We start from the raw sequence: 60,948 nt of genomic DNA on the forward strand, positions 1-60,948 counted from the left end.
GGGCAGATTTAGGTTAGATATAAGAAAGAAATTCTTTACATTGAGGGTGGTGATGTACTGGAACAGGTTGCCCAGAGAAGTTGTGGATGCCCCATCCCTGGAAGTGTTCAAGGCCAGGTTAGATGAGACTTTGGGCAACCTGGTGTAGTGGAGGATTTCTCTGCCCATGGCAGGGGGGTTGGAACTAGATGATCTTTGAGGTCCCTTCCAACCCTAACCATTCTATGATTCTATGATTCTATAAAATATGACACGATACATGGGCTCTTTCTCAATTGCTACAGAGTTTTGTGGATACTGGGAAAATTCGCCTATCAGTTAGGCTTGGTCTAATAGATATTAGGATGAAAGTATTTGACTTGGATTGATGCAGAAGATAACCCAGCTGATAACTTTCCATCTTGTGAGGAACTTTAAGACCATTCCCTGAAATAAATTGCTTGTTCAGTTTCATATGTCTTCTGGGGCTGAATACCCTGTTACAGTAAGATGGAAAAAGACAGATTCATGAGCAACCACAGAGACCAGGTCCAGAAATAAACTGCCAGAGATTAGGCCTTGAGTTGGCACAGGGTCTGGGAGTGGATTACATCCATGCCACTAGATTTAGTGGCCTTTCTCATATGGCTCTTACTATGTATTCCTACAGTGACTTGGTATCTAACTCTGTTTATTTACTTTTTTTCCCCTCAAATATATTCAAAATACCAATACCATGACTATTAGAAGATTTATAGTAATGACATGTTTGACATACAAAAGCCCCATCTCTCTAACTTAGTTTGGCTTCTATGCCTTTTTTTGCTAGTCACTTTGGATTAATTTCTGTTCTTTGTCTTTCCTACTCCATTTCCTGGTACAAATCTCTATCAATTCACTGTGAATGTGGCTGTTTGGTCAGCTCTGACGCTTGAGAACACTTCAGTGAAAGTATGGGAAAGTGAATGCTACTCAGAAAAGTACAAAGATTATGAGAAAAAATATTCAGAACAGAACTCTGACTTTTTGCCAGAAGATTGACTTTACACTGGTGGGCAATGGAGCTCCACTGTTTGATAGCAGCTGTCATTCCATGGGAAAAGATTGCTCATCATCAGAGATGTGTGGCAGGCCTTCACGGGTTGTCATTCCCCATGTAGACACACGGGATATCAGGACACTTCAACAGAGGAGCTATTGCACAAGGCAGCAGCACTGAGTGCTGTAACTCAGCATTTGTTCAGAAGCCACAGCTGGCTTACTAGTAACAGCCAGCACTAAACTAGGCTGTTTTCAGCACTGGTGAAGTATCTCATGTACCTTTTTTTTATCTTCACCTTGAAGGCTTTTATTCAGGATATGGCAAATGGGATTGTTGTGACCTCAACTCAGCTCCATCTGCTGAGAGAGACATTATTTTTGGCCATAATGTCACTATTGCTTTAAATAATTTAGACTGAAACCAACCTTCAGGATGAGTTTCACGAAGAGATGCCTGTGGTAGAAATCATGTTTCCGGTAGCACCCTGCTCTAGGACAACATCTAGAAGGAAGAAGAAAATCTGAGCTCAGCTCTCCCTCCCTCCTGCATGGAAGGAAAGGCTGTGCACGACTTCTTGAAATACTCAGCTACTGTCTGCAATGCAGTGCACGTTTCTGAGCTAACTTCAGACTAGCTGGCTAGGACCACTCTAGAAATCAAGCTTTGGTGCATGGGTTGCAGTAGGTAGGCTTGTCCTGTCCCACCGGCTGTTCTGCTGCTATGATGTGGTTTGAAACCACAAAGTGGTTTCAAGCTACTGAGGGCATGTGTTCAGGGGAGAGAAAAGCAGAGAAAGGAGGCAGGACACCACAGAGATGCAAAGTTTCTGGGAACCAGACCAGGGATCTTTAAATCCGCTTCCTGCTTTAGTTAACTTGCAATTAACACCTTGCATTTGAAGAATAGATCTTACCATATACTTCTGTTGGTTCAGTCTTTAGACTGAACTTAATAAAAAAAATCATGACAGGCTGAAAACAAATAAAAAACCTACAGACTGTGCCCCTTGGCTTTGAGCCAGCAAAGTGTACACACTGCAGTTTTTCAAAGACTTGAGGCATGCTTATTAGCAAGAAAACCCCTGAAAACAAAAATCTTCACTTAATTGTCAGACTCCAAGGATTGGGGTTTGAAAAAAAAACAACCTGGTGTTGCAAAGCTTGCTGTAAACTGGGGACAGGTGACAACATTCATATTGCAGGAACCCCGGATACTATTGAGTCTGGGTTGTTTTGCTTATTCATGCTACAGACAACAACCCCTACAGCCAACATCTAGCCCATCTCCACTTATTCAAAATATAGCAGGACTCCTGTTATAAGTCAGTTATGGTGAGTTTCCCTGTTAAATTATAGAGAGGTGTCTTGAAAGACAGCTGGTTTGGGCTTTTGGAGAACAGCCAGCGCTCACTGAAAGCACTGTCCAAGCAGTTTCTTAGTGAAATGGCTGAGGAGGTTGACCATCCTGTTCTCAGTGCATGTTGCCCTTATCACCGAATGCACGACCGCATCATCAGCACTCCTAAGTTTCGGCAGAAAAAGACCGAAAGGCTGTGGAGACCAAATTCACATCCCACCTTTGAAAATTATTTCTGCCTAGCGAAGCTGGAAATAAGAGTTGTGAAGTGCAGTGATGAAGAGGGCTGCACAGCTGCTACCCATATTACACATTTCAGTGGAGGAAACCTTACCCTATAAAAGTCACCTTTGCCCTAAGCAGCTTTTTCAATGAGGAACTCTCCCCAAAATTGCTGGAGAGGTAAAAACAACCTTGGTTAAGGCAAGTTTTAATGTTTATTTGAAGTAATCCTTGCAAATTACTTGCAAATTTTCATTTATTTCAATAGAATGGGATCTTGGCTGCTTTCAATGGAGAGGAGATGAACTCCATAGGATGGCAAGTCATTTGACTTTTCATATGGTTTAGTGCAGGAATTTGAAGAAGGGCATCCTTCCTGATGTGCATGAAGTGTAGTCACTGTTCTATTGTTCCCAGCCTCTTTACAGCCTATAAATTAGGCAGAAATCTCAGCTCTTATCTGATTTCACATGTTGTCTTTGATGCTCAAGTTGTATTACATGACTGAAGGATTCAAACTCACTAACAATTATAAATGAATTAACACAGACACAATTCAACATAAAACAATTGGTGTATATGTCAGTCTACAAGCATCTGAATGTTAAGTTCCAAAAATCCCGACTGTCCACAGTAACATGTCTGGAAAGCTCCATTTTTGCTCTCCCCAGTGACAGCTTACGACAGATCTGGATCCCGATCCTAGGCCTGATCACTCTTCCTAAGCAGATTTCCTCACCTACCCCGTGCCTTTCTGAAGTCAGCAGGCTTCCATATCTGTATCAGCAACTCTCTTCTTGGCCTCAACTGCAAAACTGAGCCCAAAGGAAGAAAGATGGAAAGAAAGGAGGAAAGAAAGAAGGAAAGAAGGAAAGAAAACACTTCATTGCTGATAAATCAAACAGTCTAATCAAATGCAGTGAGGAAAGGCCTCACAGGAGTGTATATATAACACACAGGATGTTAAAACAAGCAAGTCTGTGATGGAAGGAGAATGACTCGAGTAAATTAATGCCTAAATAACGCGCCAGGCGTTGAGTTGGCAAGAAGGCTACAGAACCAGATGTAGGCTGTGAGTCAGCAGCTCTGGAATGCCAGCACAGAAAGAACGGTAGTAGTGATCCAAGGGGACACAGAGGCATGTAGAAACTGTTCCAAGACCGTTTTAGCAAAGCACATGTTTCTAATATATATATTCTTGTGATAGTAAAGTAATGTCTCAAACACTTATTACCTTAGTTTCTCAAAGCATTAATTGAGATCAAAAAGAGTTCTGGAGATCCTGAACAGATGAAATCTTTTGCTAACCAGACATTAAGGCAAAATTTAAAGTAAAAAACCCATGCTTCAGAAAGACCTATTTGCCGGAGGATCGAGGCAAAATGGTGAATTCGTTTCCAAAATCCAAATTCCATAGGCTGACTTCTGCTCTGGCTGGCACTACAATGGGCTGAGTAACAAGCAGAGGAGAGTGATCCTATGCTCCCTGTGATCTGGTGCGGAGCGCAGGATTCCTTTCAGCGGGTGGGGCTGAGAGATGTGCTGTGGGCAAGAGAAGCATTTGTCCTCAGCTAACTTTGGCTCTTTGCTAAATAGTCTTAGGATAGATGCGGGTCCAGCAAGAGAGCTTGGGATGTACCCCTGCCCTCATCCCCTGATTGCATCCTCTCCTTGACTATGGGGGATGCAGGATTATTGCAGTACCCAGATTTCATTACTGAAGATCTTCTGGACTCTGTAAAAAGACACTTGTACAGGCCAGTGAGAGTCCTTATACTCTTTTCTTTTTGGCAGTGTCACTCATTTCTTCACTCCTATGAGAGGTAAGGGATACCAAAACACTATTTGGGCTCCTTGATCCATTTGAATTCACAGCCCCTTTGCACTGCTAGAGAAAAATTAGACTGGGTTCACTAGAGAAAGCAAATGAAGTTTCTATTTCTGGAAAGAGGAAAAGCACATGATACTGTTGGAAGAATTATCTTTCTTTCCATGAATTAAGCCACACTTCAGGAAATTTTGCAGAGGTTAGAATATATCTACTTAACTTCAAATGTCACTTACTGATTTTATGATTAGTTTTCCTTTTCTTACCTTTTTAATATTGAACAGGAAAAAAAATTATAAGATTCTAACACTAACCTTTCCTCCAACTTTCAAGTCCAAAAAAACTTTAAAGGAATTTCTCTTGGTTACCCCAATCAGTTGACTGACTGAGAGTATACCCTGCTCTGCTTGGCATACAAAGAGACCATTGTCAATGTTCAGAAAACACCTCAACACTTCATACAGAAATCACATGAGAGGACATTCATGGTGACCAGATGGGTCAGTTGGCAAGAGGAGGACTGATAGCAACGGGAAGCTTATTCTGTGTGTATGTTTATAATTACCACACAGGCTGTTCAGGATATTTTTACTTCTTTTTTCTTGTGGCTTTGCTGTCAGCAAAGTCAAACATTTTTATGGCTTCTACACTCTACCTAAAGATGCATTTTCCTTGAAATCCATTTCAGCACTATGAGGAAGGAATAATCCTTTCACCAAGGAAGCAGTAATTGTTTTCTTCTTTCAAGTAAAAATTAGTTCTAGTTTTGACTAGTTCCCCACATTACTTTGGTCAAGTTTAGCATATCAATGTCGAGTTCTTTTCAGAGAGCAGGACAGTAACTCTGTTGCTTTACTCTGTCCTAGTGAAATCCCTGGATGTAATTGGGATGAAGACAGGACAGCAGGGGAGAAAACCAAAACAAAACAAAAATGACAACAACAAAATACAATGAGAATTTCTAGTGTTTCATTCTGCTTCTCAGCTGAAAAATCCTATCCAAGATGCTAATGTACTTCACCATAGATTGTGGACAGGAGGAGAACATTGGTTTTGGAGGACAATTGCAAAACCACTGCTCCTTAGACTGGTGCTGTACTGTGCTCTGAGGCATATAGTTAAATTACATTCTTTTCAGTCCCACTATGCCCAAACTAAGACTTAAGGGAAATTTAATAATAGTCTGTGTGGACCTTCTGCACTGGTTGCAATTACAGCTGCAATTGTGTGACTGAAGGGAGCAGCAGCACAAGTTTTCTCCCACTGCTAAGGAATCTCAGTCCTAACTTGAAAAGACCACTGGTAGGATGAGAAAGTTCTGTCACTCTTCTGTTCATCCATGACTCGCTGCTGCCCAGATTGCCTAAATGTGTGATAAAAACAGTAGTTTGAGTGCTGAGGACGCCTCTGTGCTGGGGACTGGCCTGTGGCTCCTTGCAGAACAAGCAAATACCTGGTGGCAATATGCTGCTGACGATGGGAGAGTTGAGCTAAGCTCCTTGTTAGAAGCATAAGGTTATGGCTCCCGTTGCAAAGCACCCAGGCATTTTAGAAATTCAGAAGGGCTGTTTTGTACTGTTTGAGCATGAAAGGAAACTGCTCAAACCTTTGCTTGGTTTTGTTTCAGTTACTGTATGAGGAGCCTAATCTTTTCCTTATAATGTAAAAATAAAAGCTGGTTCCTGTTCAACACCTCCCTTCTGATAGACAACTTGAAATAAAGTGAATCAAAATAAATAAATCAGACTAAAGGACTGCCATGTGTATTTCAAATGTAGCTGACCTGCTATGCCCTCTAAAAACATATAGACAGTGTGTGATCTTCTTTCAGTTAATCATTTGTTTAGGTATCACAGATGTTTTGATCTCCCAAGTAAAAGGCAGGAAAGACAAAGTAAAACAAAATGTAAAAAAACCCCAACCAACTCTATGCCTAATGACTTGTATTTGCAGATCAAATAAAGCAGAACTGTAACTGTTTCTGAAAAGCTTATAGGTTTGGATGTTATCTCGCTCAGCAGAAAATCACAAAGAAATGGAAAAATGAAGAAAGACTTCATTTGTAAAAGCATGAGACCTCAATAAACAGATTAAAATAAGATGATCTGTGTTTTGAACTAGAGATCAGGCCAGTAGTGCCATCAGGACTTTGTCTTTGCACTTGTAACCCAGGCAGAGAAATGGCATGCAAGGGAGAGAAGTGCTGGGAAGGCTCATTAATGCCTATGTAAATAGCTGTTCTTGCCCTGTGTGGGCACTGGGAATGCTTTTTTTAAAAAGATTCAGTGAATACCCAAGCAGCCTCAACACTGAAAAACCCTATATTGCTTTAGAAACTTTATACAGACATACAAGGTAAGAATAAAACACATTTGCAAAATAGCTCAGACTGATCTGCAGCTAGAATTGCCCCATTAATTAACATGTTAATATTGAAAGATTTTTGTATGTGCATCCCAAGCTAACTGCTAGCTGCAAGATGCAAAATACAGTGGATGCAGAGCAAACAGAATGATTATGAGTTTGGCTGAGTCTACGTGTTCTTTCTGCAATTTTACCTGGTTACATTCCCAACCCAAACTGCAAGATCATAGATGACAATGGTAATTTCACACTGAGCAGCAAAAATGCATGCCCTAAGAAAAGAAAAGTGTTTGTACTTTCCAAAATGGATAAAACAGTTTTCTGCACAGACTCACGGTAGTTTATGCAAATTGCTCATGGTAGATTGCCAGACAGCAGGCAATCAGCATATTGTGAACACAATATAATACAGTCAGTTGTACAGACTGACTGTTTGTGACTTAAAATAATGTAGCTTGCTTGGGCAAATGTTTCGAGTTTTGTCAATGACACATTTGTTCCTCCGAAAAAATAATTAAGCGTTCAGTTGAAAAGGATATTTTATTGTGGCAGCCTCCGAAATACCAAAACATTTATGACAGACATCCATTGCATTCATTTGCACAGTTGAAAAGCAAATCATTCATCATCTGATTGATTATCTCTGTGACAGCACTGAAGCTCCATTAAGAGTATTTGAAAACATAAGCAAGTGTAATGCAGTCAAAGAGCTCGAGTATTGGCAGTGTCGTGATATGCGTGTAATGTTAAGAGATGCTACTTACTCTTCAGTCATCAACTTGACTCACCGAAAAACACAAGATGGCAAAGGAGAAAAAAAATCAAAATAATTCTTTCATATTTTTATTTCAGTAAATAAAATTTTCATTGCCTTATTCATCAACTTTCGCTCAGCCCCTCCCCCACTCCTCCCAGTTCTTTAGGAAATCATGAACATCGCTGGAGTGTTAAAACTGGACAAAAAATAATCATAGAGATTGTTTGAATGAGGACTATTGCGTATAGATGAATCAGTCTGTGAGTAGTTATTTCAGGAGTCTGGTATTAGAATACTAAACCATTTCCTATTTTCAAATCCTACGTCTTAAATTATGTGAGATTCATTATTTTCACTTATAACTCAATTGCAACAGTGAAAACATTCTCTTACTTAGAAAAATGAAATTGAAAATATTGCAGAAATTTGCAAAATATTGATACTGCTCTTCTATTTAAATATAATTTTGATTGCAAATGCTTAAGAGTTTTATAATTTGAATCTAAATTATTGAAACATATTAAATGATAATAAGGACTATTTCATAAGCTTTTATAAGCTGGAGCTTGTGAAAAGGAACTGTGTATTTAGAAATAAAAAGAAAATAGCAAAAATGTCCCCTAACATAACATATGGTAGCTTATTTTTCATGCGATTGTCTTAATTTTCCCTTCCAACAAAGATGTTCACTCTGATACTCACACAAAACAATACATAAATTAAAAGCAAAATAGTGTGCCGTGCTCTGCCAGTGAAATGTCTGATTTCAATTGTTGCAAAGTGTCAATTAAATACATATAATACACCAGCAGATCAAATGTTTTATCCCTGTGTATGTAACTAATTCAATACACAGTTCTGTGCTTAGGATTTGTTTTCGTTCAACTAACTCTGTTTATCATTCAATTTAACATGCATTCATTGATAATAATGTCTGTGTACCCACCTGGTGGGAAAAGTGCAAAATAGTGCATTATTGGCGGGCTGTTTAGTCAATCTGTAAAGAATTCTGTTTTAAACTGATTGTTCGTTACTTTTCTTTCGAATATACCACAGGCATTTGCCAAATTTGCCTCTTTGACACAAAAGTAAAATGTTTCTTTAAAACATTTAAAAGGCCAGTTTCAGTTTGGGGTTTTTTTAATAGAGAAAGCGCAATAGTAGAGCGGACAGAGCAAGTGAGGAGTCATGGCACAGCAGGAGGAGGTGAGGGGATGTACGTACGTGCGTGCCAGAAGTGCAGTTATCACAGAATCACAGCTGGGGCTGGAAGTGAGCTCTGGAGATCATCTAGTCCTACCCTTCTGCTAAGGCCCTACGCCTTTCAGGATGTACACAAATACCATTTGGTAGCTTCTATATGCTCATAAGTCACGTCAGCCCTTTCAGAGGGCTAATGACAGAGCTCTTAAAGAGAGTACTTCAGCACAAAGTTTGAATCAATAACATTTTAATGGATTCTATTTGATCTTTGCAAAATACAGACAGAGAACTAATCTAATTCTGTGTCATTTGAACACTTTCCTTCAAATGAGTGCTCTAAAAAGTGTGCTAAATATGTGCGGCACTCTGAGACTATCATGTAATTAAAAAGGATGTTCTGAGACTGATGCATTGCTGCTATAGGCAGCTTTCTGGAAATCTCCTTAAGGTGGATTCAAATTTACATAATTTTACAAAATTTTTCTGTGAGTAAATACAAGCATCTGAATAAAATTCCCCTACTTAAGAGCCCAACTCAGTATTCATCTGACCTAAGCTTTAGGCATCTAGGATGTGGATGTCTAAAGCTAAGTTAGTTTACTTGGGCTCTTTTAGAGTCAACAGAAGGCACGTGGGCCTCTCCAAATGACAATTTATCTGACCTATCTTACAATGACATAAATCACCTTCTGGGGTATTTAAATTTTTCCATAGACTATGAGAAGAGACTAGGAGGACCAGACTAGATATAGACTAGATTACAGATGCTTATGATAAGTCAGATGAAATCTGCTCTAGGTTTTAACTGTTCTGGTTGTTTAACACTGTAAGAAGCCTCCTGCCCCAGGCAAGGTCGAAAAAAGAACATACCACTACTCTGGCAGACTGAACTTCTGCTTTCTCCAGTCAAAATGCTGAAGGGATTCACTAGCCGGACTATAGGTCATGACTACTAAGGTTCCTACATACTATGGTATATGATGTTTCCTTAAACAATCTGTTTTCCCTTGATATTTCTCCTGAAAGATTTACTAGCAGAAGACAGTGTTCCCACAGATAGAAAATTACTGTTTTCCTAGCTGGGCTGCTTTTCCATTGTGGGAGCAAAGTAATCTGGAGATGTTAATAATCAATTAACCAGTTCACAGCAACTTTGAAGTCTTGTTCATATGATTTTGTTTATTTTAATGTTGAACCTTGAGGAGAGATCAAAGCCATGAACATTGGTAATCTCATGGGAAGCCTGTCTGAAGTAGATCAAACCTTCGTCCCTTTTTCAGTGTTCTCATTAAGTTACATAAATATACTTGCTAGCAACGCAGTAAATTCTGTTGATTATGTATAGACGGGAACAGAATTCAGCTTATTATCTAACACATAATTACCATGTCTAAAGAATAAAAAACAAAGCAAAATTACTTTTGCCATTCGTGTGTGCAGAAAAAAATCTTTACAGACAAATGGATTTGCTAAGTAAAAATCTGTTATGTCCATGTAATTTTTTTCTCAGAACAGAAATGCTAGATAAAGTAAAAAACTACTGTGCATCAGAACACACTGGTATGAGGACTTGCTATATTTTCATTAGTACATATGAAATTTTCTGAAAGGGTTCCCTCTAAAATCATGTATATCTCATAAAGCCTTCAGTGATCTTAATAAAGATCTATGCCACATTGGATTTTTTAGTTAATTCTAAAGTGATGCAAAAAGCATGCCAGTACTGGTCTCTTTTAAAGGCCAAGTCATGCTGTTGAGCTGTGAAGTACAAGAAAGAAGGGGAATGCCTGCTTCCCAGGGAAAGAGATGTGCCACTTCTCAATCTACATGCGAGCAGGAGAAACCAAAAATGTACTTTGTACTCGGAACAAAAGTCAGCTCTTGTTACACATTGAACATCTACAAAACACTCAGAGGTCTTTTATTTGGCCAAGAAAGAAGAGTCCTAAGAAGTTCAGAGTCACGAACGGACGGCCTTCCAAGTTTACAAGCACTGCTTCTCATTCTCTGGATTCAGATCTTAGCACAGTCTAGAATATAGCAACAGAGGGCTGAAAAAGACTACTGAGGTCACTGGATGATGTCCCAGGCAACTCGAGAACCACTGAAACAAATATTTAGTCTTAAAAGAGCCATATAACTACTTCATGAACTGTCCCATACCTCAGAGTACACCATGTTCCTGATTGCCTGTAGACTGAGAGACAGAGAGAAAGGACAAAAGCTGTACCTCTGGTGTACCGTAAAAAGGAAACAGGAGTGATCATTTTTTGACATCCTTACAGTAGTAAGAATCAAAAGTAAATTGAGCAAAAGATCCTAAGATGTTCCGAGAAGCAACAGCAGTGCATCTCGTCAAATGCTAAGCCCACCACCCCCTACCCAACTCCCACAGATAAGCAACAGCAGTCCTGTAATGGGAGGTTAAAACATCGCAAACCCACAGAATCGCCTGTCTAACCCGCATTTGGGTACCAGGCCTACTAATAAATTGGATACAAAAGAACAGTTATCTCAAGCTTTAATTGAACTTTCAGAGTTATTCTTCTCTTGTTTTGTGATCCTCATCCATAAACTTATCAACTTCCATCTTAAAACACTTTGAGTTTCTCATAACAATGTGCCATTGTTGTCTATCTTTTCCCAAGGAAATCTAGCCATGGGGAATACAACAGGAATCTAATGCATTTTTTCTATTAAAACAACGTGAACTTGTGTGTTAACCCTTACATTATTCTGCTAAATATTATACATCATCACTTTGAGTATGTATGTATATATCTATACACCTCAAGAATGTGAACAGTAGCTAACTTGAATACCTCTAGCGATCTCAGCGTAACAGCATGAGGTCCGTGCAAATTAACTATCCTGCTGAGTCATGAATGGGTAGAGGTCCAGTGGGTGAGATAAGAGGAACTAAAGGCCCCACAAGGCTTCAAATCTGCAGTGGCTTTAATAAACTTCTACAGGCTGATCTGCCAAGCTGCAACGTCCAATGAACCACGTGTTTCAGCTTTCTCCCTCTCAGCTCCCAGCCCTCTTCCTCTATCCTAACTCTCACATACTCTTCAAGGTAAACCTTTAATCCCACATCATTGAACCATATTCAGAGGAATGGAGAGACCTATCACCAATGTGCGCTGTCTGTTAAATGCTTGGCCAGCACAAAGGGCATACAGAAAATTCTCATTTTGCTCATTTTATGCTATGAAAGTTCCAGCTACTGCAAGGGACATTGTTTCCCATTTTAAAGGACATAAACCTTATGGAAAACTATTATGTCTCCTTCCCCTTTAGTTGGTGGCAAGTCTAACACTTTTTTGGGTTTCCAAAAATGGAGACTTTACCAACTGAGGAATCCATTTCCTTACTTTTCCATCCAAGTACAAACCCTGCCTTCACAGCTGTAACCAGGGAAGGAAGCATTCTTTGCCAGGAATGATGATACTATTGTTTGTGAAAGAGGTGCATATGGACAAATGAGAATATAATTATTTAAGAGACATATGAATCACAAAGGCAATTTCAGTTCCACTATCCCGTTTTTTTCTCTTTAGTTTCGGTAATGCTTTATAATGTTCCCCAAACAATTAGGAAAACAACCAGGTCATTGATATTTAGTGAAGAAGAAGAACTTAGAAGTACCACAGTCAAAAAGATGAATAGCTTTGAAGATGAATCCATGTCTTCTTAGTATCAGAAACAAAAAGGATTTTCATAAACTGTTCTCACTGTTCTTTTGTCTTTGCCCATATTATTCACTATTGTGGTAGGAATCCTGACAGAAGTGATTCTTCCAGACGATTTGATAGCTGGAGTGATGCAGTAGAAAAGCATTTTGGTAGCTTGAGAGAAAGAGAAAAACTGTATCCTGTGATTACTACCAGAGAAAGGAGAACAGGAAAACCAGGAGCAGAGGCAAGGACAGATAAACAAACTGGCAAAGTCATACAAATCATGGAATGCAAAAACAGTGATCTTTAATGCTGAGAAGGTACTTAAGTAAGAGAGAATCAAATATAATTAAAGCAAGGAGTAAAAAAGGTTATATTAGTAGCTATACTTTTTTTTTGTAACTGCTTGAGATGCCTGCTGGACATTGGGAAAGCAACAAATACATCAGGGAAAACCATTGTAGGGCTGGATAGACAGGGTATGGCTATATAAAAGCTGAAAACTGACCGCCTACATGAATGAAATACGGATGTGATGGAAGTTTACTTAGGATGACAAAAGCTTTTTAGATGTTGCCAGAAAGTGATTAGTACCTGTCTCATCCCTTACCTGATTTTCTTTTTCTTTATTCAGCCACTCCTCAGTGTGCTAAATCAGCACTTTAGCACCAAAGCTTCTGAATAACCACCAAGAACTGCTGCTTTCCCACATAGTAACTCCATGTCGTAAGATCTGGCAAAGATCCAGATTAAAAAAAAAGAGAAATACTTTTACTAAACATCTTGATAAGCTGATGAAACCTCTCTACTGTATCCAGTGGACAGCATGGTAAAGGAGCTCAGTGAAAATATGACTCCAACGAGATAGAGAAAATGGTATGAATTGCACTATGACAAACACATGTGCACGGATGCACCCCCTGCCCCCCCTCCCTTCACTTAGGGCAGCCCTCCAGCTAATGAAGACTCTTCAACTTTTCTGCATGCAAGGCACACACCCATCTGTGGGAAGATTAGAAGTCAGGACGGCGGGTCAGCAGTGACTTAATACAAAAGGTTGATTTTGAAGAACAGTTGTCCCAGCCTCTCACCCTCCATGAATGGTTTGTTTACCTTTGCCAGAGAAATTTCTTCAGCATACAACTTGAAAAAGCGCTTTCAGCCTAGCAATTTCAAACTGGGCTCTGAGAGTCAGCTCTGTTCTGTATATCTCATGTGCTGTCACCAACAATAAATGTCAGAATTGAGATAATTCTGTTGATAAAGAACTCGAAAAAGGTTTGGATTGCTTTCCTCCAGCAGTATTTCCACAGAGTTTATATAGTAGAGATTCATAAAATACATTTTTGCCAATAGATTTCAGACATGATTTTGAGTATAAGCATGTTTCAAACTTGCTGAGTAAAAAGCTGTGTATGGTCATCTTTCTAAACAGCATGACACTTAGAAAATAAGTATGTATTTCACAGTCACTTTATGTGCATGTAGTGACTGTGAAAACACCATTTCCTTCAACAGTCATTGATCCACATGTTTCTTGATGCATGAACTGGACAAAAGATTTAGCCAGGTATAATTTTTTGGAACAAAGTGGGAGGCAAAACTCATACATCTTAAACTGAATCTGTCTTTAATTTTCATTGGCTGATAGAAGCGTGACAAGCTTGGTCAGTTAGCCATAAGAATTAATAAACAAGAAGAAAGGGAAGGTACTAGCTCTGCTCAAGCAAGCTTTTCAGGTCCCTCCTTAAGGAATCCGTTAGACCTTCTCAAATACTAATATCTATTGAGCTTTAGATTTTGAAGAAACATAAGAAAAGATGGAGTTTGAACTGCTACATTTATAGGGTTTTTTATTCCTGTAAATTTGAATTCAGAAAAACACATGAATTCAGACTTTTTTCTTTTCGTAAGTGCCTGATGAACCAGTCCTAATCACAGTGGAGGCAACTGCATCAGAGAAGCCTTGATAAGCTCCATCAAAAGTTTTTTTGAATCACCAAACATAAGATCTTGCTGAATCACCTGCACAGTCTCAAGAAAGACAGAAGCTCTCAAAAAGGAAGTCCATAATCAAGATGAGACGTTGCATACAATTTGTGACACCCTTATAGCCATCTATGAATCCACTGGAGACACTGCAATGTGCTTTAAAGTACACAAGATAGATGACATTAATGTATTTTGATATATAATACATATTATATAGATATATGATCATAATACATAGCTTGACATTTCCTTATCATTCAACCTACTTTCCATTCTCTCCTGTCTCTGAGTCTGGGGTCTGAAGGCAGACAAATTAGCTATGACCTAACCTGGCTTATATTAGAGTGATGGGTTTTGGCACATAAAAGCACTTCGATTGATTAAGCAAGGTGATCTACACATCACGTCAATGAGGAGCTGTGACTGTCACTTCACAGGAGGCACAAACTTTGGATCTATTGTTGATTGTAAAGGTCACAATGTAACTTGTGTCCTCTAAATTTTTTTGCCATTTACAAGTGAACAAATAAGCAGGGCCATATTTTCAAATGTAAATCTTTTATCCACACTTCTGCTACTTCCAGACAAGATTACTGGGATACGCTTCTTCACAAGTGCAATCCTGCAGTAAAGAGGAAGAGAAAACAAAACTGAAATCAAATGGGGAGCGGGAGAGAAGAAACTCTAAAACGGGGACAAAGAAATATGTTGCATTCTGAACACTATGGTGTTACACAGTTCAGTCTGACTTCCATTTTGCACTTCAGGTAAGGATCTAGTCTCTGCTTCCTATGAAGTGCTACTTTCACCACCAGCTAAGCATGTGGCAGAATGATCATCTCAGTGGGATTTCTTGTCATCTCTGGATGCACCCTGAAATGCAAAGTAATGATGTTCATAGCCACCAGTGGTTTGAAATCAGGCTGTTGTGAGACCACCACTCCTCTCAATACCGTATCTTTATGGCTGGATCAGCCAAGAACAATTCTGTGTCCTGTTTAAATATTTGGAAGCAAATTTTTGCAAACTTGTCCAGTGCATAAAACCTTTGCCTTTTAAAAAGCCTGGAAACGTCTCTATATTAAACCATACTGGCAGCAATTTTTTTCTGCTGCACCTGAGCCAACTCTTTTCTGGAGCACCTCAGTTACCATGCAGACATGCTCATGATTGCACTTTAGGTCCATTGCCCCTGCCCCTTTCACTAACAAAGCACATGGTAGCTATAGGGTGGTGTTCCTCTGCCTGTGCACTGTCTGAGCTGCGCCTGCTTTGCTGAAGGGTTCCACATCTGTTTCCTGACAGTAAAAAGTGAGGGAGGGACCTTAGATACCATTCTTTATGCTGAACGAGCTCCTGCAGCAATCACAGACTTTTCCGCCCAATTCTCACATCCCCAAACTTGGCTCTTCTGCTTCACCTCTTCTATCCCAACTACTTTTTCCTATTCCCTCTGTGAATAAAGCACCTTCCTTCTTGAATTCGAGAGTCATGACCCTTGCCTTCAGCTCCAGCTCCCAGATCAAATTGGTAGAATGCAAAAGGAAAGCATGCTAAACCCCTCTTGCCTAGACATGGAGCAAGTTCATTTGTTCAGTGATTCATATATATATACATTAGTCACAGACAGTAGCTTTGATGAAATGGAGGTTTTATCTCTAGCAAAAGCTTCAGAAGAACTCTAAAGAGTATGTTCATATGAGTTTTTTTTTTCCCAAGGTTGGTCTTGAGTGGGTTTAGATAATCAAAAGTAGAGACTGACATGGGTTTCCCTAACAAAGTTTGATCTTCAGGTTCTCTGCTATAACTCCCGCATGAAATGGTTATAAGAGTCTTCCTTCAGCAACAAAGGCAAAGAATCATAGAATCCTAGAACCATAGAATGGTTTGGGTTGGAAGGGACCTGAAAGATCATCTAGTTCCAACCTCTCTGCCACTGGCAGGGACACCTTCCACTACACCAGGTTGCTCCAAGCTTCATCCAACCTGGCCTTGAACACCTCCAGGGATAAGGCAGCTACAACTTCTCTGGGCAACATGTTCCAGTGCCTCATCATCCTCAGGGTACAGTATTTCTTCCTTATATCTAATTGAAATCCACCCTCTTTCAGTTTAAAGCCATTGCCTCTTGTCCTGTCACTACATGTCCTTGCAAAAATTCCCTCTCCAGCTTTCTCGTAGGCCCCCTTTAGGTATTGGAAGGCTGCTAGAAGATCTCCCCAGAGCCTTCTCTTCTCCAGGCTGAACAACCCCAGCTCTCTCAGCCTGTCTTCATAGGAGAGGTGCTCCAGCCCTCGGATCATCTTTGTGGCCCTCCTCTGGACCCACTCCAACTGCTCCATGTCCTTCTTTTGTTGGGGGCCCCAGAGCTGAATGCAGTATGCCAGGTCCCATTAGAGCAGAGTAGAGGGGGAGCATTACCTCCCTCAACCTGCTGGCCACGCTTTGGATGCAGCCCAGGATATGGTTGGATTTCAGAGCTGCAAGTGCACATTGCCAGCTCATGTTGAGCTTCTCATCGACCAACACCGTCAAGTCCTTCTCCTCAGGGCTGCTCTCAATCTGTTCTCCACCCAGCCTGTATCTGTTCCTGGGATTGCCCCGACCCACGTGCAGGACCTTGTACTTGGCCTTTCTGAACTTCGTGAGGTTCACACAGGTCCACCTCTCAAGCCTGTCAAGGTCCCTCTGGATGGCATCCCTTCTCTCCAGCATGTCGACCACACCACATAGCTTGGTGTCGTCAGCAAACTTGCTGAGGGTGCACCCGATCCCACTGTCCATGTCGCCGACAAAGATGTTAAATAGCACTGGCCCCAATACCAACCCCTGAGGAACACCACTCATCACTGGTCTCCACCTGAATGCATGTCTAATCTCACTCTTCAAAACAGCTAAACAATTTTTGACAAACCTATTAAAAAATTGCTTCAGGCAGGTATTCAACAAGCTAAAATACAATCCAGTGGTGAGTTTGGTAAGGGTTATAAACAATGAAGAGCAATCGAGAATAGGGATTTATGATGAGCCATTTCAGACAACAGATGCTGGATGGTTTTAATGGTTAAAAATATAAACTAGGTCCAAAAGTGTGTTCCTTATACCTGTGAGAATTCAGAGTTAATGCTTTAGGTAGAAAGCTGACAAAAAGTTTGCATGAATTTGCACAAATTAGCTGAAATAAACATCTAAAATGTGGTATTATTCCCAGAGCTTGCTTTTGCTTTTAATTAGCCTATCTCTGTTAGAAATAATTAAATATTATCTTGGTGATTAGGGACAAACTAGAGACTTGTCTTATACGTTTCCCATTAAAAAGTAAAAATAAAAATTATTTTTAGAATTAATTTATTTGGCAAGAAGTTCATGTTTATCAGCAGATGCATCCTCGAAGTATATTTCATCCTTGCAGTCCACATAAAAGCCTAAACTTTACTGCGACAGGAGTTACATTCCGCATCATATTATTTGCTGTAGTGAAAAGAAGCTTTATCATTTCATAACTGAATGAGCGCTTCAGATAATAGAGTTGGATCCCAATAGTATTGTAGGCCACTGAACTCCATCAACCTGCTAATCTCAATAATTTACTTAGACACTGAGATCCTAAAACTGAGTTGACCAGACACAGTCTGTTGATAAAGAGACTTTAAAATGTATTTGAATAAGATGTCTGAACCATAAAATTTTGTTACCTTTAATTATGCTTTTCCAGTGTCAGACAATGATGCTAGACTTCATAAATCATCTTAATAGCCTTTTCTTACAGAGAATGTTGCAAGCAGCAAAGAATTTTTTTTGAGGTACATCATATCTGGCAGATTAATCACTCTTTTGTCCTACAAATTGACTTGCAAATTCAGAATAAATTTGACCCGGAATGCACCTTAAATTCTCAGAAGTCATGCACCATATTTTTCCAACACACTGCAAATTAAAATGAGAAGACCACTTGTGTTTGCATTAGGAACACTGAATGTCAACAAGTACCATCAACTGATGAATCTCAGAATTTAATTCTTTAAAGAGCAGGAGGAAGCAGCTTTAATTTGCTTCTTTGCAAACACCTGGTTTAAAGATGTATTCAAATATGTAATATTTTTAAAGAACGAAATCAAGATCACTTTTACTCTGCTGGAACAATTTTGATGGTTAATTACATCATTCTCCAGATATAGCTTCACTGTAAGGCTCAGGTTTGCCAATTTCTTTTGCTTAACATGCTTTATTGCTGAGAAAGACTGGAGATCTAAAGGAGCTGTAAATCATAAAAGAATTTCTAGAGGTTTATTGCACAGATCATAAACGGGAAGAAAAGTGGTTAGTCAACTAACAGACACAAACTCATTAGATAAATTACTTTTAATAAAATACATTGGTCTTTACTGAGAAACTTTACCAAACTTATTTGTCAGATAAAGAGAATGGATTTGATTTATACAGCCATAGTAGGCTTAAATACCAACCAGAAAGATTCACTTTTTATGACAACTGATATATCATTTTTCTCATTAAAATAGATTAGTTTTAAACAGTCTTTTATCCTAAATGACAAAAAATGTACACTATGGACACTAGATAACAATACAGAAGACAATAAATGTATTTCCAGCTGGCAAAGAAGGCTGTGACAAAATGGGAAACTTACCAGGATGTTTGGTCTCTGCCCTGTTTTCAAGAAAGTGACACCGCATCTTTAAACACAAAGCCTCAAGACTTTTGACATATGTTAATGTCAATAGAGATAACACGCTGCCCTCTTTGAGCACACTGCATCACTGTGTCAGACATTAAACAGATCATGTGAAAGAACGGTTGCTGAGTATTTTGAAGAGCAGAGCAGAGAACAGAAACTTCATGACAGAATACCTGAAACAGATACAAGAGCACACATGTCCAGTTCAGCAGAGCTAATTTAGTAAGGGCTCCCACAGCCAGTACAGGAGATACCATCAGTCAGTTCTCCTATGAGTTTGCACAGAAGCAACAGCTTTGAAGTGGGCTATTGCTTCCACGTAGTTCACATATCCTGGTACATTTTGTTGCAACATGATTAAAATGAGTAACTACCACTTCAGGAGTCCATGTTGTCTTTGTGTGCCTGCTGTTTATAACATTGAAAAGGTAAGCAAGCCCAAGCATCTATTTTCTTGATAAACCAGCTCTTTATGAGGTTTCTTCCTTTACTGAGATGTTCTTACATTGGGTACTATAAGTCAGCAAGTGTAGTTAATGATATATCATCTTTCCTTATGGATAACAAGAACTAGAAGTTTCTTAAACAAACTGAGGCAAAGGATGTCTCAGCAGCTGAAACGTGCTTCTGGGAGTAATAACCATGAAGTTGTTAATTTGCGGTTAACATTTCTTTTTCCTCATGTACGAATGCAAATGAATTGAAAAAGTAGTAAGTAATTTACACAAACTTTCATAAAAGTAATAACCTCCTGTCATTGAAAATCCATGAGGATCAAAATCCATCAGCTGTATAACAACATCCTTAGCCGTAAGCACGTGAATAATCCCAGAAATAATTGAGTTAGATGCATAGAAATGGTCTTTCTGACATTTAAAGGCTAATAACAATAATGTTTAAAATATTTTATTGAACACAGGCAAACAGAACTGTGGACAGATGTCTATACATATCATATGCTAGATGTTATGGAGCAGCGTTGTACCTTCTAAGGTCTAAGTATGTATCTTGGCTTTACCGGACAATTATTTCCACATGTACTGATAGGTGGGGAGGTGTAATTGTTGCTGCCCTGGATAAGACGGCACAGTCCTGCAGAATTTTTAAACACAGTGGAAAAATGAACTTGTTGCAACATGAACTCAATTTAGAAGACTTAGCTTACCTCATAAGATAAACTAGGCACAAAAATATTTTTTGTATTACTGTATGAAAAGTAGCTGTAGATGAAACTAGATTATTAGGCAATTATTCTGTCTAGCGGAGCAGTTCTGAAGCAGCGTTCACCTTGCGCACTTATCCTAAGTGAAAACACACCACTGACATCCCTAAACTGAGAAGGGTCTTCAAAATGAAGGATGCCTGATTTCAGGTGATCCCCGTTAAAATTCACAATCTTTTTCTATTTTTTAATGAAAAAGAGAATACTTTTAAGGGAAGGACATTGCTATTCTGAGTCATTCTGGCCTACTAAAATTTACTAATTTAAGAGAAAGGCTTCTTCTTTTTTTTTTTTTTTTTAATTAACCCCAAGGCTCTTTGAAAAAATTTCAGTACAAATCGTGATTTCTGTGAGGAAGTGGACTTGACTTAGCCAAGCTGCAAGTTTGTACTTTGTCCCAATTTAAAAGTTCGTATCTGGATGTAAGAGGTGCAGTTGTAAACGTGTGACACTCCTGAAAATCTCTGATCAGAGGGGTTTTTCTGACAACGTTTTCAGTCTAGATACAGTCCCTATGTTTTGACTAGAATTAGAGCTCCCTGTAACAAAAAAATAAAACTGGCAATAAACTGAGCTTAAAAAAAAATACTGTGCAGACTCTTTTTTAAAATTAGGATGTACTAGCTGCGTGCTCTGATCCCCACTTGCCCAAGGAATACTCTCTGCTGCCCAGAGCCAGGAGACATGCAGGCAACGAGGTTCACGGGCACTTTAGAAAGTACCGACAGTTCCTGACATCTGTGAACACCTCTTGGAAGTGGGGTTTTTTCCCACTCTTTTAGCTCTCCGAGCTTCACACCCGGACTCTCAGCTTTCAGGTGCATTCACAAAACTCGGCTCTAACCACAGCTGCCCCGCTCGGGCGTGCGGCTGGTGAGAGGCCGTGTCGCGACCCCCTCTCCGCCGCCAGGGCCGGCGAGCCCTCGGCACCGGCCGTTACGGCCGTTACGCTGCCGACGCCGCCGCTCCGCCAGGGGTAAGGCGATCCCCGGCCGCTCCCGCCCAAGGCGGCGGGGCGAGGTCTCTCTCCCTGCAGTACCTCGGCCGAGGTTAACCCCAGCTGTGTGACCGCGAACCCGCCACGGTTCGCCACCCGAACGGGGCGGGGGCGCTGCGATAACACTACCGGCGGCGGGCCACGTACGGCGAGAAGCGCAAAACCCACACTCCGCCACCCCCACCTCCTGCCCCTCAGAGGGAGCCCCGCCCCCGGGGAGCCCCGCCCCCTCCGAACCCCGCCCCCTCGCCCCCCGGCAGTCACACGGGCGCCCAGCCCGTGGGTGGCTGCCGTCCCTCCGCCCCAGCAACCACTGCGCGCCTGCGCAGCCGATCCTAGCCGGGGGGGCGGGGCTGGGCCCTGCGGAGGGTGACGTCACCCTCCCCGCCCTGCCGGCGGCACCGCCTCCGACCGGCGAGGGAGCGCTGGGACTTGCCGGCTGCAGGCGCCGCCATGGCTGCCATATTGGGGAGGAAGTGAGAGCGGGAGGCGGCGGCGGCCAGGAAGGAGCCCTTCCCTTTTCCCTTTCGCTCGGGCGGACGCAGGCTTCCCGACAGCGGCGGCAACGGCGGCTTGCGAGACCCCCGGAGCGGGCGGCGTAGAAGCAGCAGCGGGGGGCGGCGGAGCTGAACGCCCCGGAGGCGGCGTTGGCCTAAGATGGCGGACCCGGCGGAGTGTAACATCAAAGTGATGTGTCGCTTCAGGCCCCTCAACGAGTCCGAAGTGACCCGTGGCGACAAGTACATCGCCAAGTTTCAAGGCGAAGACACCGTCGTCATCGCGGTGAGGGGCCGCCCCGGCCGGGAAAGGCAGAGGCAACGCCGAGGGGAAGGGGGTGTCCGGGGTCGGCGGGGTCAGATACCGCGGGGATGGGCGCGGTGAGGCGAGAGGGCAGGGCTGAGGCGAGGGAGCGCCTGCGGACGAGGACGCCTCGGGAAGGGGGGTGGCCTTTTTTTTGGGGGGGGGGAGGGGGGAGGGCAGGCAGAGCTGCGGTCGGGGCCGGCTGGTCTGGATGTGGGCATGGTCGGGCAAAGAGCAGGGAGCTGGTGGGACAGAAGTCCCCGAACGGGGAGCGTTGGGTTGTGGGGCCGCGCCGGCGGCAGCAGGTCGGGAGAGCCTTGACAAAGGCTCCAGCGAAAGGCGTAGCGGGAGGTGTCCCTGGCGAGCCCGAGCCACGGCGCACGCTTCAGTGTGTCCACGGAAAACGCGTGAATTACGGGGCGGAGAGTCCCGCAGTGTGTCCCCCGGCTCGGCTGTCCCTGGCCTTGGCGACCGGGATGAGCTTGGCCGCTCAATACGTGCTCAAAATGTGTGCGTTGGAGCGGCCATCGAAGTGATTGTCTACAGAGTGTTTTGGGAAGAAAACGCAGAACAGTGCAGGCTCCACTTCATTGGTGCTTGTGATCTGTAAATCAGACTTTGGCCGACAACTTTTTTTTAAAATCCGAATAAACAGACCGTTTGGCTTGTTACATGTTTGTGAATGTAGTTTAACTGAAGTCACCTTGCAAAGTATCAGGCCTGTTACAAAACAATCTAGTTGTTACAGGGGAAGAGATAATCCTTTCCTTTTTGTTCAGTGTGTCATATTTAGCTACAAAGTGGAACTGGATTATAAAATTAATGTACAATAGTTTATTACCTGGTTTGGTTGGTATTGTACAAGCACACTCTATTCCCAATGTTTGTTTTCATTTTGCTAACTTCTAATTTGTGTTTTTATATATATACTTTTCTTTCTAGAGACAGTGCTGGTTCTGCTTTGCTGAAAGTGACAGTTATTATCTGTCTTCACATTTTATTTTTCATACTCTGTTTATTGAGGCTACCATTAATAGCTTTTTTTGTGCAGTATCTGAAGTTGAAGGAGGTGATTTATTAAAATACTTTTTTTAGTGTGACTTACTGAATACTAGTGCTCTAGTCTGTTAATATTTGACTGAATTTGTCAATAAAATAGGGAATTCTATGAGTCTGGAGCTACAAGAATGGGAGCATGCTTGTGAAATTAGGTAATTTGGATTTATTTCAGCTGGCAAGTTAGTATCTTGGAATACATCTCTTCCTGAGGTTGTACAGGTAAACTCCTCAGAGTAAGGAACCAAGCCTGGAAAATGGAAAACTTAACTAGAACAAATTATCTCACTTCCATCAATGAATACCCATTCATTGTGACGCTACTTATTCTGTTTAAAATCCACAATTAAGTTTAGAAACCTGGATGTTTTCTGACTTACTTTTAAAAATAAATTTCCCACACATTCTTTCAGTAGTTCTAGTCTAAAGTGAACAGAAAACTTAACGTTGTTTAAATACTCTTTAAGTATGCTTTAAAAATATCTATAATCTAAATTGGACTGAAGTGGTGCTATGTTTGAGTAGAGCAGTCTGATGGCATGCTCCTGAGGGATCACGTGGGGCTTTCTGCTTGGGATTAATATTTAGTGTTGCAACTGTACTTTGATGTTTTCTGCATTGGTAAAAATGACAAGTCCTTCAGTGGTCCTAGGTCCAGGACTTGCTGTGTGTGACTTTGGGAAAAATGCCCCCCAAAATTATTAGATTGGCTAGCAGTGACAGAACTTGGGTTCTGTTTCACAAAATCTTAATAAAGAATTGATGTTCTGTGATGTTGTTTTTATAATGGTGGATATATGAGAAGATTGGTGTTCTCAAAGTTATGACTTGATTCTCTGAAACTGTTGAAACAATTACTTTAACTTGTGGGAGGGTGTTTATTTTTTATTTATTATTTTTAAACAAGCTGATTAAGTTTTTAATAAGTTATGAGCCTTCCAACTTGAGGCTGTAGCCAGCTACTTCTTGTGTGTCTTGTAGAATTGCTCAAGGGAGGATAGTAACAGAAAGAGTCCTCCTCATGAAAAGATTTCTAAAAACATTCCTCAATAGGCTGTGTATTTGGTTACTTCCAGCTGTTTGATTTCTGCCTTTATTGCTACGTGTTATATTGACTGCCTGTTGAACAGTAATTGAGCCACTTATTTTTTTTTTAAAAAAAAGCTGCTTTCCTCAGCTGCCTGAAAGACTTGCACCTTCTGTGTGCACCTGGGTCTGTGCTGAAATAGCGAAGGCTTCTTCACTTTTACAGTACTTGGGAGTTGCCTGTAATGGTAGAGAGGAGGTGAAAACTCCCCTGTCATCTCTGAGCTATCAGTCCTCCCTTCTCTTCCTAGCTCCTATGTAATTACTGGCATGGCTGTCTTTCTGGACAAGTGAGTTGTTTTGATTTGTGTTAGATAAAATACTTGTTTTAATTGTAGCTAGTGTGGTGTAACAGCAATTTGGGGGGATACATAGTGTTGGTCTGTTTTAAAGAGCAGACTTTGGAAAAAGTATTGTCCTTCCACAGGATGAAACTTTAACTAGTAAAGAGCTTTTAGATTATGAATTAAAGGGGGCTTCCTTCCATTTTAATATTTTATTATTCTTTTTTCCTAATGGCTCTTCCTGTTAAGTAAATATAAAGGTTTTGTTAAAACACGCAATAGGGTCACTTGTTATGAGTGTATGGCTTTTATGTTAAACATCATAAATGTGCCTATATACAAAAATTGCTAGCAATTTGCTCATCGATTTCAGACTTTTTAGTAAGATGAAACAGGGGGGAATAGCAACCATATATATGATTAAGTACTCTAATTTTTTCAAATGTAAAGCTGCTTGCAACTGAGTAGCTTTATCATTCTGCATAATGTACCTACACTTATTTAAAAAAAAAAATCTATATCTAGTATTGCTCATCTTACCACTGTCCAAAAGATAAGATAAATTACTGAATACAGTGACACTCGAGGATTTTGGGCCAAAGCCTAAGCTGATGACAGTGTTGTCAAATGACTGAAGTGGCAAGGTGTTATGGGCATTAACAGAAATAGGCAGTACCTCTCTGTCATTGGAATGTTTCTAGTAATGATCATAGTATATTCCTTACTTCTATGGCTTTTAAGAAAGAATCATGACTACCTGCCTATATTTTCATATTTGTTTAGAGTACTACTTTTTTTGCACATAAGATGTAACCCTTGTGATCCTGGGAAGAGCTTGAGACATTGAACTTTCTTTTTCATTACCTTTAAAACTAGCATTGGATAGTAAATGAGAGCAAAGCTAGGTTTAAGTTGTGTTAGAATCAGATTAATGAAGATCACTTGCAGTTGTCGCAGCTTTTGGCAGCAGATTATTCAAAAGGAAAATGTAATTCATGTGTGTTGCTGAAAGAAAGGCTGTGCTGTACCATATAAATACAAGAAGCAAGGTGCATTCTTAGAACAACCTTTTTTTTTTGTATTTTGCTAGTGTAAAGGAAAGCACCATTTAATTAGAAACACATGAATAAAAATGCATAATGTCTACAGTGCAACTTAAATGTAGATTAGAAATTGCAATCTGTAGCTGAAACAATAATACTCTTTCATTGTTACTCCTTAATTTTTTTTATTTCATTCCATGAAATGGTGGATAATGGATAAGTTTTTCAGATGATATTGGTATGATGATTTGACAGAAAGCAAATATTCTAGCTTACAGTAATGTGTAAAGGGAGAGCTGTACTCCCTGGCTGCTATACCACTTGCTTGGAAACACCTCGCTCGTGTTTGATTGTTCTTCTGAAATTCAATGACTCTTTTCATGCCAGCAGTACTTCCTTTTCTCTTTAGAAGAAACTCTTTACTAAAGAAAAGCTTGGCTAAAATTCTCGTTCCAATCTGTTTTGATGCTGTGAATTGAGTTTCCAGTCAAATATTTTACATAAAAATTACATGATTTAGTTCTCCTGAAACAATGATAAATAACTGCTGTAAGAGTTGATGCTCGAGTTGCAGTGTTTGCACAGAAATAAGAAAAATAGGGCAGAAAGAGCTGAGATCCATTAATTGCTTAGTGTCGTTACAGTTTTGTATATATAGAGCTAGGACACAAAGAGAATCCTTTTGACTTACCTTCAAAATAAAATACTGATTTGGAACAGTGCCTTTTCACTCATTCGCAATGTTCGACTCTGTTAGGTGTGTCAAAACAGCAACACCTTAGCTTAGTAATAGGAAGAACTGAGTCAGGTATTTGACATCATACTTTCCAGAAAGTATTTGGTGTGGGATTTTTCTCTTACCGTATTTTGTGCTGATAAGAAGAATGTTCTTTATTAAAGATGTGAAACTTAAAGGGGAGGCCCATTACTTATTACTAAGAATAAGCTAACCATGGGTGGGTAGGATATTGTTCTAGCAGCCTGTTCTAGCAAACAACAGTAAAGTGCATCTGGGTATGTTGTGGTAGAAAAATATGCTACTGATTTTCAAGTAAATTTTCACTATTGACTTTACTTCGGATACTAATGCACAGAAAATAAGGTGAACTAAGGTAATGTTATGAGTAACCAATTCTGTAGTTTACAGAAAGTTACAGTGGGGAAAATGAAAGATATTTGAGTTTATTTCTATGGAGATAAGTATTTCTGGGACTTTTAAGGTAAGATTTCAGGCAGGTTATGATCACAGATTTTTGTGTAGTTCTCATTGAAGGTACTGAGGAAAACTAACGTTTCTGAAGAATGAACTCTGTGTGTTCCAAGTCTTGTGTAGTTTTGACAGGCTGAACATCCTTTTGTGTAAGGATAACTGGTAACTAGTCTGTAAGTTAACTGTGGAACTGTGTATTTAAACATAAACCCTTTATTAAGATTTGATTTAACTACTGCTAAATCATGTTGACAGATAAACTTTTTTTGAGGGCTGTGAGAGTGCTTATAAAGTTTTTTTGCTGTTGGACCACATCCCTCCAGTACAAGCAACTCCAGGAGCTGAAGTTGTCTTGTAGTTGATTACTGACAGAACAAATGCTAGGCAGGGAGTGAGTGTAAATGTTGAATTCTCTCTCTTTGGAGAGAGGAAGTCAGAAGCTCTACTTGTTTTCTTGATGTTTCGTGTTGCTTATAGGTTACATATTTAACATTTTTATTAGAATTTGAGTAACAGTTGCTGAAAATTTCTGGAGTATGTCAAAGCAGCATCATATCATGGTAGTGACACTGCTACTACCACTGCTGTGGACACCATATGGTAAGGTTACTTGAACCTTTTGTGTTTTCAGTTCTGTCACAATATCTGATTGTTTACTACTTGAGGAACAAAAGGTATCTGGTATAGAAAAAATATCTGACACTTTAATCTTTCTTGATTAATCTCTTAAAGGTAATGAGGAGGCTTTCTAGGGCAGGGTAATCTGTGTAATACTGTTTTAGCTTTGTTTACAGCGGAAAGTAGACTGTAAAGAGAAGTGATAAGACATAGCATTGCAGATGTCAAAGATGTGACATAGTATGTGTGGGAGTAACTTGTGTTCTTAAAACATAATTAACCTGGAACCTGCTTGGCTAAACCTACTTGGTTAGGTATTGATTCAGTGATTATGGAGCAGGGATGTGGCTGTAATATGGGTTTCTGTAGGTGTGATAAATGCAGTGTGGCCTGGGAGGGGAGGGGAGGGAAGTATGTAAGTGGATTTTTGAGTGCTTTGAAGTTGTGCTCTGGCTTCATCGAGGAATGTATAATACTGAGGACATGTAAACAAATATTCCACTTTTCACATGCAAGTGATGGGGAATTGACAAGTGGTATAAACAGGACCCCTGACGAGGAATTTTTTTGGTCTGAATTATTAAATTTTGTGGATATGTTGGTAGCATTTGTTAACTTGAGGGAAATTGGAATTTGTCATGTGTCGAGCAGCTTTCACTGTATAAATAAACAAGATCAATTAAAGGCATTACTGTCTGAGCAAAGTCCTTGCAGCTTGGGTTTTCTGTTCTTAATAGTCCATGGTGTTCATCATACGTGCTATTCTGTACATTAACATTTTGTAAAACAGAAGAGACTGGAATTACATGACATACTGTAATTTGGCTCGGTTCTTTTATGAAGGCATTTGAATGGCAATTGGAGAGTAGGTAGTCTAAAAGTATTCTGTGTCTACAGATTACTCTCAAATTAGTAAATATAGTTTTCCTTTAACACAGATGAAGATTAGTAGTTCTATTTGGTCAACCCTTGCTTGGCAGAAGAATTAAAAAAAAAAAAAACCACCTCTCTGAACACTGTTTAAAAACTTACAGGAGGAAAGCTTTTTCAGAACCTGCTGCAAATAACTGTAGATTGTAGACTAGTGCAGTTTGTGCCTACAGTTGCTTAGGTAGGTATCTTCCTGTACTGGAAGGTATCTTCCTGTACTGGAAACTAGGCTCCATATTTATTTTTTTATTATTATTTTATTTTTTTAAGTTGGATTTCTTTGGAGTAAATTTTAAAAATTTGCTATTTGGCATCAAGGTATTCTGTAGTAATATAGAATCATAGAATGGTTAGGGCTGGAAGGGACCTTCAAAGGTCATCTAGTCCAACCCCCCTGCAAGGAACAGGGATATCTCCAACTAGATCAGGTTGCTCAGGGCCTCATCCAACCTGGCTTTGAACGTCTCCAGGGATGGAGCATCCACCACCTCTCTGGGCAACCTGTTCCAGTGTTCTACAACTCTCATGGTAAAAAATTTTTTCCTAATATCCAATCTGAATCTACCTCCCTCTATTTTAAAACCATTACCCCTTGTCCTATCACAACAGGCCCTCCTGAACAGCCTCTCCCCATCTTTCTTGTAGGCCCCCTTGAGGTACTGGAAGACCGTTATAAGGTCACCCCGGAGCCTCCTCTTCTCCAGGCTGAACAGCCCCAACTCTTTCAGCCTGTCCTTGTAGGAAAGGTGCTCCAGCCCTCTTATCATCTTCGTGGCCCTCCTCTGGACCCTCTCCAACTGGTCCATGTCCTTCTTATGTTGGGGCTCCAGAACTGGACGCAATACTCCAGGTGAGGTCTCACGAGGGCAGAGTAGAGGGGGAGAATCACCTCCCTTGACCTGCTGGCCACACTCTTCTTGATGCAGCCCAGGATGCGGTTGGCCTTCTGGGCCGAAAGAGCACATTGCCGGCTCATATTGAGCTTCTCGTCCACCAGTACTCCCAAGTCCTTCTCCTCAGGGCTGCTCTCGATACATTCACCACCCAGTCTGTATTTGTGCCTGGGATTGCCACAACCCAGATGTAGGACCTTGCATTTGGCCTGGTTGAACTTCATGAGGTTGACACGGGCCCACCTCTCCAGCCTGTCGAGGTCCCTCTGGATGGCATCCCTCCCTTCCAGCATGTCGACGGCACCACACAGCTTGGTGTCATCAGCGAACTTGCTGAGAGTGCACTCCATGCTACTGTCCACGTCATTGACAAAGATGTTGAAGAGGGGCGGGCCCAACACGGACCCCTGAGGGACGCCACTCGTGACCGGTCTCCACTTGGACATCGAGCCGTTAACCACTACTCTCTGAGTGCGGCCATTGAGCCAATTCCTTATCCACCGAGTGGTCCATCCATCAAACCCATGCCTCTCTAGTTTAGAGAGAAGAATGTCGTGCGGGACAGTGTCAAAAGCTTTGCACAAGTCTAGGTAGATGATATCCGTTGGTCGACCCTTGTCCACCGATGCTGTCACCCCATCATAAAAGACCACCAAGTTGGTCAGGCACGATCTGCCTTTGGTGAAACCATGCTGTCTGTCACCCACCACCTCCTTGCTCTCCATGTGCCTTAGCATGGTTCCCAGGAGAATCTGCTCCATGACCTTGCCAGGCACAGAGGTAAGGCTGACTGGCCTGTAGTTGCCCGGGTCCTCCTTGTTCCCCTTTTTAAAAATGGGGGTTATGTTCCCTCTCTTCCAGTCATCGGGGACCTCGCCAGACCACCACGACTTCTCAAATACAATGGCCAGTGGCTTGGCAACTTCATCCGCCAGTTCCTTCAGGACCTGCGGAAAATATATATAAATACACAATAATGTATGTGTATACGTTCAAACACAAATACTGTGCAAAATAACATTTGCATTCTCATGTGTTTTACTGTTCCAAATAGAGCATGACAGCTATGAGAACAGAAAAGATCAGATATGTTGGGATCTGTGAGAAATAGTGAGTATTGTTAACTGTTGCTGCATAGACTGTCAGAAGATCGTATCCTGGAACTTGCCCTAATTCTTCTAAAATCAATTTTATTGGAATAATTGCTATCTATATATTTTCTGGAGCAACAATTTGGAGACAAGTTTAAATCTTACAAACACACAAATTTCTGATGCTGCACAGAGTGTTTGCTATCACTCTTCTCGCTGTATTTTTTCCAGTGTGTAATGTAAAGTAATCCTCCAAAGTGGTAGTATTTCAGTGTGTAAAAATATGAGAAAGACTTGAGCATGAAACAGATCTGATGAATGTTTTGTGATGTAGATGACTTGCAGTGTATAGTGTAGCTGATTGATATTTGTGAAGCTGGAGGCTTTCTGAAACTACAGCTGCTGGTGAGAAAGAAAACATATAGCTAGGGTTATCTTTTAGTGACTTACCTTTTTAAGTAACGTGTTCTCAGTCTTCATTTTCTTACCTCAAGGTTACTTGAACTTGTTAGTTGTTTGTTTTCTGGTGTATGTAATAGCCTCAGTTCTACCTGTAGAACATATGAAATTGAGGTGTATTTGAAGCTAAAATGAGCAATCGAGAGGCTTGTGATTTCCCTGCTGTGCAACAGGCGTTCTGACAAACTTCAGGACCTTAGGGATAGTTTCTGCCTACTGAGTCTTGTGGTTTCTTGAGCGTATTTACCCAGTGAATGCTGTAATTATTTTTTCCAAGAGGGAGCTCATCCACCTGAATTCAAGTCCTCTCAGCAGATAGGTATGTGTTGAATCTAAAAAGTTTTGTTTGGTGTTATGCTAGATGTTATTAAAAGACAAATGGAAGATCAGGCTGGGAAAGGGAACATAGTGGGTGGAGGAAGCTGTTCTTGTTTCTTTGCCAGAGAGGCAGTTCCAGAATGTCCATGAAGGAGGATGATAATGAATAAAATTTAGGCAAAATAGAGCACTTAACAGTTGCAGGAAGTTTAGCAATGGTAACTGACCTAGGTCCTTTGTAAAGCTTGCCTATCTGCTTGGCTACATACTAAATCAAACTCTGAAAATGCTACAAAAATTTGAACTTTGTAAGATGAGCAAAATAGTTTATATCCTAATGGATTTTCAGGTGCTTAGAACTGCATTATGAATATCTCTTTAAACCAGAGCAAAATCCAACATTCCTTTCAAAAAGCTGTGTCAGAGCTGCTTCTTCCAGTGTCTTCCAAAATGAGTCTTCTGTGAAAGGTTCTCTTCCTCCTAAGTGGCCTTTTTCTTCTGCTTATGGAGCTTTATTTTAAGGATATCACAGGGGGAAATTCACAGAATCACAGAATCTTAAGGATTGGAAGGGACCTCAAAGGATCATCTAGTCCAATCCTCCTGCCTGAGCAGGACCACCGAGATCCGATCACACAAGAACGTGTCCAGGCGGGTTTTGAACATCTCCAAATTGTTCTTGTGCGGACTGTAGGTGATCTGAATGTTTGTTTTTGGTTTGAGGTTTTTTAACAAATATTACCAACACAGATGTTCTGTGTGATGTGGCATAAGCTGGTTTTAATAATTTGAGTTTGCCAGAGTAAACCTGTTACCAGAGCAGAAGAGAATAAGAGGTTCTCAGATATACAGGCTAGGCATTGGCTTACCTTGTAAATCAAGTTAATTGAGGTCATGTGGCAGAGTGGTTTTGGAGAACTGTTTAGATGGCACTTTGAAACCAAATGTATTTAATTCAAGGCCTTACTTGTAGGCAAGCATATGAAGATTTAGGCAACACAGTATAAGCTGTTTCCCTCACTACAGTCTTCAAGTGCTTAAAATAAAACAAAAGATTGTGCTGAGACAGTGTAGGGCTATTTCTGAACTGTGAACAAACACTTTCCAGTTCTGCTTCTAGTATCTATTTTTTTAATAGCTTTTCTATGTCTTTTTTTTTTCTTTTCCAGTCAAAGCCATATATATTTGACCGTGTATTCCAGTCAAACACATCACAGGAACAAGTATATAATGATTGTGCTAAAAAGATTGTCAAAGGTAAGGTGGAACAGCAACTTTAACCATAAGAAAGTCTCATATTCGCGTGAATTTCAGTGTTGAACACTGATACTTCTATTGCTCGCCTTTATCTTCTGAGTGTTTCTTAAAAGCCAACACAGAATCATGGTGCTACAAAATCATTCTGTAGTTGAGCTGATTGATTATGTCAGTGCTTAACCTGCTGTTTCGGTTGATTGCAACGTTTGATAACATTTACCTGACATGGTTTGGTTTTTTTTCAGTTCTCTGCAAGAGATTGTTTAGAACAATTTGTCAGAAATTAATCAAAATAACTCTTATGAATAGAGGAGGTTTGTTTGTTTGTTTTTTAATTTATTGATGAAGGCATCCTACAAATACTTCAATTTGTTTGGAGGAATATAAGAGGAAAAGAAACTTGTGAAATCATGTGTATACTATAGATCTTTTTTAAACTTCTTTATTTAATACACAGCTTAAGGTTTTTTTTTTTTAAATGTGATTCTTAGATTCACAATTAGAAGTTTAAACATGAGTTATCGCTGTGCATGTCAGGGTGTACAGTTTCTCCAAAGTTGAATTGTCAGAATCAGCCTGGTAACTTCAGAAAATCAAGTCTTACCACAAAGAAGGTTATACTACAGTAAGTTGTTGTAGTAAGCAATTAGCTAGTTTCCTGAAAATAAAATAGATTATTTTCTTGTGGAGGTCGGTAATAAGTTCTAATTGACACAACTTTCACAACTTCCCCTGAAATATCAGCTATTAGGGACAGAAGATTGGGTAAATGTAGAGTTTTTTTATCATTAGAAAAGAGAATGGGTGTGGAAAATCCATGCTGCTGCAAGTATTTAACTCTTTAATGAGTTAAATAGCAATCAAGATTAGATCAGAAGCTTTACTTGAAGTTAACTAAGAATTGTAATGCCGGCCCTTTCCTCCATCTAACAATCTGATACTTGTTTCTCTGTGCAGCATTTCTAGGCTGTGCTACATCATGTGGTAAATGAGTGCAGTGGTGGTACAAATGGATTATGGGTATGATGGAGTGGCAAAAACTTGGGAGTTCTCATGCTTGTTTTGTAAAATAAACGTTTGTTTGCAGGATGTGATTCTATAGTAGTTGACTTGTAAACAAACCAACCCACCAGCTCCCTCAATCTAAAACTTTGGGTTGATTCCGTAATAATTTGAAACATAAGCTTATGGCCAAAGAGTAAGATGCTTTAAACTTAGGGCATAGCCCATTCTCCTCACGATTGGACAATTTAACTTTCCTGAAGACAGAACATACTATAGCGTTCTTATGTATGGTGGTTTCTTCAAAGACTACCTGTTCAGTCTGGCAGTCGTATCAATTTCCTTTTTGTTCCTGACTGAAGTCCTGAATTTTCTGGTTAAAGGAGCAGATGCTTCTCATACAGTAAACTTCTAAAATGCAGTTGATGATGACTTAATGCATTAAAAGGAGTAGGGAGGAACGCCCTCCCTCCCCCTAATTCTAGCACAAAGGTCCCAAACACTGAATGATTTAACTTGCTGAACGTTTTAGGAGCTGCCTGCTTGTGTTCTATTTCATTTGACTTTCCTTTAGAAGAAGGAAATTAACCCTAATGAAAATACTCTTTCCCTTTAGATGTACTTGAGGGATACAATGGTACAATATTTGCTTATGGGCAAACATCGTCTGGAAAGACACACACTATGGAAGTAAGAAATGTTAAAATAATTTTCCTCTTAATGTCGCTATCATCTTTTTTCATCATGATAGTCTTACCTTTCTAGAAACAAGATATCTGCTTATTTTCATCTTAGAATTTTAATTTTCCTTCCATTGCAGTATTTTGATATCCAAAATGTCTTTTTAGGACAGAGAATGGCAGTTATTATATTTTTTTTCAGCCCTCAGTAGCAGGATGAGAAACACAAGAATTATGTTAATAATACATTTTCACTTTTAGTAGTTTAGGAGTTTTCTGAGATTTTTTTTCTCTTCACTCCTGGCAGTTGCTGGGCCTAAACAGATGGTCAAGACTTTTCCTTTATAGTTAAAATAGATGCATCACACCTGTCAGCATTTTGAAACTAATTTGTCTGATAACTGTTTTGCCTTTGGATACTGTTTGTGATGTTGGATTCAGTATGACTGTTTTGTTTTATTGTCTCTTTTTCTAATAAGGGGAAGCTTCATGACCCGGATGGGATGGGTATTATTCCAAGAATAGTGCAAGATATTTTTAATTATATTTACTCTATGGATGAGAATCTTGAGTTTCATATAAAGGTGAACTTTTATTCATTGTTACTTATTTAATCTGTAATAAAACTGGAAGTAGTCTATTGTTAAATGGATGTTCTGTATATGTTTCAAATGACTGTAACTTGGAAAATCTAAACATGAGTTGTTTCTGAATTAACTGACTCTTCTTAGAGAAGAATTACGTTAACGCTTTAATCTTGTTTCCATTAAACATTGATGGTAGCTATCCTGATAACCTGTGGCAGTGCTGATAGTGCTTGAAGCTTTTGATCAAAATAGTTTCTTCTTAAAGGTGTATTTTAGTTCAGCCTTAAGGACTTGAACTAATTGTGGAATCATGTGGGGGGTCATCATGATCACGCTGGATCCTTCTGATCAAAAGCAAAGCATTTTTTGCTTTCTGATGCTGTATCTTTATTCCCCTTCCCACTTCTAGGTGTCATATTTTGAAATATACTTGGATAAAATAAGGGACCTTTTGGATGGTAAGCCTTTTATTTATATTCAATGTAGAAAAAAAATTTTCTGGAGAGATATAAAAAAACCAAACACTAAAAGCCTTCTCATGATACTAAGAGATACAGTATGCTAATAATGTACAAATGATGATACATCAAAATAAGAAAACATGGAGCTAATCTAGATAGTGCTGAAACTGCAGTAGTGGTTGTTTCATGTATACAAAGTTTTTTATGAAATGTTGCCGAGAAATAACATCTATGACTCGGACACGCGTTGTTCATTTTGTAAGCAAATCATACATACCTTAGCTTTAGAACTTTTTCTCTTCCAGTTTCAAAGACCAATCTTTCTGTTCATGAGGACAAAAATAGAGTTCCCTATGTAAAGGTGAGCATCAATTTGATATGTTTTCATCTTTCATTCCTCTGGCGTACACTGTTTACTTCTGCTTGTTGGTGTGGTGGTCTTTTCTTTTTTTTTTTAAAGGGTTGCACAGAGCGTTTTGTATGTAGTCCAGAAGAAGTTATGGATACTATAGATGAAGGAAAATCAAACCGACATGTAGCAGTAACAAGTAAGTGTTGTCTTTGCCTTCTTTCAGTGCTTTGTTGATTTGCTTCTGGTATGCCTTAAAAAGTGGGGAAGACAAAAATAGTGAGCTAAATAATTCATGTTTTTGAAATAATCTAGCACAAGCAGTTTCAGCATGTCTTTCAGAAACAAATATTTCAATTCATTTCTTGTCAGATGTTGTTACTTAGACTTGGATTGAAAGGAGAGAGTAAGTGATCAGTGAGGAGTTCTGAATCATTGGGGAAAAAGGTGTAGTTCTGCATTAGGAATCAAGCAGCATCCCAGTTTGTGGCATTTCTTTCAATTACCTGTGAATCTGTAAGTAAGGCACTGTGGCTCATCTACAGCTTGGCCATTCTTTTGCATACTCTAAGAAAAGCTGGCCAGGACATGTATTCAGATATGCTGCAGATTTAAGCAGCATCCCAATGTCCCAAGCTTTTTGGCCTGTGACGTGCAGCTCAGTTGCAAGGAGCCATAGCATAGATGTCTGAATTCCCACAAGATGCAGAATTAGGAATTGACCGAGGGTTAAACAAACAAAAAACAAAACCAAAAAACCCCAACCTCACAAAAAAAAAACAAGACAAGGAAATATGAGGTGCATGCAAAATAGTTCAGTTCTTAGCAACTGAAGTGACTGTCAGAAGTCTTTGAGAGCCAGTTTGATGGTTTCACAACCTTCCTGTGTCTAGTCCTTCATTAAGGAAAATAAAGAATATACAGTCATTAAGAAAATAAAATCTTTTTCTTCATGTTTATTTGGTTAAAGATTGAAAATAAAAATATGATGTTCCTTTTTAAGGAATGACTCAGTCCTGCGCTGCTACTTCATTGCTCCTAGGTAGTAAAGTTCTGCATTGGAGACCACATGAAGTAATAGAGAAATAGCAGACATTTGGCTAGAAGGATATTATTCTATGTTGAGCTGCTTTTGTGGCAGCATCAGTAAGCTGGTCCTTTTAGGCCTGTGAAGGATTTATGGTTAAAAGAAAGAAGAAGTAGGTAGATGTTCTTGTTCAGATTGCAGTCAGCTTAAGTTTTGTTATTGAATTTAAAAAACTATTTTAATTCATTGTCTTGTTTATTCTGCATGTTTCACAGCAGAGGGAGCAGTAAGTATTTAAACCAGAAAGGGATGAAAGGGTATGGCCATCTAGTTGAAATTTTCACAAAAGGATAAAATGTGATACATTATAAATTCAGAAAAAAAGTTCTGGTATCAGAATGTAAGTGTGCTTTCTGTTCTAATAAAGTAAATTACACGTGTGAGATCCGTAGTTGATGGGCTAGCAAATCTGAGCAGTGAGCTTATGTGCTATTAATAGAAACCCAAGGGAGGCTGGATCCTTGTTACTCAATTGGATGATACTATTGGTTTTGCTACCTCTAGTTTTATTGTCATTGAGAGATTACTCTATTAAAGTACTTATTATTATTACTCTAATAACAGTTTCATTACCTTTAGATCTGTCACTTCACTGTGAGAAGACAGTTTTGTTAAATTAGTTTGGTTGTACAAATATTTTTGACAATTTATGTATTTTGGGTTATAGATATGAATGAACACAGCTCCCGAAGTCATAGTATTTTTCTTATTAATGTAAAACAAGAGAATACTCAAACAGAACAGAAACTAAGTGGAAAACTTTACCTTGTGGACTTGGCAGGTAGTGAAAAGGTAATTCTAAGTTTTTTTTTTTCTTCTCTGAAAAACTCTGGAACTGATTGTTCAGTTGTCATCTCTGAAGTGTTTTAATTTTGACTTTGAAATGTGGTTTCTGAAACCTAGTCCGGGTTGGCTATTAGATACCTCTTTAAGCTGAACTGCATTTCTGCAGTAAAGGTTTGTAAATATGGAATAGAGTGGGGAAATAGGCTAGACCACTAAAAAGTGTGCATGTGTGTTGGATAGCCAGGTACTGAAATAAAAATTGAGTTTTATGGATGTGAATTACCTGAATTTTCTTATTTAGCGGAACCAAATTTCTTAATTTGAAATTCTGATCAACGGTTAAAATGACAGCTTACTTTCCTGTGTCAGTGGCTTAACGCAGGGAAGGAAATATGTACTGGTTTACTTACTCTGTATCACTTAGAGACTGTAATTTAGGCTTTTAAGAGCTGGATTTATGTTCTTTTCATCTTTGCTTCTGGGGTAATCCCCAGCTTTTTCAGCCCTTTCTACTTTCTGTTGTCTTTCCTCATGTGTTCTATGGCCTTATTGTTGACTCTGATCCCATGTTTATTCTGAAGTCTGTTTCTTCGTAGCGGTCTTTTTTAATGAGAATGAAACAAAGCATTAAAGTGATAACACAGTTAAAAGAAAAAAGCTGGGTTGCAGATATTCTTTCTCTGTAGTTTTGTTCCTTTCACTGTTCATTTCAAACTTGCTTTGGTACTTCTCCCAGTCTTTGAGGTATGTGAGATATTTTGGTGCCTTGTCTTGGGTTGGTTTAAACATAGGCAAATAGAATTGCTTAGTTGTAGTCAAGATCACAGTTTGGTGAGAAGAATAGTAAAAGGAGGGTTATAGAACTATAAGCCAAATTCAGGCCTTGAGGCAGAAGAGCTAAGGTAAATAGAATGGTATCAGAGTAAAATTTTTTCACATTTCTGCTGATATCTACTTAAAGTTCAAGAGCACTCATGTAGGTCAGATTCAGCCTCTCAAATCTGTTCTGACAAATTCTTGCTAGTATAGACTGTGCGGTGTTTTCCGGGGGCTGTAGTGAGGGGAGAGTGGTGGCATGTGGGTTTTCTGGGTTTTGATTGTTGTGGGTTTTTTTTGTTACTGTGGAGTTTTCTTTGGTTTTTGGTTGTGTTTTGGTTTGTTGGGTTTTTTTTATAGTTGTTTCTTTGTTTTGTTTTAAGGATGACCTTTGGACAAACTATGTAGACCTCCTTATTAAGACAAAGTTCTAACTCTTGGTTGCTTTGATATTGTAAATTATTCAAAACACTTATTTCCTTTTACTTCAAGGAATTCAAACTTTTTGGCAAACTTCAAACAACTTTTGAAGTTGTTTATTTGATTGAAGTTTTTTACTATACATTTGCCTTCTATGAAAAGGCATACTTTGCAGGGAAAATATTCACTTCAGTTTAAAAAATCAGAAACATCTTCAAACGAAAAGTTGATGGTGAATCAGGGAAAGAGTTTGCGCAGGAGTTTGCTTATTCTAATCCAACTTGCTTATAAGTACCTCATCAAGTCAGGGAGACCTAAAAGGGGGAAAATTACTCAAGTTTTATATTAAATGTGGAAGGTGTTTTTTGAAGATGTATTTAGTAATTTACTGAAATATTGTATAGGTTAGTAAAACTGGAGCAGAAGGTGCTGTGCTGGATGAGGCTAAGAACATCAACAAGTCTTTGTCTGCTCTTGGAAACGTCATCTCAGCTTTGGCTGAAAGCAGTGTAAGTGTTCTGTTGTATTTTTATACTTCAAGGTTAAAGGCTTCCATCTCTGGACATGATACTATGCAGAAATTCTTTATTGATCTCAGTGATATGTATGGAATCTTTTAAACTAATGCAATTGCATCAATGCATTGCAAATGGTCGTTATTCTTGTACTGTATTGACACTGATGATTAATAAATTACGGTTAATGTTGAGGGTTATAATCATCGTACTTCAGTTTTTTGTACTCTAGAAGTTAACAAACATAGAAGTAGACTTTTATGTCATCCCTTGCATGTTCAGTCTTATGTTTTATGAATTGAAGTAGAATTTAGTGTCTTTCTAATGAAGTTATACCTAACAAAACCGTAACTCTTATTTCAACACACTAAATGTGTCTGAAAAAACATAACTGATTCATTTAACCATTTTCTTCATAGACTTATGTTCCATATCGTGATAGCAAAATGACCAGAATCCTTCAAGATTCACTAGGGGGTAATTGCAGAACCACTATTGTTATTTGCTGTTCTCCATCTTCATACAATGAATCTGAAACTAAATCTACTCTTCTGTTTGGCCAAAGGTGAGTAAATGACTTTATATTTTGCTCTTGCTATACTCAGAAATAAATGCAGAATGAGAAATAAGTTACTCCGTTAAGATTCCTGAACGAAACTAATTAGAGTGTTTACTTCCTGCAGTTCTTCAGTGCACATGTGATTGTTGTGATCTATTTTATCTGTATAAAAATCCTTAAATGGGACAGAATCCTGAAGACTGTATTCCCAGGAAGACAGCATATAATTTGGTCCAAAATTGCAGTTTAATGCATAGTCTTGGAGGGTAGTTAATACTTTTTTTAAAGTAGAGAGGAATTAGTTTTCCTTGATTAATTGAATCCTTTATGTGCTGGGAGAGCCTGTCCTTTGCCAACCTTTCTTTGACAGCATGCTGAATTACATCTTCTGGTCTGTTTCCTGTATTTAGAGTTCCAGTAACATTTGACTTAATACTTCTAAATTCCTGTGTCGTTTGCAATTGGATTTTTACGTACCCATTTAAAATTTGATATTTTGTTAGAAATCTCTTCTTTGCCGTTTTATTATTAATACTTCATCATAGTACTCCAGTTCCTGACCACTAAATTTAATCACTCCATTTACTGGAGCACTTTACAAAAACTGTGAGCATTTCCCTTAGTTCATCTGGTCTTCTATGTTAGTGTACCTCTTCCACTTTAGTTCAACGAGATAATTTTCTACTGGTCTTTTCGGAGAAGATTTTTATTATGGAGGGTAGACTAGATTACTTCAGAACCTTACTTAAAAACCTGGCAGAATATGGGCTAGTGGATGTGGAGTAATGACTGCATTCTGCAGTAGTGGAGTTGTATCTCGGTAGTTTCACTGCCTCATGCTCTTGACTTCTTCAGGTGTTAATACAGTACACTTCTCTCTCAGGTACCATAGTTAGTCTGGTATATTAATTAAACCTTCTAGAGGTGTTAAATTTCTGCTGAAACGCTGAGCTGTAGTCACTGAAGGCTAGATAAGTATCACATAACTCTGTAGGAGATCATGTGCCTTTTGATAGTAATCCGTCCCACTAAGACTTTGCAGAAAGATGCTCATAGGAGTCATAATATGGGGGAAAAAATTTGTTACTACTATTGAACTTTTCCTGTTTTCATCTTTGGAGAGAGTGAGTATTTGGTTTTAGGAGACTATACAAAAGTATTACTGAGGTAGGTAGGTAAGTGAGGTATGGCACTGAAGTAAAAACTGTACATGAACTTCACGAAGATATGTTGCTAGTGCCTGTAATTTCATCTCCAACGCTAATGTGTTCAGATGAGATTTGGCTGGCTTGAATGTAGACAATCAATCTGAACTTTATACCTTGTACACCTTTTTGGTTAATAGAGATACAAGAAATGAATTTTTAGGTTGAAATGGGCAATTTCTTAAATAAGCTTGAAGGTTTTACACCCTCAAAGTATTATGGTCTCTGTTAAAGAAATGTTTGCTAGGTGTGGTGAATGCTGCCCTTTCTTCAAAGCTCTGCACTGTCCTGACTCAAATTCCTTCAAGTGAAAGTATACAGCTGAGTTTTTCCAACTCAACCAACCTGAGATTTTTCAGCCTTACCAGAGTTTATTGTAGTGCTTTATCCATTAATAGTTGTATCAATCCACTTGAAAGAACAGTAAGTTGGCAGGGAGTAGAAATAAGCTTTTAGAAGAGGTAGGAATTGTTTACAATGTCACCAGTGATATGTAGAAATTTTATTTAAGAGCCTTTAATGCTTTTCTTTAAAACAAAAGAGAAGTTTGAGAGCTTTTTGCTCTTTCTATGTAGAGCAAAGACCATTAAGAACACAGTCTGCGTCAACGTGGAGCTCACTGCAGAGCAATGGAAGAAAAAGTATGAGAAGGAAAAAGAGAAAAACAAGACTCTGCGTAACACCATACAGTGGCTGGAAAACGAACTCAACAGATGGCGGAATGGTAAGAAGCAATTGCATTTTTGTTCTGGGAACTTTAGGCAAGACAATAGACACTGAATTAGTATTCAGGATACCAAAAATAACTAAGAGCACTGTGCAAGATGATAGAAGGAATATTAAAGCTAGGATAAGAAGTTGACACTGGAACTTCATATTTTTATGCTGTACTGCAACTGGAACAATTTTTAATAATCACATAATGGCAAAAATGTAATGTCTGGAAGTATGTTGGTATTAGGTTCTTCAACACTTACTTTACTACAGAGCTAGGGTTACATGCTAAAAAATTTATTTGGAGGAAGAAAAAATGATATTAATTGTAAATGCAGAAACTGAGTAAAATTTCCTCTGGTTTGGTTTTCTAATTCATATCAGTATCACAAGATCTTATCTTTGTTGAAAATTCAAACATGTTAATAGGCAAAAAACTCACTCAAAACCCAAAATTGTTGACAGTACAGAATGCGTGCCAGTCACTTCTTCCTGAATAATTGGCTTATCTACTGGAAGTGTCTGGCAAAATGCAAGTTAAATAGGAAGCCTTAAATTCAGGAAAAGAGGAGCATGGGTCATACTTACAGATATAGTCTGGAGTTTGACAGCTACAGAAGACAGTTTTGCAGTTGTGTAGACAACTGCACCATGTCCTGGTGTAAATCTGAGAAAAATGGGCTCACTTAAGTTTAGTGGGATGTGACTTTTTTTTTACGATTATTTATTTTTTGTAATCTTCTACAGAGATGGTATGAGGCCACACCTGAAATGTTAACTACAGTTCTTCCAGAATATTGACACAAGATACTGGAGTGTTGGAAGGAGCTCATAGCTTCCAAGAACTACATAAAATGCTTTGTAATAAGGTGCTAAGGAGTTTAGTTTAGTTTAGCAGAGAAGTGCCTTGATTAGCATGTGTGGTATTTTTTCTATGTGGAGTTAGTAAAGTGTACTTAACAGAAAAAGCTTAATGAACATAAAAGGATAAAAATGTAACTGAACAAATGTTTTACATTAGAAGCAAAACAATTTACAAGTAAATACGACTACCTAGCAAAATAGACTGCCAAGGGAAAAGAAAAGTTTTTCTGTCATCAGGGCAGGTTAGGTGCCTTTCTAGAAGATACAGTTTGTGAGACTGGGAGCTCATACCAGAGTAACTGGGTGAGATATAATGTTCTGTGGTAAGCAGAAGATAGTTTGGGTGATCTAGTAGTTGTTTTTTTTACCATGTAATCATGTGAACTTGATTGCTTATTAACCATGGAGCAGTACTGTTAGTGGGAAGTGTGTAATACTTCTCAAGGCTAAGTTTGTGGAAGATACTTCATGGCTGACTGTACTAAAACTAAATATATTATTTTCTTTAAGGGGAAACTGTACCAGTTGATGAACAGTTTGACAAGGAGAAGGCCAACTTGGAAGCTTTTGCAGTGGACAAGGATGTTACTGTTATTAATGATAAACCAGCTACCACAATTGGAGTAACTGGCAATTTCACTGATGCTGAGAGAAGAAAATGTGAGGAAGAAATTGCTAAACTGTACAAACAACTGGATGACAAGGTATGCCGTTCTTATTTAGTGTAAGGGCTCTTGGAAATGTGTCTTGAACTATATTATGTAATATTTAATTTGTTAGTCTTAATTTGTTAGTTCAGCTAGCTTAAGTATTTGCTGAGAGTGCTGACTCTAATTCTCAAGCTCTGATTAAGAGAAATCAGAATTGCCTTATCTGGTGCTAAGTGAGCATCCTTTCTTAGTTGCTCTCCCTCCTTTGCTGAAACTGCTAAAAAAAGGTCCTGGAAACCAAAGTATCAGTATATAGAAAAGAAGATAGAAATGAGAGTTAGGAAGGTGTCGTGGTTTAACCCTAGCTGAAACTAAACACCACACAGCCACTCACTCGCTCCAGCTCCCTACGTGGGATGGGGAGGAGAATCAAAACAAAAGTCATAGGTGGAGTAAAGACAGTTTAATAGGACAGAGGAAAAAAGAATAATAATAACGATAATAAAAGAAGACACAAAAGAAGTGATGTACAATACAATTGCTCACTGCCCGTTGACCGATGTCCAGCCGGTTCCTGAGCAGTGATCGTGCTGCCCATGGCCAACTCCTCCAGTTTATATACTGAGTGTGATGTTATGTGATATGGAGTATCACACTGGCCAGCTTGGGTCAGCTGTACTGGCTATGCTCCCTCCCAGCTTCTTCTGCACTTGGTAGAGCATAGGAAGTTGAAAGTCCTTGACTGCTTAGCAACAACTAAATATATCAGTGTAGTATTAGTGTTGTTTTCATACTAAATCTGAAAGCATAACGCTATACTAGCCGCGAAGAAGAAAATTAGCTCTATCCCAGCTGAAACCAGGACAGGAAGAGAAGTTAATGAGTATCTTGAATGGTATTTCTGTTTTCTGGCTGTAGAACATTCCTAGCTGATTGTTTGGAATAATACTACACCAGAAAAAGGAAAATAATGAGAAAGCAGGAAAATTAGTATTTTGAAGACAATAGCTTTTTTCTTCTGTTATGCATATTTTATTTGAAAAAAAATTTAAATTTGAGCAGTAGTAATACATTTGGAGAGGAAAAAAAAATCTTTTAATTAAATCTCAATGATTTCTTGGAAGTTAGAATAACTTGAAGACTTGTAAAAGCAGAGTATTGTCTTTGAAGCATGGTGTTTTACACATGTGCCAGGTTAAGAGCCTAATGAATCAGCCAGTGAAATCAAAAGGATTATTTTTTTATTTTTATTGCTTTCGGTTGTATAATTGTCTCAGAATATGGAATATTTAGTTGCCTAACGTCTCCTATCTCTTAAATTATTTTTCTGGAGTGGTATTTGTTGATTTATTGAACATGGTTTTACTTTAACTTCAGGATGAAGAAATTAATCAGCAGAGCCAACTAGTAGAAAAATTGAAAACACAAATGTTGGATCAGGAAGAGGTGAGTTTCGCTCTTGCATCTTTATTCTGGTTTTGTTTGTCTGTCCTTTAAATGAATTAGAGATGTTCTGAATAGGTCACAGTTTATGACCAGGGAGTAGATTGGCAGCTTACTACTGTAGAATAGTTTCCTTTTATTCGTTGTCTAAATGCTCTGTCTGTTCATTCCCCCCACTCGTGCTGCACTAGTGGCTAAACTTAAGCCAGTTTACCTGAACCTTAAGTATCCATGAAGATTGAAGGAACTGAAATATTTTATGCAAAGATATCAGCAGTTGCTTTCCCTATGCAACGTTAGCAGTTTGTCAAAACTGAAGATACCTTGATTTACTATGAGAAATCTCTTTCAAGGTTCACCTTTGGTTAGTTGCTGTATAGCGAGAGAAGGGGAAGGGAGGAAATGTAATGTCTCATAAAGAAAAAGGAAGTATCTATGTGTTACTTCACACCATACTTGCTAGAGTATTCAAATGATTAGCAAGCACATGTTGCCAGTGATGTAACTTAATTAAATTGGGAAAATACTTACTAATAATTAAATATTGTTAATTTCCTTTAGCCAAGATATGAGAGAAAATAATTCTATGTAGCACAAAGATTAAAAAAAATAAGTACAGGCTGAGTGCAGAATGGATTGAGAGCAGCCCTGAGGAAAAGGACTTGGGAGTGCTGGTGGATGAGAAGCTCAACGTGAGCCGGCAATGTGCGCTGGCAGCCCAGAAAGCAAATTGTATCCTGTGTTGTATCAAAAGAAGTGTGGCCAGCAGGTCGAGGGAAGTGATTCTGCCCCTCTACTCAGCTCTCATGAGGCCCCACCTGGAATACTGTGTTCAGCTCTGGAGTCCCCAACACAAGAAGGACATGGAGGTACTGGAGCAAGTCCAGAGGAGGGCCACGAAGATGATCCGAGGGCTGGAGCACCTCTCCTATGAAGACAGGCCGAGAGAGTTGGGGCTGTTCAGCCTGGAGAAGAGAAGGCTCAGGGTCATCTTATAGCAGCTTTCCAGTACCTAAAGGGGGCCTACAGGAAAGCTGAGGAGGGACTTTTTACAAGGGTGTGTAGTGATAGGACAAGGGGCAATGGATTTAAACTGAAAGAGGGGAGATTTTGATTAGATATAAGGAAGAAATTTTTTTACGTTGAGGGTGGTGAGGCAGTGGAACAGGTTGCCCAGAGAAGTTGTGGATGCCCCATCTCGGAAGTGTTCAAGGCCAGGTTGGATGAGGCTTTGGGCAACCTGGTGTAGTGGAGGGTTTCCCTGCCCATGGCAGGGGGGTTGGAACTAGATGATCTTTAAGGTCCCTTCCAACTCTAACCATTCTGTGATTCTAAGGATCTTTGTGTACATGACAAGAACGAAATGGGTCAAGGACTCAGGAAGTTGGAGCTACTGTTTAATCTTAAATAAATAAATCTGCCTCTTCAGTGACTGTTCACTAGTTATTCTTCAGCAGCTAGCAGTGTTAAAATGCTGGAAGTTTAGTCCCTGGCCTGTTGACAGTTTCAGACTCATTGGTAGCTTTCAGTGGCTTTTTGAGAACTTGCGATATTCCATGTGCATTTCTGGTTGCTGTCCTTATGAGTCTGGATTTGTCGTCATTTCTGTTTTGAAAATACTTTAAAAGCTAAAGAACTACGGATATAGATAATCAATGTAATTGTTCATTATACCCTCACTGCACCTGTCCTCGGCATCCTTTTTGCACAATGCTAGATGCTAAAAATGTAGATGTAAGCTATTGTAGTACTTCAAAGCTTTAATAAGATTCAGCTTATACATGGAATTTTCTTGATGATTGTTTGTTGTTGTAATTCTAAATAAATCTCTATCAATGTTGTAGCTACTAGCATCAACCAGACGGGACCAAGACAACCTGCAAGCAGAGTTGAATCGCCTTCAGGCTGAAAATGATGCCTCTAAAGAGGAAGTGAAAGAGGTGCTACAAGCCCTTGAAGAATTGGCTGTGAATTATGATCAGAAGTCTCAGGAAGTAGAAGATAAGGCAAAGGAATACGAACTGCTTAGTGATGAACTCAATCAAAAATCGGTATGAAAGTGGAATAAGAAATTATTGGCAGTCTTCAGTGTAACTTTTCTCGCCTTACCTGTATTTCTTGCTCAAAGTCACTTAAAGGTTTTTCACAGGGAAAACGTGAGCTTAAGTCTAAAACTTTTAGTTTTAGCAAAGGATGATTTTCTAAAAGCAGTAAGCCTCAGAAAAATGTACAGTGAATATTGACCTTGATAACTCTCCTCTTCAGTACCTGTGGCATTTTACTACCTGAAGAATATTCAGAGAAATCGTAGGTATCGGAAGTTAATGCTTTATTACATGCTGGTGATCTGACTCAGTTTTGCTTGTCTTTCCGGTGCAGTTAGAGTAATCCTCACTTGAGATCTGCTTTTCTTGAAAGGAGTGTGTGTTTGCATGCGGTATTTATGGCATGTGAAATATAACTCATCTGGATGCCTTCAAAAATAGGCAGTTGATTTTACTTTCTGAACAGGGTAGACCTGGACACTTAAGGACATATTCCAAAAGATCACTCTGGTTAAAATACAGATGCAGCATCAGTCCCACAGGATGCGTACCGTATGTCTCCTCACATGTCTGCGTAGTTTCTGAATTGACAGACAACTTTGGTAGCAAGTTATTTGACAGACTTCCAGCACTTTTAAACACTTTTAAACCCACTCCCCTAAAATTCTAAGTACTGGAAAGGATCAGCTTGTTTGCTGGAATTGCAGACAGAATATGCGATGGTGCAAGTCTCATTCTTCTCTGTTCCTGAAGATGACAATTTCAGTGGGTCTGAGTCTTCTAGTGAATGTGGCTTTCAATTTTCAGTTAGTAAGGTTTGACTAGATGGAACACTGGCATTAAAATTTATGTTTGTGAGATCATGAAACCTCTCTTTAAACTTCTAAGTGTTCTGAACTGAGTAATATTTATTGATAATTTAATCACTTTAAGGTCGTCTGACAGTTTTCCTATTATGAGCAGCATTTAAAATTTGGTGGAATAAGTTAGCTGTACGTCTGTGTGATTCTGAAGTGTGCTTTATTTTTTTTTGTTAGATTTTTTGCATTGTTATTGTTTAATTAGTTTATATATAATATAATCAAGGGATTCTTGATATTATAACTAACATCAAGTGCCATGAATAACTCAGTCCACAAGAAAGCCACAACTGTTCTGAGATGTAGTAAAACTAAGACATTTTGGTGGTCTTAGTCTATCACAGCTAACCCATGCTGTAACCATCCTTTGGCATAACTGACTGAAACTTTCCTGCTGTAAAACTTAATGGCATTTTTTTAAAACTGTAGAACAAGGAGCAGACAACTTCTGAGCGTGCAAGCTGCTGAGCTGCAGCCATTACAACCATAGCAGCTCAAAGTAACTGAAAAACTGCTCTAGAGTAAGTGTAGTGCTTATGAACTTTTGGAACTCGGTCCATTTTTTGATTTGCGGGTAGGAAAGAGTTAAGAGCTCTGCAGGTAAGGATGAAATTATTTTCCTTTACCAAAATACGGTGAAGAGTGTTTGAATTGTTGTTTATGTACCTTTTTCCTATAAATGCAATCCTCTGCAATATTTAACCTTATATAACTCAGTTGTACTCAGTTGTTGAACAGTTGTAGCTGTTCAACAATGACGTGACTTGTTGCAGAACTGTAAGATTACATTTTGTGAGCTGAAGGCCTCTGTCCCCAGTATTTTACATTTCTTTCAGAAGAAATACTGTTACTGTAGGACTTCTAAATTATTACTGTGTGGTGTATTCACATAGGTTGATACCAATCTAGTTTTAGACATAAAAAATGGGACATAATGATATGCAACCACATGTTGCTGTATTGAAATAAATAATATGACACTAGTTCTAAAAACAAGAGCGTGCTTTGTTTATTAAAGCGTAACTTCTTTTACTGTAGGTCACTCTAGCCAGTATAGATGCGGAGCTTCAGAAACTCAAAGAAATGACCAACCATCAGAAGAAACGAGCAACAGAGATGATGGCCTCCTTACTAAAAGATCTTGCAGAGATAGGAATCGCAGTGGGAAATAACGATGTCAAGGTAAGAATTAGTCAGTACAATTTTTAATGCCATGTATTACACATACATATTGTTGATAGGTGGGGTCAGTTTTCTTAATACAGTAAAAATATCCAGTATAGGAAGCCTCATGTATACTAATAATTTGAGCATAAGCTTATCCCTTGCTTATGCTCAGACTTATCAGGTCCCAAACACAATGTGCTTGTGAAAAGACAGGGAAGAGCAGGTATGATTTTTTTTCTGAAGTACTGTTGTCATTCATGCTGTTGTTACAACCATTTCATATGGCAGTTTCAACAGCATTGTCTTGGAAGTTTAATGCTGACCTACAGTGACAATGAAAAAGTTAATTATTAAAAATGGAATGAGGAACTGAAATTAAAGATGAATCTAGAAGATCACTGTAGGACAAGAATGTAAGCAGTGTTAGAAATCTATAGTGAGCAGCTCATTACCTTTATGCAAACTTCTATATAATCAGAAAACTTAAAAGTTGCGTTTTGGTGTTTAAATGCTCTGATTATCAGTCGAGGTGGGGGATGTGTGCTGGGCATTAAGTTGCTCCAGCTCATTGTTAATTCTGTTTCATTATCTGAGCTTTCTAAATGTGTCATTCCACACTTTTCAGCAGCCTGAGGGAACTGGCATGATAGATGAAGAATTCACCGTTGCAAGACTGTACATTAGTAAAATGAAATCAGAAGTAAAAACAATGGTGAAACGTTGCAAACAGTTAGAAGGCACACAAGCAGAAAGCAATAAGAAAATGGAAGAAAATGAAAAGGAGTTGGCTGCCTGCCAGCTCCGTATCTCACAGGTAAATGTTTCTTTACACTGTACTTCTTAAACATTCTTTTGAATTCATTAACCTGCTAGAGGGGAAAAAAAAGTTGCAGTTTCTTCTTGACACCTAACAAACTACATTGTGATTGAGCAGCCACAAGACTCAGCTGTATCTTCAGTACTCTTCAGTTTGGATGCTTCTGAGTAATTGTGCGACAGGATGTCAAAATTATGTCAAAACTTCTACAGTGTCTATACTCTGATAATGCTTTTGTAGCATTTGTATTAAATGCTGGGATCCATATGTTCTCCATCACAGGATCCTTTACAAATGCAAGTCTTACAGAAGCAGTAGCTAGTGAGCACTCTTCCTACAAATGCGGCAAGTTGGAAGTGGGAGAGGTAGCAGTAGCACAGTAAGATTACAGTAGGCTTACATAGCAGGTTAAATTTACTTCTAATGTGAGAAAGGCAATTTTAATGCAATTGTTAGAAGTCACATTACTTATCTATTCTAAAACTCTGAAAATTGTGATCTAGATAGACGATTTAATTTTTCTATATTTTGTTTTTACATACAGATGGTCATCTTTTTTTAAATCAGGAGATGCATATTTCAGTGCAGTCTTCTAAATACGGTGGGACTGTCTTGCCTCTGATAATATTTAACATTCAAAACATCTCTTCTCCCAGCCAAAAATGGATTTCATTCCAATCCAGAATAAAGACATTGTTTTACAGGCTACATTACAGATCTACTTGAGTAGTCATATTAAGAGTTTAGTTGGCACCGTTTTTGTTTTGAGATCAGGTTACTTGTTTAAAAAGAAGTATAAACTGTTTATGCAGATTTAATTCCATGATACCTTGTTCCAAAGTAAATGAATCTTTCCATTTTACAAGCATGAAGCAAAGATCAAGTCATTGACTGAATATCTTCAGAATGTGGAACAGAAAAAAAGGCAACTGGAAGAGTCTGTGGATTCCCTTAATGAAGAGTTAGTTCAACTCCGAGCACAGGGTAGGAATTGCCCCCTTATACGCCACCTACTACCACCACCGTTTTACGTATATAGTGATAAATAGGAAATTGTTCTGTTCTATTTAGATTGACGGGCAAAGCTATAGAATGGCTTTTTGCTACTCAACATGTAGAATTACTCAGCAGGAAAACATGTTTGCTGTTTGAAAGAACTGCTGCGGATAGGATTAAACTAAAGATGTTACTGATTTAATTGATCTTTGTGGTGAGAGGGAACTTCTTCCAAGTTTTAAGGTGTTGGGAAGGGAAGGGGGAATAACAGTCTTCCCTATGGTCACCTAGTTACTTCGCTGAATGGTGTGCTCTTTTCTCTCCTCTGTCCATACTAGAAAAAGTCCATGAGATGGAGAAAGAGCACTTAAATAAGGTTCAAACTGCAAATGAAGTCAAGGTAAATTAATTTCATTGTTTTTTTTTTTTTAAAAAAAAAAGTGTGATAGCTTCTTAAAGCATGTAAAACATACTGTTTGTTCTAACAGCAAGCAGTGGAACAGCAAATTCAGAGTCATCGTGAGACACATCAGAAACAAATCAGTAGCCTAAGGGATGAAGTCGATGCAAAGGAGAAACTTATCACTGAACTTCAAGAGTAAGTGATTGTTCTTATTTGTTAGTGCCAAGTGTCTCTGGACTGTGTGAGTACAGAAGCACAGTATGATGGGAAGGCAGTGGCAAGGGTTTCCTCAAGCAGTGTCTTTCTAACTTGTGTTGCTTTACTGAATGTCATGTCTGACAGGTTCAGTTGATTAATATTTACTTTCTGTGTTCAGCCAAAACCAGAAGATGATGCTTGAACAGGAACGTCTTAGAGTTGAGCATGAGAAGTTGAAAGCAACTGATCAGGAGAAAAGTAGAAAACTGCATGAACTGACGTAAGTGGTAGTTGCTTGTAAAACGAAATGTGTGTGGGAACATGTAAGTGGCTCTCACTGTATGATATGCTTATTGAGAGAGGCTTCAGAGCCTTCTTGAGCTTCACTTTTTTAAAACCTTTGTACTACTTTAATATTTAAAATGGGAAGTTGAATGATGAGAGATACGAAGGCCACAACTTTTTCTTTGTTAATATGCTATAGGTTGGAGTAATTGACTTTCAATTTTCAGCTAAATATTGCATGCTGTAAGACTGGAAGACGCTTGTAACAATTCCCTTACTCTTTCTTTGATTCTTGTGTTCCCTTACTGGTTTTTTTGGTTCTTTTGTCGTTTAACTAAACTGGTTCTAACTGGCTTACTCTGGAGATGAAACAGCTGCATGCTTAATTGAGCAACTAAATACAGTGTATTAGTGTATTAGTGAATTAGACTGAAGAGTTAATGCAAAAATCAGAATTGAATTCTGCTTGCAGATAAGTATCCAAGGGTCAAGCTGAAAAACAGTTCTCAACTTCTAGAAATCTGACTGTAATCTCCTGGAAATGTTTCTAAAGTATCAGTAGTGATCATTTTCTGTCATGTATGTATCTTTACAGAAGATAAACTACATTATACTTAAAACTTTTTCAAAAGTACACACTTGTTGGCCATGTTTAAAAACACTCGATAGCTTTCAGGTTTTTATCATACAATTTGAAATAATCAGATGGACTCGATTGGTCTGTACTGGTAACCAATAAGCAACACTTTTCTTTTATTCTTTTTCTTTTTTTTTTAGCCTTACTGTGAAATACAATGTTAGCCTAACTGACTAAAATTTTACTACTCTGATCTTGTGAATCCATCTTGTTTATTTCTGTGCCACGATGATTACGAAAACTACATTAGTTGCAATAGGTTTTCCTGTCTTGTAAGATTTCATATACGTACTGCATTACAGCTTCTTATTTCATTTTGCAGGCTAAACTACATATGACATTGCTCCCTTAAAGGCACTTGCTATTTAGAAATTTTCCTCTTCAAAAGACTTGCCAAGAAACATTAAAAATTAGTTTGGTATTCTGCGTCCTCACCCAGCTGCCTTGAATTCAGTTATTTTCCATCGTATGTCATAAATGTGCATTGCTAACGACAGGCCAGCAACAATGCAGGTTACTCACATTGTATTAATTTTTTTTGGACTTGTGTAACATGCCTGGAACTACCTTTCCAGTAAGTTTTGGAAAATGGATAGGATGCTGAGATACTCTTTAGAATATTTTATTACCTCAAATGTTTAATTATTTAGCTGTGAACTAGTAGTGGAACTGGCCGACTGAGAAGAAATTTCAAAAGGAAGAGTAACTTTTTGGCTACTTAATAGGAACCCTTCATTTTCATACAGTCCCTGGCCTTCCTATTCCAACCTTGACTCAAAAGAGAAGTCCAAATTCCTTTCCTGTATCCTGTCATATTAGTAATTGCACTGAGAGATAACATTAGCAGTGAAGTAAATGCTTTCATATGAAATAGGAAGACAGAAGCTCTGTAAAGTGATAATCATTAGATTGTATTCGTGTAAACTGAGGTTGTTGTTTATGATGATAGCTTTGGGGAAAAAAAAAACCCACACCTTAATCTGTCATGTGAAACTTGTCATCTGAGCTGGTCGGAGCTAAAAACATTTGTAGGTAAGGTTCATCCTGAACCTGACTCTGGTAGTCTTTCTTCAGTGACATGATTTAGTGGTGGACTTGGCAGTGCTAGGTTAACAGTTGGGCTTGATGATCTTTTCCAACCTACATGATTCTGTGATTCTAGTCTAGAAACTTACAATTAAGCATCTGAATGTGTACTTGGTTGTATTCCTTCAATATTAAAAGTACTTCCTTCTTTTCCTCCTGCAACTCCTCCACTCCCACCCCACCCCATTTAAATTTCTGAGTATGATGTCATGTGTTGGTTACATCCTTAATTGAGGACTTCAACTGAAAAACATTTTTCATTTGTACCATATAGTGCTTATCACTGTAGTCTCCTAAAACATTAAAATTTCCAATTTTGTGTGGACATTTCAGAATGAATTTATTCTCTTTTAGGGTTATGCAGGACAGACGGGAACAAGCGAGGCAAGATTTAAAGGGCTTGGAAGAGACTGTGGTAAGATAGTCAGAATATGTTCCGAATCAAATGTCAATGCTTGCTTTTTTTTCCTCTTCAGAGTTGTTTTTTTTAAATTACTTTTTTCAGTTTTTAATTCCTGTCCTTAACTGTAGGCAAAAGAACTTCAGACTCTTCACAATCTTCGAAAGCTGTTTGTTCAAGATCTGGCTACTAGAGTGAAAAAGGTAACGTGGTGCTGAATGAAATCTGATGTTTCTGAGAAGGCTACATAAATTTCAGTTTGAAACTAAATTAGGAATTCATCTTTATGCAGTGTAATTTTTCTGGCTTGATCTTAATATGCAAGCTCAGATTTGTACTCAGCCTCCTCTCTCCCTCCCCATGCCTTTGTTACTGCAGAGTGCCGAGATAGACTCGGATGACACAGGAGGCAGTGCTGCTCAAAAACAGAAGATTTCCTTCCTTGAGAATAATCTTGAACAGCTTACAAAGGTTCATAAGCAGGTATGATGAGGCTTAATTTCAAGTTTTAATTGAAAACAAACTACTTAAGGTGCATTATTGTAGAAGTAACTGAACGCATATTGGCCATAAAGTAACTTTTATAATTAGATACTTCATCTTGAGTGTGTCTCTTGATATAAAACAACAGACTAAAGTTTTCCTGTAGAGTAAATGAATAGCCATTTTAAGTGCATGTGAGTGTGTAACAAAATAGCTGGATTTAAACTGAAGAACATGCAAGTTAGTGTTTAGAGTTAGTGTATTAGTCTGGGGGATGCTTGCCTGTCTCTGACTGAAAGAATGTAGACTTTAAGTGCCTATGTTGGGTAGCATGTTCTTCCACAGTAACTGATTTTCAAATGATAATCTTACTGATGAACTATTAGATTTACTAAAAGCTTAAGCGAAGATAACATAGTAGCCCTGCTGCTTTGCCTGTTTAGGAGGGTGTTTGGTTGGCTGTCCCCATGAAGAGAGAGATACCAAGACAATAATCAATTCCATTTTTGTAGCTGGTACGTGATAATGCAGATCTTCGCTGTGAACTTCCTAAACTGGAGAAGCGACTTAGAGCTACAGCTGAAAGAGTTAAAGCTTTGGAGTCTGCGCTGAAGGAAGCCAAAGAGAATGCTTCTCGTGATCGCAAACGGTATCAGCAAGAAGTAGATCGTATAAAGGAAGCTGTAAGATCCAAGAATATGGCCAGAAGAGGACATTCTGCCCAGATTGGTTAGTAAAGAATTCCTGTAAAGCTTCATCTGTCTCCTGATTTTTTTTTTTTATCTTTATACATCTTTCCACCCTAGTTGGAACTGCATGTGTGAACGTGGTGTATTATCTGTGAGTTATATTTTGGTTAATAGACCATAAGCGTGGGTGGGTAGTGGTACATGATTGGTTGGTTGATTTGTTTATTTTAAATGAGTCTCTTCCTGGTAGCTGGATTTTTGTACATGCTGGTAAAGGCTTGCTAACCTAGAATTCTAGTCTGAATGTGTTCCATTTCCTAGAACAAAACAATACACTGAATGAGAGTCTTGGGTCTTTAACATAATTCCGTATGAATTTCCAAGACTAAGTAGGTATTCCAAAGTAAGATTAAGATATCACCTTAAACAACAACAAAATTGTCTTGCTGTCTCTTGATCTTGTGGGAGAGGGGCAGACAGAAATCCACAACTAACATCCTAAGATCCCTATTTGCCTTTTTGATTCTTTGTTCCAAAATATGTAGTACTCCATAGCCCTCCCTAGGGGAAAAGAATGGAAAAACCAGAAATCTGTAGTAGCTAGTAGTGTTTCTTACTGTGTGGTGGGGTGGCAGTCATATTCCCTTGGTCCTCCACCTGCTGTTATGCTGTGAAGTGCTGAGGGCCAAGGGTTTGTGATCTATGGAGGACTTAACTGTGCCTATTACATTATTGTTGTAGAAGTAACTATGTGTTCCAGCCTTTTTGTTGTCCTATGTCAGGACCTCAGTAATCAATACACTTCTCTTAAATAATAATGCAACTGAAACGAGTGTTGCAGTTAAACTTTGCTCGTGTTCTGTAGGTCTGCAAACAGCTGTTGCAGAATAAAGTTGCAATTTTTTTCTTGATTGCTTCAAGTGGTGGCTTGAAGACAGGTGCTTTCCTGTCTGTCTGTCTCTCAAGTGATCTCCAAGAAGACAAACAGAATTTTCTAGTGAGCTTACCAGAAATATAAAGCCTCTGGTACTCAAATGTCTCGTTGAACTAGGCATGTCTTACTGGAGTCAAACTTCCTATAAGGCAGAAATTGAGAAGGGTTTCTGTGATGCAGTTGATACCTGTAGGTACTTCATATTCACTCTTACCTGCTGTAACTTTAAATGCCTCTGTTTAGTAGTACAGAACTTGGTGAAGTCATACTTTTGTGCATGTCCTGTTCAAGAGTTAGTGCAAAACTAATTGAAAATACAGTTTATCAAAGTGTATGGAGCTTGTGAATTACCTGTCAAAACTACTTTTTTTGAAATCATTTATAGAGCAAGTTTTATTTTTATGTGGTGGTAAGAGGTTGATGAAGCAGTGTTACCTGTGGCGTTAATTGGTATGCAGAGCCGCTTGCAGAGCAGAGTAACTAGTGGCTTATCAAACAAGAGATGTGGGAAATAAAGCAGGCTGTAATGATTCCTTAGAGGAACATAACCCTTGTGAAACTTGGTCTAGCAATGTGTCTTATTTGAGTTCTTACTGCCAAGAAATAGGACTCTTTCAGGGAAATACCTTATGTGGGGCAGATAATATATGCATTATCAAAAATACATTATCACAAGCTTTGCTAGCTTTAATTCTAATAGGGATGATAAAAATAGACAAAGTTTTTGCTTTTCAGGGCTTGTTATAGTTGGTATTCATCAGTTATATTTTCAGAATACTATCTCCTAAACTTGTTTTCTTATTCAAATAGCATTCAATTTTGATTGTTACATTTGGGATACTGTAAAACAAAGCATTAGTAAATTTGAATAATCAAAGGTAAACTTGTGATGTATATATTTGTAAGTCATATTTCTTGTCATGCAGCTAAGCCTATCCGTCCTGGCCAGCATCCAGCAGCTTCTCCAACTCATCCAAGTGCAATTCGTGGTGGAGGTGCATTCACTCAAAACAGCCAGCCAGTTGCACTGCGTGGAGGTGGAGGACGGCAAGACAAAGTGTAAGCTTGTGTGACTAAACCACTTTGTATTAGTTTTATTACAGCTCATTCTGTGGCATAAAATCACTCGAATAATCAGATTAACTTCTTTTTTTACAGAATTATATAGTTAGAGGAATAGTATACATGCACATCTGACTAGTGCTGCTCCTGCTTTTATGATAAAACTGGTGTTCTAAAATTGTGGTTCTGGAGTTGTTCTGCTGGAGTAGAACAAAGTGTGAGAACAGTCAATTGGAGGTAGTTACTGATCACAGCCAGTAGGTACTATTTGGGAAAGGAGTGGATAGTCAAAATTCTTTTGGCTTAAATTCTTTTGGCTTGTTAGTATCTTATTTTAACACAGTTTTCTTTAGAAAATATTCAGAGATGAACTACAAAAAAAAGACCCTATTCTTATATGTTGTTTGTTTGCAATTTACTACAATTGCAAACTGCTTCATGTGTAAGTAATTTGGAAGTATTTAACAGAAAAATTCATGTCTTCATCCGGTAAATTTAAAATGTTAGCCTAGTTAAAATACAGTTACAGTAATTGAAATTAGTATGTGCACTTATTAGAAAATGTGTCTAATCTCCTAAGTAATTATACGTGGTTTGGTACTTTATGCCTAGGTAGCTCACAGAACCATGTGTCTTGTTAATTAACGTCTGCGTTATAGTTGGTCTGTTGGTCACCTAACAGTAATGCTTTGCTGCATTCCCTGTTGTCACCTTCACTTCTAAGCATTTGTATGAATGTCTTCTAGGCATTCCCTTAAGGTTATCTGCTTATTCAATTTGAAAATACTCCGAAAATGATGGTGTGGTGCTTGAATCCTGGGTGCTTCTCTTTTGACGGCTCCAGAGCAGTTTACGTTAATCATCTTTTCGTTTGTTTCTTCTTACTAGCTGACTGACTTTTCAAAATTCTCTCCAGTTTAGAGAAAATCAGACTGTAGTACTAGCTAGGGCACCTGGTTATGTTCAGTAGTGTCTATTAGTAAATAAGAGGTTGAAGTCATATATACTTCAACCTTTAGTAACATTAACCTTGAGTGACCAAGGAGCTGGCAATTCATGAATTCTTGATTATGTTGATATGGTGAAATTAATCTTCAGATAGATTGCCTTTTTAGTCCAAGTAGCTATCTCAGCTGTCCAGTGTAGAGACATTTTAAGGTATGATTGACCCGATTTATTCTAGATGCCTACTTTAGCATGAGTTTGCACATGCTCTGATGCTGCCTAGAATTCTAACTGAAGAGAGCCTATTTAGTGTCTCTTGATATAATAAGCAATAAATAACTAAATTTTGAGCTCGCATCTTGCTTTGGAGAAGAACTTTCACTGTTGTTTCTGGGGAATTTAAATAGGAGACTTAGCACTTTGATTTTTGGACTATTTGTAGATCTATCAGGAAGGAGTAGAAAATTGCAAAGTATTGACTAGAACTCCTTTTTAACAAACAAACCAAAAAACTCCCATGTGATATGCTTACAGAATCTCTTGAGCAGTTGTAAAGCTTTCATACAATTTTTCTAATGTCAGCATGTTACCTGTTGCTGCAGAACCAAGCAGAGTTTACTGCTTAAAGGCAGAAGAGTGGTCATAATTTATTTCAACTTTCCTATCTCATTTTTGGAAGAACCTGTCCCTTATGAAAGTAAAGGAACAAAACTTCCTTGAACTTTATTTTACTATTAAATACCAACCTGTTCTGAGCTTGTGAATGCTCAGATAGCCAGTATCATTTTTCTCTGTGGTAATGTCTGGTTTTGAGCATTAATACAAATATTAAGCATCTGACTTCTTGTTAGAGAAGAACTTTTTTTTTTTAGAGTAGGAACATGATGTGTTGTTTTACGTTTGGAGACCACCATTTAATAAATTATTCTGGGAACATTAAAAGAACACAGAGATGGTAAATTCTTATTTCCCTAAGCAAATCTAACATTTTAGGATGATTAATGCCAAATGATCTCTTAATTTTTGTTTCATCTTTCCAAATAGCTAAGTCAAGACTTTGCAGCAGCTGGTAGGTGGTATGCAGACAGTTCTCACTGGCCTGGCAAAGTAGCAGCAGTCATGGGAAATGGAGCTGGGTTATAATTGGGTTTTGTTTGTAATGTTTACTCTGTTAGGGCAATCAAAATTGGATACCCAGTCAGTTTAATCAGCTGTAAATTTGTTGGTAACAGACAGCATTGCTCAGCTGCTTTGCATTGCGTAGTTTCTTATTCTAAAGCAGGTGTTTTGTGAGCACTTATCTGAGTGGTCTAAGAATTGGACTCTTACTCTGTGTAAGCAGCAAACATGGTCTACTGTAAATGTAAATAACTTGGCTTTTTTGGCTTATGTGAGGTGCAGGCTCTTAACTCTGTTTTTCTCATTTACAGTTGCTGAAAAGTAACTGCAGCGTGAGGAGGAGTGGATATCGTGTAGAGGAGCCATTCCATGACAATAATCTCTCCTTTTGGGGACTGTAGGATTATTTTTTGAAAATGTATAAATTATACCTGGCCTGTACAGCTCTTCCCCCTTCTACAAATTCTGTTAACTGATTCCCCCCAAAAAAATAGAGTGCAATTTTGGCGTCTTGAAAAATGACATGTTACTTAAAGTGTAGCTCTGCTCATTACACAGTTTGTCTTTCATGTCTGAAATTTAGTCTGCACTGTGCCAAGCTGAATGTACGTTGAGAAAAATCTTAGTTCAAATTTTCTAGCTTAATTTGTGTACATCTTATTGTCTTAGGGAGTGTGCAACAGTGTTTAAGTACGCTTTCATTTTTATCACTTCACATAACACTACATGTCCCACTGAATTAGAACGGCACTCTACATTACAGTTTTCTTTTGGAATGCTACCTAGAGCATTGGAACTAAATTTATTTGTACAGTGTAAGAATACTGAAGTGTGCTTACGACAACTGCCATAAGGCACTGCGATCGCTACACCACAGAACTAAAGAGTTCAGTATGAACAAGGCTATTTAACTGTTATCTGATTAAATGCCCGTTTATCGGGTGATTTAGAATTAAATATTGTACAGTAATAAGAGTAAACCTAAGTTTACAAAAAAGACTTTGGCAATGGATTATCCCATCTGTCCTATTCTTGATTCTGCACACAGTACAGTCTGGTGGAGTGAAAATATTCTGCTTCATTCTGATAAGCCTGTCTATCCATTTGTATCTGTGATGGTTCACTTTTGCTATTTTATAATAGTGAAATGAGCGCAATCTAAAGTTTAACTTGATATTCCACTACATACACAGTACTGGAATTTTTGGCTAAAATTTTAACTTTCAATTAAAAAAAAATTTTCAGCAACTGGCCGATGAATTCAGATACACTAATAAAGGATACAAATTTTTAAAATTGATGTACCTGGAAATCCCAGAGACATGTTTAAAATAATAATAAAGCGCTACCCTGAATTGTATTTGTAATCCATTTGTAAGTAGGTATATGAAATGTCCAAAGTAGCAGTTGTTGAATATTTTTCTTCTCTTTGCAATAAAGTCCTGTAAAGTGGCTGACAAAATGAAATCGTTTTGTTGTTGTTGTTTTTGAATTCCACTACTCCCACTGAACTGAATCTGGGTTTTAAAATTTTATAGTATGATTTGACTAACTTATTTGTAGGGTTTAGCCACTATAATTTTTAGAACAGCTGCCTTCTGGAGAGAAGTTAGTTACCAGGTCTTTGAGAAAGAAGGAACTTAATATTACTGAAAGAATTCAGTTAGCTTTCCAGACCCAGTTGGTACCACTGGGTATGCCCTGGCTTGAATTTTTTGCTGGGTGTTCATCAGTTATTGTGGAAACGGTGGAGACTCCTAAGACTGTTCAGACAGCAAATCTTTCAACTTTTATATTATGAATAGACAAGATATTTATATTAGGATGGAGCGTAGTCAGATTTTAGACCTTGAACCACTTTTTTCTATATCTACAGTAGTCTGAATTTTTAATAGTTTGATTTTTAAAGGTTGAGTGTATCAGTTGGAAATCTCACTATTTTAGAGTTTCCAGCTTTTGAGACTCTTTTGTTCATTAAGGCTTCTGAACACTCCAAACTTGCAGTTGTTTTACAGCACAATTAAAGATGGCACACTGAGGAAAGAAAAAAATAAAAGAACAGCAAACTATTTTGAATGAATTTTTCTGTAATAGAAACAGTGATGTCTGTTATCTTTCTCAACATTAACTACAGTTTTTCAGACCTTCATTGTTAATATGCAATCATAAAAACAAGAAAACCCACTTTCTCTAAAGTACATTCAAATGAAGCAGGATTTTTTCTCATGCTCGTGAATGGGGGTTTCATTCCTGTAGGTAGTTATTGTCATGGGTTTTGGTGCTGAAAACTGCTGTGTTTAAAA

The 60,948-nt window shown here is 38.6% G+C and overlaps 1 protein-coding gene across 1 annotated transcript; it reads left to right on the top strand.

Moving 5' to 3' along the window:
* The first annotated feature begins 21,938 nt into the window (after positions 1–21,938).
* Positions 21,939–60,734, top strand: KIF5B (kinesin family member 5B). Its single transcript, XM_086614281.1, has 26 exons — positions 21,939–22,118; positions 32,294–32,381; positions 34,000–34,073; positions 34,543–34,647; positions 35,060–35,108; positions 35,417–35,472; positions 35,572–35,659; positions 37,215–37,339; positions 38,974–39,078; positions 39,504–39,649; positions 41,424–41,572; positions 42,937–43,130; positions 44,454–44,522; positions 46,364–46,570; positions 48,463–48,606; positions 49,217–49,405; positions 50,275–50,392; positions 50,743–50,804; positions 50,893–51,002; positions 51,184–51,285; positions 53,368–53,428; positions 53,545–53,616; positions 53,792–53,896; positions 54,409–54,625; positions 56,446–56,578; positions 58,957–60,734. The coding sequence occupies exons 1-26, from the start codon at positions 21,993–21,995 to the stop codon at positions 58,961–58,963; spliced, it is 2,901 nt and encodes a 966-aa protein (XP_086470407.1). The 5' UTR covers positions 21,939–21,992; the 3' UTR covers positions 58,964–60,734.
* The last annotated feature ends 214 nt before the right edge of the window (positions 60,735–60,948 follow it).

Source organism: Tauraco erythrolophus, chromosome 7, assembly GCF_009769465.1.
Source record: "Tauraco erythrolophus isolate bTauEry1 chromosome 7, bTauEry1.pri, whole genome shotgun sequence".
Lineage (NCBI taxonomy): Eukaryota > Metazoa > Chordata > Aves > Musophagiformes > Musophagidae > Tauraco > Tauraco erythrolophus.

Coding starts and splice junctions, on each gene's coding strand:
- KIF5B (XM_086614281.1), top strand. CDS start 21,993: ATGGCGGACCCGGCGGAGTGTAACATCAAAGTGATGTGTCGCTTCAGG. Junction 34,648..35,059: donor ATCTTGAGTTTCATATAAAG/GTGAACTTTTAT, acceptor TCCCACTTCTAG/GTGTCATATTTTGAAATATA. Junction 43,131..44,453: donor ACAAACAACTGGATGACAAG/GTATGCCGTTCT, acceptor CTTTAACTTCAG/GATGAAGAAATTAATCAGCA.